Consider the following 69,692-nt stretch of genomic DNA (forward strand, 5'->3'; position numbering starts at 1 on the left):
GGTTTGGGGCTACGGTTATGGTTAACAAATGGTAAAGTTTAGGGTTAGTGTTAGGGTTAGGGTTAGGGGTAGGGTTAGGGTAGGTGTTAGGGCACGAGTTAGTGTTAGTGTATGGGTTATGATTAGGGTATGGGTTAGGGTAAGGTGTAGGGTTGGGGTTAGGTTTAGGTTTAGGGCTAGTGTTAGGGTTAGCGAATAGGTAACATTAGAGTACAGGTGAGCGTATGGAAATGAGTTAGGGTCAGGGTTCGTGTTAGGGCACAGGTTAGTGTTAGTTTAAGGATTAGGATTAGTGTACATGTTAGAGTTAGGTGTAGGGTTGGGCTTGGGTTTAGGGTTAGGTTTAGACCTAGGCTTAGGGTTAGTGAATGGTAAGATTTAGGGTTCAGGCGTGGGTATGGAAAAGTGTAAGGGTCAGGGTAAATGTTAGGGCACGGATTAGTGTTAGTGTACGGGTTAGAATTAGGGTACGGGTTAGGCTAATGGATAGGGTTGGCGTTATGTTTAGTGTTAGGGCTAGGGTTAGGGTGAGCGAACGAGTAAGGTTTAGGTTACAGGTGAGGGTAAGGAAATGTTTTAGTGTCAAAGTAAGTGTGAGGGAATGGGTTAGTGTTAGTGTATGCATTAAGATTAGTGTACATGTTAGGGTAAGGTGTAGGGTTGTAGTTAGATTTAGCTTTAGGGCTAGGGTTAGGGTTAGCAAACGGTAAGATTTAGGGTACAGGAGAGAGTAGGGTAAAGAGTTAGAGGCAGGGTACGTGTCAGGGCATGGATTAGTGTTTGTGTACGGGATAGGATTAGGGTACGGTTTATGGTAAGGTGTTGGGTTGGTGTTAGGGCTTGGTTTAGGGGTATGTTTCGGGTTTGTGAATGGTAAAGTTTAGGGTACAGGTGAGGGTACAGAAAAGTGTTAGGCTCAGGTTACGTTTCAGGGCACGGATTAGTATTAGTGTACTGGTTAGGATTACGGTATGGGTTAGGGTAATGGGTAGGGTTGGGTTTAGGGTTAGGTTTAGGGCTATGGTTAGGGTTAGCGAAATGTAAGGTTTAGGTTACAGGTGATGGTCCAGAAACGTGTTAGGATCAGGGTACATGTTAGGGCACGGATTAGTGTTAGGGTACTGGTTAGGATTGGGTATGCGTTAGGGAAAGTTTAAGGGATGGGGTAAGGTTTACGTTTAGGTCTAGGGTTAAGGATAGCAAACGGTATGGTTTAGGGTACAGGTGAGTGTACAGAAAAGTGTTACGGTCAGGGTACCTGTTAGGGCACGTGTAGTGTTAGTGTATGGGTTAGGATTAGGGTACGGGTTAGGGAAATGTGTAGGGTTGAGGTTAGGGTTAAGTTTAGGGCTAGGGTTAGGGTTAGCGAACAGGTAAGTTTTATGGTACATGAGTGTACGGAAACGTGTTAGTGTCAAAGTACGTGTGAGGGCATTGCATAATTTTGGTGTACGGGTTAAGATTAGTGTACGGGTTAGGGTATGGTGTAGGGTTGGTGTTAGAATTATGTTTAGGGCTAAGGTTACGGTTAGCGAACCAGTAAGGTTTAGGGTACAGGTGAGGGTACGGAAAACTTTTAGGGTCAGGGTATATGTTAGGACACCTGTTAGTGTTAGTGTACGTGTCAGGATTAGCGTAGAGTTTAGGGTAAGGTGTGGGGTTGTGGTTAGGGTTAGGTTTAGGGCTAGGCTTAGGGTTGGCGAACGGGTAAGTTTTAGGGTACAGTTGAGGGTACGGAAAAGCGTTTGGGTCAGGTTATGTGTTAGGAAACGTGTTAGTGTTAATGTGTGGTTAGGATTAGGGTATGGGTTAGGGTAATGTTTAGGGTTGGCGTTAGGGTTAGGGATAGGCTTAGCGAACAGTTAAGGCTTATGGTACATGTGAGTGTATGGAGACGTGTTAGTGTCAAATTACGTGTGAGGGCATGGGTTAGTGTTAGTGTAGGGGTTAAAAATAGGGTACGGGTTAGAATAAGGTGTAGGGTTGGTGTTAGGGTTAGGTTTAAGTCTACAGTTAGGGTTAGCTAACGATTAGGTTTAGCATACAGCTGAGGGTATGGAAAAGTGTTAGGGTCAGGGTACGTTTCAGGGCACTGGTTAGTGTTAGTGTACGGTTTAGGATTAGTGTATGGGTTAGGGTAAGATGTAGGGTTGGCGTTAGGGTTAGGTTTAGAGCTAGGGTTAGGGTTAGCGACCGGGTAATTTTTAGGTTACAGGGGAGGGTACGGAAATGTTTTAGGGTCAAAATACATATGCGGGAATGGGTTAGTGTTAGTTTAAGGTTTAAGATTAGTGTACGTGTTAGGGTAAGGTGTAGGGTTGGAGTTAGATTTAGCTTTAGGGCTAGGGTTAGGGTTAGCGAAATGTAAGGCTTAGGGTACAGGTGAGGGTACAGAAAAGTGTTACGGTCTGTGTACGTGTCAGGGCACGGATTAGTATTAGGGTACGTGTTAGGATAACAGTACGGATTAGGGTAAGGTGTAGGATTGGGGTTAGGGTTAGTGTTAGGGTTAGGGTTAGCGAATAGGTAATATTTAGGGTACAGGTAAGCATATGGAAACGAGTTAGGGTCAGGCTTGGTGTTAGGGCACAGGTTAGTGTTATTTTACGGATTAGGATTAGGGTATGGGTTAGGATTTTGTGTAGGGTTGTGGATAGTTTTAGGCTTAGACCTAGGGTAAGTGTTAGCGAACAGGTAAGGTATACGGTACACAGGAGGGTACGGAAACGTGTTAGTGTCAAAGTACATGTGAGGGAATTGCTTAATTTTGGTGTATGGGTTAAGATCAGTGTATGGGTTAGGGTATGGCGTCAGGTTGGTGTTAGCGTTCTGTTTAGGGAAAGGGCTAGGTTTAGCGAACGGTAAGATTTAGGGTACTGGAGAGGATACGGAAAAGTGTTAGGGTCAGGGTACGTGTTAGGGCACGGGTTAGTGTTAGTGTACGGGTTAGGATTAGGGTATGGGTTAGGGAAAGGTGTAGGGTTGGGGTTATGTTTAGGTGTAGGGGTGGGGTTAGGGTTAGCGAATAGGTAACATTTAGGGTACAGGTGAGCTTATGGAAACAAGTTAGGGTCAGGGTACATGTTAGGGCACAGGTTAGTGTTAGTGTATGGATTAGGGTACGGGTTAGGGTTAGGTGTAGGGTTGGGGTTAGGGTTAGGTTTAGACATAGGGTTAGGGTTAGAGAATGGTAAGATTTAGGGTACAGGAGTGGGTATCGAAAAGTGTTAGGGTCAGGGTACGTGTTAGGGCATGGATTAGTGTTAGTGTATGGGTAAGGATTAGGGTACGGGTTAGGGAAATGGGTAGGGTTGGTGTTATGGTTAGGGTTAGGCCTACAGTTAGAGTTAGCAAACGGGTAAGGTTTACGGTACACGGGAGGGTACGGAAATGTGTTAGTGTCAAAGTACATGTGAGGGCATGGGTTCGTTTTTTTGTACGGGTTAAGTTTAGTGTACGGGTTAGGGTATGCTGTAAGGTTGGTGTTAGCGTTATGTTTAGGGCTAGGGTTAGGGTTAGCGAACGGTAAGATTTTGGGTACAGGAGAGGATACGGAAAAGTGTTCGGGTCAAGGTACGTGTTAGGACATGGGTTAGTGATAGTGTATGGGTTGGGATTAGGGTATGGGTTAGGGTAAGTAGTAGGGTTGGCGTTAGGGTTAGGGCTAGGGCTAGGGCTAGGGTTAGGGTTAGCGAATGGGTAAGGTTTAGGGTACCGGTGAGGTTATGGAAAAGCGTTAGGGTCAGGGTACATGTCAGGGCATGGCTTAGTAGTAGTATACTGGTTAGGATTAGGGTACGGTTTGGGTAAGGTTTAGGGTTGGGCTTAGGGTTAGCTTTATGGCTAGGGTTAGGGTTAGCCAAATGTCAGGTTTAGGGTACAGGTGATGGTACAGAAAAGTGTTAGGGTTTGTGTATGTGTTAGGACACGTGTCAGTGTTAGTGTATGGCTTAGGATTAGCTTACGGGTTAGGGTAAGGTGTACGGTTGGGGTTTTGTCTAGGTTTAGGGTTAGGGTTAGCGAACGGTAAGGTTTAGGGTACAGGTGAGGTTACGGAAAAGTGTTAGGGTCAGGGTACGTGTTAGGGCAGGGGTTAGTGTGGGTTTACAGGTTAGGATTAGGGTACGGGTTAGGGTAATTGGTAGGGTTGGCGTTATGGTTAGTGTTAGGGGTAGGGTTAAGTTTAGTGAACGGGTAAGGTTTAGGTTACAGCTGACCATATGGAAATGTTTTATTGTCAAAGTACGTGTGTGGTATTGCGTTAGTGTTAGTGTATGGGTTAAGATTAGTGTATGTGTTAGGAGTAGGTTTGTAGTTAGGTTTAGGTTTGGGGCTACGGTTATGGTTAACAAATGGTAAAGTTTAGGGTTAGTGTTAGGGTTAGGGTTAGGGGTAGGGTTAGGGTAGGTGTTAGGGCACGAGTTAGTGTTAGTGTATGGGTTATGATTAGGGTATGGGTTAGGGTAAGGTGTAGGGTTGGGGTTAGGTTTAGGTTTAGGGCTAGTGTTAGGGTTAGCGAATAGGTAACATTAGAGTACAGGTGAGCGTATGGAAATGAGTTAGGGTCAGGGTTCGTGTTAGGGCACAGGTTAGTGTTAGTTTAAGGATTAGGATTAGTGTACATGTTAGAGTTAGGTGTAGGGTTGGGCTTGGGTTTAGGGTTAGGTTTAGACCTAGGCTTAGGGTTAGTGAATGGTAAGATTTAGGGTTCAGGCGTGGGTATGGAAAAGTGTAAGGGTCAGGGTAAATGTTAGGGCACGGATTAGTGTTAGTGTACGGGTTAGAATTAGGGTACGGGTTAGGCTAATGGATAGGGTTGGCGTTATGTTTAGTGTTAGGGCTAGGGTTAGGGTGAGCGAACGAGTAAGGTTTAGGTTACAGGTGAGGGTAAGGAAATGTTTTAGTGTCAAAGTAAGTGTGAGGGAATGGGTTAGTGTTAGTGTATGCATTAAGATTAGTGTACATGTTAGGGTAAGGTGTAGGGTTGTAGTTAGATTTAGCTTTAGGGCTAGGGTTAGGGTTAGCAAACGGTAAGATTTAGGGTACAGGAGAGAGTAGGGTAAAGAGTTAGAGGCAGGGTACGTGTCAGGGCATGGATTAGTGTTTGTGTACGGGATAGGATTAGGGTACGGTTTATGGTAAGGTGTTGGGTTGGTGTTAGGGCTTGGTTTAGGGGTATGTTTCGGGTTTGTGAATGGTAAAGTTTAGGGTACAGGTGAGGGTACAGAAAAGTGTTAGGCTCAGGTTACGTTTCAGGGCACGGATTAGTATTAGTGTACTGGTTAGGATTACGGTATGGGTTAGGGTAATGGGTAGGGTTGGGTTTAGGGTTAGGTTTAGGGCTATGGTTAGGGTTAGCGAAATGTAAGGTTTAGGTTACAGGTGATGGTCCAGAAACGTGTTAGGATCAGGGTACATGTTAGGGCACGGATTAGTGTTAGGGTACTGGTTAGGATTGGGTATGCGTTAGGGAAAGTTTAAGGGATGGGGTAAGGTTTACGTTTAGGTCTAGGGTTAAGGATAGCAAACGGTATGGTTTAGGGTACAGGTGAGTGTACAGAAAAGTGTTACGGTCAGGGTACCTGTTAGGGCACGTGTAGTGTTAGTGTATGGGTTAGGATTAGGGTACGGGTTAGGGAAATGTGTAGGGTTGAGGTTAGGGTTAAGTTTAGGGCTAGGGTTAGGGTTAGCGAACAGGTAAGTTTTATGGTACATGAGTGTACGGAAACGTGTTAGTGTCAAAGTACGTGTGAGGGCATTGCATAATTTTGGTGTACGGGTTAAGATTAGTGTACGGGTTAGGGTATGGTGTAGGGTTGGTGTTAGAATTATGTTTAGGGCTAAGGTTACGGTTAGCGAACCAGTAAGGTTTAGGGTACAGGTGAGGGTACGGAAAACTTTTAGGGTCAGGGTATATGTTAGGACACCTGTTAGTGTTAGTGTACGTGTCAGGATTAGCGTAGAGTTTAGGGTAAGGTGTGGGGTTGTGGTTAGGGTTAGGTTTAGGGCTAGGCTTAGGGTTAGCGACCGGGTAAGTTTTAGGGTACAGTTGAGGGTACGGAAATGTTTTAGGGTCAAAATACATATGCGGGAATGGGTTAGTGTTAGTTTAAGGTTTAAGATTAGTGTACGTGTTAGGGTAAGGTGTAGGGTTGGAGTTAGATTTAGCTTTAGGGCTAGGGTTAGGGTTAGCGAAATGTAAGGCTTAGGGTACAGGTGAGGGTACAGAAAAGTGTCACGGTCTGTGTACGTGTCAGGGCACGGCTTAGTATTAGGGTACGGGTTAGGATTACAGTACGGATCAGGGTAAGGTGTAGGATTGGGGTTAGGGTTAGTGTTAGGGTTAGGGTTAGCGAATAGGTAATATTTAGGGTACAGGTAAGCATATGGAAACGAGTTAGGGTCAGGCTTGGTGTTAGGGCACAGGTTAGTGTTATTGTACGGATTAGGATTAGGGTATGGGTTAGGATTTTGTGTAGGCTTGTGGATAGTGTTAGGCTTAGACCTAGGGTAAGTGTTAGCGAACAGGTAAGGTTTACGGTACACAGGAGGGTACGGAAACGTGTTAGTGTCAAAGTACATGTGAGGGAATTGCTTAATTTTGGTGTATGGGTTAAGATCAGTGTATGGGTTAGGGTATGGTGTCAGGTTGGTGTTAGCGTTCTGTTTAGGGAAAGGGCTAGGTTTAGCGAACGGTAAGATTTAGGGTACTGGAGAGGATACGGAAAAGTGTTAGGGTCAGGGTACGTGTTAGGGCACGGGTTAGTGTTAGTGTACGGGTTAGGATTAGGGTATGGGTTAGGGAAAGTTGTAGGGTTGGGGTTATGTTTAGGTGTAGGGGTGGGGTTAGGGTTAGCGAATAGGTAACATTTAGGGTACAGGTGAGCTTATGGAAACAAGTTAGGGTCAGGGTTCATGTTAGGGCACAGGTTAGTGTTAGTGTATGGATTAGGGTACGGGTTAGGGTTAGGTGTAGGGTTGGGGTTAGGGTTAGGTTTAGACATAGGGTTAGGGTTAGCGAATGGTAAGATTTAGGGTACAGGAGTGGGTATGGAAAAGTGTTAGGGTCAGGGTGCGTGTTAGGGCATGGATTAGTGTTAGTGTATGGGTAAGGATTAGGGTACGGGTTAGGGAAATGGGTAGGGTTGGTGTTATGGTTAGGGTTAGGCCTACGGTTAGAGTTAGCAAACGGGTAAGGTTTACAGTACACGGGAGGGTACGGAAATGTTTTAGTGTCAAAGTACATGTGAGGGCATGGGTTCGTTTTTTTGTACGGGTTAAGTTTAGTGTACGGGTTAGGGTATGCTGTAAGGTTGGTGTTAGCGTTATGTTTAGGGCTAGGGTTAGGGTTAGCGAACGGTAAGATTTTGGGTACAGGAGAGGATACGGAAAAGTGTTCGGGTCAAGGTACGTGTTAGGACATGGGTTAGTGATAGTGTACGGGTTGGGATTAGGGTATGGGTTAGGGTAAGTAGTAGGGTTGGCGTTAGGGTTAGGGCTAGGGCTAGGGCTAGGGTTAGGGTTAGCGAATGGGTAAGGTTTAGGGTACCGGTGAGGTTATGGAAAAGCGTTAGGGTCAGGGTACATGTCAGGGCATGACTTAGTAGTAGTATACTGGTTAGGATTAGGGTACGGTTTGGGTAAGGTTTAGGGTTGGGCTTAGGGTTAGCTTTATGGCTAGGGTTAGGGTTAGCCAAATGTCAGGTTTAGGGTACAGGTGATGGTACAGAAAAGTGTTAGGGTTTGTGTATGTGTTAGGACACGTGTCAGTGTTAGTGTATGGCTTAGGATTAGCTTACGGGTTAGGGTAAGGTGTACGGTTGGGGTTTCGTCTAGGTTTAGGGTTAGGGTTAGCGAACGGTAAGGTTTAGGGTACAGGTGAGGTTACGGAAAAGTGTTAGGGTCAGGGTACGTGTTAGGGCAGGGGTTAGTGTGGGTTTACAGGTTAGGATTAGGGTACGGGTTAGGGTCATTGGTAGGGTTGGCGTTATGGTTAGTGTTAGGGGTAGGGTTAAGTTTAGTGAACGGGTAAGGTTTAGGTTACAGCTGACCATATGGAAATGTTTTATTGTCAAAGTACGTGTGTGGTATTGCGTTAGTGTTAGTGTATGGGTTAAGATTAGTGTATGTGTTAGGAGTAGGTTTGTAGTTAGGATTAGGTTTGGGGCTACGGTTATGGTTAACAAATGGTAAAGTTTAGGGTTAGTGTTAGGGTTAGGGTTAGGGGTAGGGTTAGGGTAGGTGTTAGGGCACGAGTTAGTGTTAGTGTATGGGTTATGATTAGGGTATGGGTTAGGGTAAGGTGTAGGGTTGGGGTTAGGTTTAGGTTTAGGGCTAGTGTTAGGGTTAGCAAATAGGTGACATTAGAGTACAGGTGAGCGTATGGAAATGAGTTAGGGTCAGGGTTCGTGTTAGGGCACAGGTTAGTGTTAGTTTAAGGATTAGGATTAGTGTACATGTTAGAGTTAGGTGTAGGGTTGGGCTTGGGTTTAGGGTTAGGTTTAGACCTAGGGTTAGGGTTAGTGAATGGTAAGATTTAGGGTTCAGGCCTGGGTATGGAAAAGTGTAAGGGTCAGGGTACATGTTAGGGCACGGATTAGTGTTAGTGTACGGGTTAGAATTAGGGTACGGGTTAGGCTAATGGATAGGGTTGGCGTTATGTTTAGTGTTAGGGCTAGGGTTAGGGTGAGCGAACGAGTAAGGTTTAGGTTACAGGTGAGGGTAAGGAAATGTTTTAGTGTCAAAGTAAGTGTGAGGGAATGGGTTAGTGTTAGTGTATGCATTAAGATTAGTGTACATGTTAGGGTAAGGTGTAGGGTTGTAGTTAGATTTAGCTTTACGGCTAGGGTTAGGGTTAGCAAACGGTAAGATTTAGGGTACAGCAGAGAGTAGGGTAAAGAGTTAGAGGCAGGGTACGTGTCAGGGCATGGATTAGTGTTTGTGTACGGGATAGGATTAGGGTACGGTTTATGGTAAGGTGTTGGGTTGGTGTTAGGGCTTGGTTTAGGGGTATGTTTCGGGTTTGTGAACGGTAAAGTTTAGGGTACAGGTGAGGGTACAGAAAAGTGTTAGGCTCAGGTTACGTTTCAGGGCATGGATTAGTATTAGTGTACTGGTTAGGATTACGGTATGGGTTAGGGTAATGGGTAGGGTTGGGTTTAGGGTTAGGTTTAGGGCTATGGTTAGGGTTAGCGAAATGTAAGGTTTAGGTTACAGGTGATGGTCCAGAAACGTGTTAGGATCAGGGTACATGTTAAGGCACGGATTAGTGTTAGGGTACTGGTTAGGATTGGGTACGCGTTAGGGTAAGGTTTAGGGATGGGGTAAGGTTTACGTTTAGGTCTAGGGTTAAGGATAGCAAACGGTATGGTTTACGGTACAGGTGAGTGTACAGAAAAGTGTTACGGTCAGGGTACCTGTTAGGGCACGTGTAGTGTTAGTGTATGGGTTAGGATTAGGGTACGGGTTAGGGAAATGTGTAGGGTTGAGGTTAGGGTTAAGTTTAGGGCTAGGGTTAGGGTTAGCGAACAGGTAAGTTTTATGGTACATGAGTGTACGGAAACGTGTTAGTGTCAAAGTACGTGTGAGGGCATTGCATAATTTTGGTGTACGGGTTAAGATTAGTGTACGGGTTAGGGTATGGTGTAGGGTTGGTGTTAGCATTATGTTTAGGGCTAAGGTTACGGTTAGCGAACCAGTAAGGTTTAGGGTACAGGTGAGGGTACGGAACACTTTTAGGGTCAGGGTATATGTTAGGACACCTGTTAGTGTTAGTGTACGTGTCAGGATTAGCGTACAGTTTAGGGTAAGGTGTGGGGTTGTGGTTAGGGTTAGGTTTAGGGCTAGGCTTAGGGTTGGCGAACGGGTAAGTTTTAGGGTACAGTTGAGGGTACAGAAAAGCGTTTGGGTCAGGTTATGTGTTAGGAAACGTGTTAGTCTTAATGTGTGGTTAGGATTAGGGTATGGGTTAGGGTAATGGTTAGGGTTGGCGTTAGGGTTAGGGATAGGCTTAGCGAACAGTTAAGGCTTATGGTACATGTGAGTGTATGGAGACGTGTTAGTGTCAAATTACGTGTGAGGGCATGGGTTAGTGTTAGTGTAGGGGTTAAAAATAGGGTACGGGTTAGAATAAGGTGTAGGGTTGGTGTTAGGGTTAGGTTTAAGTCTACAGTTAGGGTTAGCTAATGATTAGGTTTAGCGTACAGCTGAGGGTATGGAAAAGTGTTAGGGACAGGGTACGTTTCAGGGCACTGGTTAGTGTTAGTGTACGGTTTAGGATTAGTGTATGGGTTAGGGTAAGATGTAGGGTTGGCGTTAGGGTTAGGTTTACAGCTAGGGTTAGGGTTAGCGACCGGGTAATTTTTAGGTTACAGGGGAGGGTACGGAAATGTTTTAGGGTCAAAATACATATGCGGGAATGGGTTAGTGTTAGTTTAAGGTTTAAGATTAGTGTACGTGTTAGGGTAAGGTGTAGGGTTGGAGTTAGATTTAGCTTTAGGGCTAGGGTTAGGGTTAGCGAAATGTAAGGCTTAGGGTACAGGTGAGGGTACAGAAAAGTGTTACGGTCTTTGTACGTGTCAGGGCACGGATTAGTATTAGGGTACGGGTTAGGATTACACTACGGATCAGGGTAAGGTGTGGGATTGGGTTTAGGGTTAGTGTTAGGGTTAGGGTTAGCGAATAGGTAATATTTAGGGTACAGGTAAGCATATGGAAACGAGTTAGGGTCAGGCTTGGTGTTAGGGCACAGGTTAGTGTTATTGTACGGATTAGGATTAGGGTATGGGTTAGGATTTTGTGTAGGGTTGTGGATAGTGTTAGGCTTAGACCTAGGGTAAGTGTTAGCGAACAGGTAAGGTTTACGGTACACAGGAGGGTACGGAAACGTGTTAGTGTCAAAGTACATGTGAGGGAATTGCTTAATTTTGGTGTATGGGTTAAGATCAGTGTATGGGTTAGGGTATGGTGTCAGGTTGGTGTTAGCGTTCTGTTTAGGGAAAGGGCTAGGTTTAGCGAACGGTAAGATTTAGGGTACTGGAGAGGATACGGAAAAGTGTTAGGGTCAGGGTACGTGTTAGGGCACGGGTTAGTGTTAGTGTACGGGTTAGGATTAGGGTATGGGTTAGGGAAAGTTGTAGGGTTGGGGTTATGTTTAGGTGTAGGGGTGGGGTTAGGGTTAGCGAATAGGTAACATTTAGGGTACAGGTGAGCTTATGGAAACAAGTTAGGGTCAGGGTTCATGTTAGGGCACAGGTTAGTGTTAGTGTATGGATTAGGGTACGGGTTAGGGTTAGGTGTAGGGTTGGGGTTAGGGTTAGGTTTAGACATAGGGTTAGGGTTAGCGAATGGTAAGATTTAGGGTACAGGAGTGGGTATGGAAAAGTGTTAGGGTCAGGGTACGTGTTAGGGCATGGATTAGTGTTAGTGTATGGGTAAGGATTAGGGTACGGTTTAGGGAAATGGGTAGGGTTGGTGTTATGGTTAGGGTTAGGCCTACGGTTAGAGTTAGCAAACGGGTAAGGTTTACGGTACACGGGAGGGTACGGAAATGTTTTAGTGCCAAAGTACATGTGAGGGCATGGGTTCGTTTTTTTGTACGGGTTAAGTTTAGTGTACGGGTTAGGGTATGCTGTAAGGTTGGTGTTAGCGTTATGTTTAGGGCTAGGGTTAGGGTTAGCGAACGGTAAGATTTTGGGTACAGGAGAGGATACGGAAAAGTGTTCGGGTCAAGGTACGTGTTAGGACATGGGTTAGTGATAGTGTATGGGTTGGGATTAGGGTATGGGTTAGGGTAAGTAGTAGGGTTGGCGTTAGGGTTAGGGCTAGGGCTAGGGCTAGGGTTAGGGTTAGCGAATGGGTAAGGTTTAGGGTACCGGTGAGGTTATGGAAAAGCGTTAGGGTCAGGGTACATGTCAGGGCATGACTTAGTAGTAGTATACTGGTTAGGATTAGGGTACGGTTTGGGTAAGGTTTAGGGTTGGGCTTAGGGTTAGCTTTATGGCTAGGGTTAGGGTTAGCCAAATGTCAGGTTTAGGGTACAGGTGATGGTACAGAAAAGTGTTAGGGTTTGTGTATGTGTTAGGACACGTGTCAGTGTTAGTGTATGGCTTAGGATTAGCTTACGGGTTAGGGTAAGGTGTACGGTTGGGGTTTCGTCTAGGTTTAGGGTTAGGGTTAGCGAACGGTAAGGTTTAGGGTACAGGTGAGGTTACGGAAAAGTGTTAGGGTCAGGGTACGTGTTAGGGCAGGGGTTAGTGTGGGTTTACAGGTTAGGATTAGGGTACGGGTTAGGGTCATTGGTAGGGTTGGCGTTATGGTTAGTGTTAGGGGTAGGGTTAAGTTTAGTGAACGGGTAAGGTTTAGGTTACAGCTGACCATATGGAAATGTTTTATTGTCAAAGTACGTGTGTGGTATTGCGTTAGTGTTAGTGTATGGGTTAAGATTAGTGTATGTGTTAGGAGTAGGTTTGTAGTTAGGTTTAGGTTTGGGGCTACGGTTATGGTTAACAAATGGTAAAGTTTAGGGTTAGTGTTAGGGTTAGGGTTAGGGGTAGGGTTAGGGTAGGTGTTAGGGCACGAGTTAGTGTTAGTGTATGGGTTATGATTAGGGTATGGGTTAGGGTAAGGTGTAGGGTTGGGGTTAGGTTTAGGTTTAGGGCTAGTGTTAGGGTTAGCAAATAGGTGACATTAGAGTACAGGTGAGCGTATGGAAATGAGTTAGGGTCAGGGTTCGTGTTAGGGCACAGGTTAGTGTTAGTTTAAGGATTAGGATTAGTGTACATGTTAGAGTTAGGTGTAGGGTTGGGCTTGGGTTTAGGGTTAGGTTTAGACCTAGGGTTAGGGTTAGTGAATGGTAAGATTTAGGGTTCAGGCCTGGGTATGGAAAAGTGTAAGGGTCAGGGTACGTGTTAGGGCACGGGTTAGTGTTAGTGTACGGGTTAGAATTAGGGTACGGGTTAGGCTAATGGATAGGGTTGGCGTTATGTTTAGTGTTAGGGCTAGGGTTAGGGTTAGCGAACGAGTAAGGTTTAGGTTACAGGTGAGGGTAAGGAAATGTTTTAGTGTCAAAGTAAGTGTGAGGGAATGGGTTAGTGTTAGTGTATGCATTAAGATTAGTGTACATGTTAGGGTAAGGTGTAGGGTTGTAGTTAGATTTAGCTTTACGGCTAGGGTTAGGGTTAGCAAACGGTAAGATTTAGGGTACAGCAGAGAGTAGGGTAAAGAGTTAGAGGCAGGGTACGTGTCAGGGCATGGATTAGTGTTTGTGTACGGGATAGGATTAGGGTACGGTTTATGGTAAGGTGTTGGGTTGGTGTTAGGGCTTGGTTTAGGGGTATGTTTCGGGTTTGTGAACGGTAAAGTTTAGGGTACAGGTGAGGGTACAGAAAAGTGTTAGGCTCAGGTTACGTTTCAGGGCATGGATTAGTATTAGTGTACTGGTTAGGATTACGGTATGGGTTAGGGTAATGGGTAGGGTTGGGTTTAGGGTTAGGTTTAGGGCTATGGTTAGGGTTAGCGAAATGTAAGGTTTAGGTTACAGGTGATGGTCCAGAAACGTGTTAGGATCAGGGTACATGTTAAGGCACGGATTAGTGTTAGGGTACTGGTTAGGATTTGGTACGCGTTAGGGTAAGGTTTAGGGATGGGGTAAGGTTTACGTTTAGGTCTAGGGTTAAGGATAGCAAACGGTATGGTTTACGGTACAGGTGAGTGTACAGAAAAGTGTTACGGTCAGGGTACCTGTTAGGGCACGTGTAGTGTTAGTGTATGGGTTAGGATTAGGGTACGGGTTAGGGAAATGTGTAGGGTTGAGGTTAGGGTTAAGTTTAGGGCTAGGGTTAGGGTTAGCGAACAGGTAAGTTTTATGGTACATGAGTGTACGGAAACGTGTTAGTGTCAAAGTACGTGTGAGGGCATTGCATAATTTTGGTGTACGGGTTAAGATTAGTGTACGGGTTAGGGTATGGTGTAGGGTTGGTGTTAGCATTATGTTTAGGGCTAAGGTTACGGTTAGCGAACCAGTAAGGTTTAGGGTACAGGTGAGGGTACGGAACACTTTTAGGGTCAGGGTATATGTTAGGACACCTGTTAGTGTTAGTGTACGTGTCAGGATTAGCGTACAGTTTAGGGTAAGGTGTGGGGTTGTGGTTAGGGTTAGGTTTAGGGCTAGGCTTAGGGTTGGCGAACGGGTAAGTTTTAGGGTACAGTTGAGGGTACAGAAAAGCGTTTGGGTCAGGTTATGTGTTAGGAAACGTGTTAGTCTTAATGTGTGGTTAGGATTAGGGTATGGGTTAGGGTAATGGTTAGGGTTGGCGTTAGGGTTAGGGATAGGCTTAGCGAACAGTTAAGGCTTATGGTACATGTGAGTGTATGGAGACGTGTTAGTGTCAAATTACGTGTGAGGGCATGGGTTAGTGTTAGTGTAGGGGTTAAAAATAGGGTACGGGTTAGAATAAGGTGTAGGGTTGGTTTTAGGGTTAGGTTTAAGTCTACAGTTAGGGTTAGCTAACGATTAGGTTTAGCGTACAGCTGAGGGTATGGAAAAGTGTTAGGGACAGGGTACGTTTCAGGGCACTGGTTAGTGTTAGTGTACGGTTTAGGATTAGTGTATGGGTTAGGGTAAGATGTAGGGTTGGCGTTAGGGTTAGGTTTACAGCTAGGGTTAGGGTTAGCGACCGGGTAATTTTTAGGTTACAGGGGAGGGTACGGAAATGTTTTAGGGTCAAAATACATATGCGGGAATGGGTTAGTGTTAGTTTAAGGTTTAAGATTAGTGTACGTGTTAGGGTAAGGTGTAGGGTTGGAGTTAGATTTAGCTTTAGGGCTAGGGTTAGGGTTAGCGAAATGTAAGGCTTAGGGTACAGGTGAGGGTACAGAAAAGTGTTACGGTCTGTGTACGTGTCAGGGCACGGATTAGTATTAGGGTACGGGTTAGGATTACACTACGGATCAGGGTAAGGTGTGGGATTGGGTTTAGGGTTAGTGTTAGGGTTAGGGTTAGCGAATAGGTAATATTTAGGGTAGAGGTAAGCATATGGAAACGAGTTAGGGTCAGGCTTGGTGTTAGGGCACAGGTTAGTGTTATTGTACGGATTAGGATTAGGGTATGGGTTAGGATTTTGTGTAGGGTTGTGGATAGTGTTAGGCTTAGACCTAGGGTAAGTGTTAGCGAACAGGTAAGGTTTACGGTACACAGGAGGGTACGGAAACGTGTTAGTGTCAAAGTACATGTGAGGGAATTGCTTAATTTTGGTGTATGGGTTAAGATCAGTGTATGGGTTAGGGTATGGTGTCAGGTTGGTGTTAGCGTTCTGTTTAGGGAAAGGGCTAGGTTTAGCGAACGGTAAGATTTAGGGTACTGGAGAGGATACGGAAAAGTGTTAGGGTCAGGGTACGTGTTAGGGCACGGGTTAGTGTTAGTGTACGGGTTAGGATTAGGGTATGGGTTAGGGAAAGTTGTAGGGTTGGGGTTATGTTTAGGTGTAGGGGTGGGGTTAGGGTTAGCGAATAGGTAACATTTAGGGTACAGGTGAGCTTATGGAAACAAGTTAGGGTCAGGGTTCATGTTAGGGCACAGGTTAGTGTTAGTGTATGGATTAGGGTACGGGTTAGGGTTAGGTGTAGGGTTGGGGTTAGGGTTAGGTTTAGACATAGGGTTAGGGTTAGCGAATGGTAAGATTTAGGGTACAGGAGTGGGTATGGAAAAGTGTTAGGGTCAGGGTACGTGTTAGGGCATGGATTAGTGTTAGTGTATGGGTAAGGATTAGGGTACGGGTTAGGGAAATGGGTAGGGTTGGTGTTATGGTTAGGGTTAGGCCTACGGTTAGAGTTAGCAAACGGGTAAGGTTTACGGTACACGGGAGGGTACGGAAATGTTTTAGTGCCAAAGTACATGTGAGGGCATGGGTTCGTTTTTTTGTACGGGTTAAGTTTAGTGTACGGGTTAGGGTATGCTGTAAGGTTGGTGTTAGCGTTATGTTTAGGGCTAGGGTTAGGGTTAGCGAACGGTAAGATTTTGGGTACAGGAGAGGATACGGAAAAGTGTTCGGGTCAAGGTACGTGTTAGGACATGGGTTAGTGATAGTGTATGGGTTGGGATTAGGGTATGGGTTAGGGTAAGTAGTAGGGTTGGCGTTAGGGTTAGGGCTAGGGCTAGGGCTAGGGTTAGGGTTAGCGAATGGGTAAGGTTTAGGGTACCGGTGAGGTTATGGAAAAGCATTAGGGTCAGGGTACATGTCAGGGCATGACTTAGTAGTAGTATACTGGTTAGGATTAGGGTACGGTTTGGGTAAGGTTTAGGGTTGGGCTTAGGGTTAGCTTTATGGCTAGGGTTAGGGTTAGCCAAATGTCAGGTTTAGGGTACAGGTGATGGTACAGAAAAGTGTTAGGGTTTGTGTATGTGTTAGGACACGTGTCAGTGTTAGTGTATGGCTTAGGATTAGCTTACGGGTTAGGGTAAGGTGTACGGTTGGGGTTTCGTCTAGGTTTAGGGTTAGGGTTAGCGAACGGTAAGGTTTAGGGTACAGGTGAGGTTACGGAAAAGTGTTAGGGTCAGGGTACGTGTTAGGGCAGGGGTTAGTGTGGGTTTACAGGTTAGGATTAGGGTACGGGTTAGGGTCATTGGTAGGGTTGGCGTTATGGTTAGTGTTAGGGGTAGGGTTAAGTTTAGTGAACGGGTAAGGTTTAGGTTACAGCTGACCATATGGAAATGTTTTATTGTCAAAGTACGTGTGTGGTATTGCGTTAGTGTTAGTGTATGGGTTAAGATTAGTGTATGTGTTAGGAGTAGGTTTGTAGTTAGGTTTAGGTTTGGGGCTACGGTTATGGTTAACAAATGGTAAAGTTTAGGGTTAGTGTTAGGGTTAGGGTTAGGGGTAGGGTTAGGGTAGGTGTTAGGGCACGAGTTAGTGTTAGTGTATGGGTTATGATTAGGGTATGGGTTAGGGTAAGGTGTAGGGTTGGGGTTAGGTTTAGGTTTAGGGCTAGTGTTAGGGTTAGCAAATAGGTGACATTAGAGTACAGGTGAGCGTATGGAAATGAGTTAGGGTCAGGGTTCGTGTTAGGGCACAGGTTAGTGTTAGTTTAAGGATTAGGATTAGTGTACATGTTAGAGTTAGGTGTAGGGTTGGGCTTGGGTTTAGGGTTAGGTTTAGACCTAGGGTTAGGGTTAGTGAATGGTAAGATTTAGGGTTCAGGCCTGGGTATGGAAAAGTGTAAGGGTCAGGGTACATGTTAGGGCACGGATTAGTGTTAGTGTACGGGTTAGAATTAGGGTACGGGTTAGGCTAATGGATAGGGTTGGCGTTATGTTTAGTGTTAGGGCTAGGGTTAGGGTGAGCGAACGAGTAAGGTTTAGGTTACAGGTGAGGGTAAGGAAATGTTTTAGTGTCAAAGTAAGTGTGAGGGAATGGGTTAGTGTTAGTGTATGCATTAAGATTAGTGTACATGTTAGGGTAAGGTGTAGGGTTGTAGTTAGATTTAGCTTTACGGCTAGGGTTAGGGTTAGCAAACGGTAAGATTTAGGGTACAGCAGAGAGTAGGGTAAAGAGTTAGAGGCAGGGTACGTGTCAGGGCATGGATTAGTGTTTGTGTACGGGATAGGATTAGGGTACGGTTTATGGTAAGGTGTTGGGTTGGTGTTGGGGCTTGGTTTAGGGGTATGTTTCGGGTTTGTGAACGGTAAAGTTTAGGGTACAGGTGAGGGTACAGAAAAGTGTTAGGCTCAGGTTACGTTTCAGGGCATGGATTAGTATTAGTGTACTGGTTAGGATTACGGTATGGGTTAGGGTAATGGGTAGGGTTGGGTTAAGGGTTAGGTTTAGGGCTATGGTTAGGGTTAGCGAAATGTAAGGTTTAGGTTACAGGTGATGGTCCAGAAACGTGTTAGGATCAGGGTACATGTTAAGGCACGGATTAGTGTTAGGGTACTGGTTAGGATTGGGTACGCGTTAGGGTAAGGTTTAGGGATGGGGTAAGGTTTACGTTTAGGTCTAGGGTTAAGGATAGCAAACGGTATGGTTTACGGTACAGGTGAGTGTACAGAAAAGTGTTACGGTCAGGGTACCTGTTAGGGCACGTGTAGTGTTAGTGTATGGGTTAGGATTAGGGTACGGGTTAGGGAAATGTGTAGGGTTGAGGTTAGGGTTAAGTTTAGGGCTAGGGTTAGGGTTAGCGAACAGGTAAGTTTTATGGTACATGAGTGTACGGAAACGTGTTAGTGTCAAAGTACGTGTGAGGGCATTGCATAATTTTGGTGTATGGGTTAAGATTAGTGTACGGGTTAGGGTATGGTGTAGGGTTGGTGTTAGCATTATGTTTAGGGCTAAGGTTACGGTTAGCGAACCAGTAAGGTTTAGGGTACAGGTGAGGGTACGGAACACTTTTAGGGTCAGGGTATATGTTAGGACACCTGTTAGTGTTAGTGTACGTGTCAGGATTAGCGTACAGTTTAGGGTAAGGTGTGGGGTTGTGGTTAGGGTTAGGTTTAGGGCTAGGCTTAGGGTTGGCGAACGGGTAAGTTTTAGGGTACAGTTGAGGGTACAGAAAAGCGTTTGGGTCAGGTTATGTGTTAGGAAACGTGTTAGTCTTAATGTGTGGTTAGGATTAGGGTATGGGTTAGGGTAATGGTTAGGGTTGGCGTTAGGGTTAGGGATAGGCTTAGCGAACAGTTAAGGCTTATGGTACATGTGAGTGTATGGAGACGTGTTAGTGTCAAATTACGTGTGAGGGCATGGGTTAGTGTTAGTGTAGGGGTTAAAAATAGGGTACGGGTTAGAATAAGGTGTAGGGTTGGTGTTAGGGTTAGGTTTAAGTCTACAGTTAGGGTTAGCTAACGATTAGGTTTAGCGTACAGCTGAGGGTATGGAAAAGTGTTAGGGACAGGGTACGTTTCAGGGCACTGGTTAGTGTTAGTGTACGGTTTAGGATTAGTGTATGGGTTAGGGTAAGATGTAGGGTTGGCGTTAGGGTTAGGTTTAGAGCTAGGGTTAGGGTTAGCGACCGGGTAATTTTTAGGTTACAGGGGAGGGTACGGAAATGTTTTAGGGTCAAAATACATATGCGGGAATGGGTTAGTGTTAGTTTAAGGTTTAAGATTAGTGTACGTGTTAGGGTAAGGTGTAGGGTTGGAGTTAGATTTAGCTTTAGGGCTAGGGTTAGGGTTAGCGAAATGTAAGGCTTAGGGTACAGGTGAGGGTACAGAAAAGTGTTACGGTCTGTGTACGTGTCAGGGCACGGATTAGTATTAGGGTACGGGTTAGGATTACACTACGGATCAGGGTAAGGTGTGGGATTGGGTTTAGGGTTAGTGTTAGGGTTAGGGTTAGCGAATAGGTAATATTTAGGGTACAGGTAAGCATATGGAAACGAGTTAGGGTCAGGCTTGGTGTTAGGGCACAGGTTAGTGTTATTGTACGGATTAGGATTAGGGTATGGGTTAGGATTTTGTGTAGGGTTGTGGATAGTGTTAGGCTTAGACCTAGGGTAAGTGTTAGCGAACAGGTAAGGTTTACGGTACACAGGAGGGTACGGAAACGTGTTAGTGTCAAAGTACATGTGAGGGAATTGCTTAATTTTGGTGTATGGGTTAAGATCAGTGTATGGGTTAGGGTATGGTGTCAGGTTGGTGTTAGCGTTCTGTTTAGGGAAAGGGCTAGGTTTAGCGAACGGTAAGATTTAGGGTACTGGAGAGGATACGGAAAAGTGTTAGGGTCAGGGTACGTGTTAGGGCACGGGTTAGTGTTAGTGTACGGGTTAGAATTAGGGTACGGGTTAGGCTAATGGATAGGGTTGGCGTTATGTTTAGTGTTAGGGCTAGGGTTAGGGTTAGCGAACGAGTAAGGTTTAGGTTACAGGTGAGGGTAAGGAAATGTTTTAGTGTCAAAGTAAGTGTGAGGGAATGGGTTAGTGTTAGTGTATGCATTAAGATTAGTGTACATGTTAGGGTAAGGTGTAGGGTTGTAGTTAGATTTAGCTTTACGGCTAGGGTTAGGGTTAGCAAACGGTAAGATTTAGGGTACAGCAGAGAGTAGGGTAAAGAGTTAGAGGCAGGGTACGTGTCAGGGCATGGATTAGTGTTTGTGTACGGGATAGGATTAGGGTACGGTTTATGGTAAGGTGTTGGGTTGGTGTTAGGGCTTGGTTTAGGGGTATGTTTCGGGTTTGTGAACGGTAAAGTTTAGGGTACAGGTGAGGGTACAGAAAAGTGTTAGGCTCAGGTTACGTTTCAGGGCATGGATTAGTATTAGTGTACTGGTTAGGATTACGGTATGGGTTAGGGTAATGGGTAGGGTTGGGTTAAGGGTTAGGTTTAGGGCTATGGTTAGGGTTAGCGAAATGTAAGGTTTAGGTTACAGGTGATGGTCCAGAAACGTGTTAGGATCAGGGTACATGTTAAGGCACGGATTAGTGTTAGGGTACTGGTTAGGATTTGGTACGCGTTAGGGTAAGGTTTAGGGATGGGGTAAGGTTTACGTTTAGGTCTAGTGTTAAGGATAGCAAACGGTATGGTTTACGGTACAGGTGAGTGTACAGAAAAGTGTTACGGTCAGGGTACCTGTTAGGGCACGTGTAGTGTTAGTGTATGGGTTAGGATTAGGGTACGGGTTAGGGAAATGTGTAGGGTTGAGGTTAGGGTTAAGTTTAGGGCTAGGGTTAGGGTTAGCGAACAGGTAAGTTTTATGGTACATGAGTGTACGGAAACGTGTTAGTGTCAAAGTACGTGTGAGGGCATTGCATAATTTTGGTGTACGGGTTAAGATTAGTGTACGGGTTAGGGTATGGTGTAGGGTTGGTGTTAGCATTATGTTTAGGGCTAAGGTTACGGTTAGCGAACCAGTAAGGTTTAGGGTACAGTTGATGGTATGGAAAACTTTTAGAGTCAGGGTATATGTTAGGACACCTGTTAGTGTTAGTGTACGTGTCAGGATTAGCGTACAGTTTAGGGTAAGGTGTGGGGTTGTGGTTAGGGTTAGGTTTAGGGCTAGGCTTAGGGTTGGCGAACGGGTAAGTTTTAGGGTACAGTTGAGGGTACGGAAAACCGTTTGGGTCAGGTTATGTGTTAGGAAACGTGTTAGTGTTAATGTATGGTTAGGATTAGGGTATGGGTTAGGGTAATGGTTAGGGTTGGCGTTAGGGTTAGGGATAGGCTTAGCGAACAGTTAAGGCTTATGGTACATGTGAGTGTATGGAGACGTGTTAGTGTCAAATTACGTGTGAGGGCATGGGTTAGTGTTAGTGTAGGGGTTAAAAATAGGGTGCGGGTTAGAATAAGGTGTAGGGTTGGTGTTAGGGTTAGGTTTAAGTCTACAGTTAGGGTTAGCTAACGATTAGGTTTAGCGTACAGCTGAGGGTATGGAAAAGTGTTAGGGTCAGGGTACGTTTCAGGGCACTGGTTAGTGTTAGTGTACGGTTTAGGATTAGTGTATGGGTTAGGGTAAGATGTAGGGTTGGCGTTAGGATTAGGTTTAGAGCTAGGGTTAGGGATAGCGACTGGGTAATTTTTAGGTTACAGGGGAGGGTACGGAAATGTTTTAGGGTCAAAATACATATGCGGGAATGGGTTAGTGTTAGTTTAAGGTTTAAGATTAGTGTACGTGTTAGGGTAAGGTGTAGGGTTGGAGTTAGATTTAGCTTTAGGGCTAGGGTTAGGGTTAGCGAAATGTAAGGCTTAGGGTACAGGTGAGGGTACAGAAAAGTGTTACGGTCTGTGTACGTGTCAGGGCATGGATTAGTATTAGGGTACGGGTTAGGATTACAGTACGGATCAGGGTAAGGTGTAGGATTGGGGTTAGGGTTAGTGTTAGGGTTAGGGTTAGCGAATAGGTAATATTAAGGGCACAGGTAAGCATATGGAAACGAGTTAGGGTCAGGCTTGGTGTTAGGGCACAAGTTAGTGTTATTGTACGGATTAGGATTAGGGTATGGGTTAGGATTTTGTGTAGGGTTGTGGATAGTGTTAGGCTTAGACCTAGTGTAAGTGTTAGCGAACAGGTAAGGTTTACGGTACACAGGAGGGTACGGAAACGTGTTAGTGTCAAAGTACATGTGAGGGAATTGCTTAATTTTGGTGTATGGGTTAAGATCAGTGTATGGGTTAGTGTATGGTGTCAGGTTGGTGTTAGCGTTCTGTTTAGGGAAAGGGCTAGGTTTAGCGAACGGTAAGATTTAGGGTACTGGAGAGGATACGGAAAAGTGTTAGGGTCAGGGTACGTGTTAGGGCACGGGTTAGTGTTAGTGTACGGGTTAGGATTAGGGTATGGGTTAGGGAAAGGTGTAGGGTTGGGGTTATGTTTAGGTGTAGGGGTGGGGTTAGGGTTAGCGAATAGGTAACATTTAGGGTACAGGTGAGCTTATGGAAACAAGTTAGGGTCAGGGTACATGTTAGGGCACAGGTTAGTGTTAGTGTATGGATTAGGGTACGGGTTAGGGTTAGGTGTAGGGTTGGGGTTAGGGTTAGGTTTAGACATAGGGTTAGGGTTAGAGAATGGTAAGATTTAGGGTACAGGAGTGGGTATCGAAAAGTGTTAGGGTCAGGGTACGTGTTAGGGCATGGATTAGTGTTAGTGTATGGGTAAGGATTAGGGTACGGGTTAGGGAAATGGGTAGGGTTGGTGTTATGGTTAGGGTTAGGCCTACAGTTAGAGTTACCAAACGGGTAAGGTTTACGGTACACGGGAGGGTACGGAAATGTGTTAGTGTCAAAGTACATGTGAGGGCATGGGTTCGTTTTTTTGTACGGGTTAAGTTTAGTGTACGGGTTAGGGTATGCTGTAAGGTTGGTGTTAGCGTTATGTTTAGGGCTAGGGTTAGGGTTAGCGAACGGTAAGATTTTGGGTACAGGAGAGGATACGGAAAAGTGTTCGGGTCAAGGTACGTGTTAGGACATGGGTTAGTGATAGTGTATGGGTTGGGATTAGGGTATGGGTTAGGGTAAGTAGTAGGGTTGGCGTTAGGGTTAGGGCTAGGGCTAGGGCTAGGGTTAGGGTTAGCGAATGGGTAAGGTTTAGGGTACCGGTGAGGTTATGGAAAAGCGTTAGGGTCAGGGTACATGTCAGGGCATGGCTTAGTAGTAGTATACTGGTTAGGATTAGGGTACGGTTTGGGTAAGGTTTAGGGTTGGGCTTAGGGTTAGCTTTATGGCTAGGGTTAGGGTTAGCCAAATGTCAGGTTTAGGGTACAGGTGATGGTACAGAAAAGTGTTAGGGTTTGTGTATGTGTTAGGACACGTGTCAGTGTTAGTGTATGGCTTAGGATTAGCTTACGGGTTAGGGTAAGGTGTACGGTTGGGGTTTTGTCTAGGTTTAGGGTTAGGGTTAGCGAACGGTAAGGTTTAGGGTACAGGTGAGGTTACGGAAAAGTGTTAGGGTCAGGGTACGTGTTAGGGCAGGGGTTAGTGTGGGTTTACAGGTTAGGATTAGGGTACGGGTTAGGGTAATTGGTAGGGTTGGCGTTATGGTTAGTGTTAGGGGTAGGGTTAAGTTTAGTGAACGGGTAAGGTTTAGGTTACAGCTGACCATATGGAAATGTTTTATTGTCAAAGTACGTGTGTGGTATTGCGTTAGTGTTAGTGTATGGGTTAAGATTAGTGTATGTGTTAGGAGTAGGTTTGTAGTTAGGTTTAGGTTTGGGGCTACGGTTATGGTTAACAAATGGTAAAGTTTAGGGTTAGTGTTAGGGTTAGGGTTAGGGGTAGGGTTAGGGTAGGTGTTAGGGCACGAGTTAGTGTTAGTGTATGGGTTATGATTAGGGTATGGGTTAGGGTAAGGTGTAGGGTTGGGGTTAGGTTTAGGTTTAGGGCTAGTGTTAGGGTTAGCGAATAGGTAACATTAGAGTACAGGTGAGCGTATGGAAATGAGTTAGGGTCAGGGTTCGTGTTAGGGCACAGGTTAGTGTTAGTTTAAGGATTAGGATTAGTGTACATGTTAGAGTTAGGTGTAGGGTTGGGCTTGGGTTTAGGGTTAGGTTTAGACCTAGGGTTAGGGTTAGTGAATGGTAAGATTTAGGGTTCAGGCGTGGGTATGGAAAAGTGTAAGGGTCAGGGTAAATGTTAGGGCACGGATTAGTGTTAGTGTACGGGTTAGAATTAGGGTACGGGTTAGGCTAATGGATAGGGTTGGCGTTATGTTTAGTGTTAGGGCTAGGGTTAGGGTGAGCGAACGAGTAAGGTTTAGGTTACAGGTGAGGGTAAGGAAATGTTTTAGTGTCAAAGTAAGTGTGAGGGAATGGGTTAGTGTTAGTGTATGCATTAAGATTAGTGTACATGTTAGGGTAAGGTGTAGGGTTGTAGTTAGATTTAGCTTTACGGCTAGGGTTAGGGTTAGCAAACGGTAAGATTTAGGGTACAGGAGAGAGTAGGGTAAAGAGTTAGAGGCAGGGTACGTGCCAGGGCATGGATTAGTGTTTGTGTACGGGATAGGATTAGGGTACGGTTTATGGTAAGGTGTTGGGTTGGTGTTAGGGCTTGGTTTAGGGGTATGTTTCGGGTTTGTGAACGGTAAAGTTTAGGGTACAGGTGAGGGTACAGAAAAGTGTTAGGCTCAGGTTACGTTTCAGGGCACGGATTAGTATTAGTGTACTGGTTAGGATTACGGTATGGGTTAGGGTAATGGGTAGGGTTGGGTTTAGGGTTAGGTTTAGGGCTATGGTTAGGGTTAGCGAAATGTAAGGTTTAGGTTACAGGTGATGGTCCAGAAACGTGTTAGGATCAGGGTACATGTTAGGGCACGGATTAGTGTTAGGGTACTGGTTAGGATTGGGTACGCGTTAGGGAAAGTTTAAGGGATGGGGTAAGGTTTACGTTTAGGTCTAGGGTTAAGGATAGCAAACGGTATGGTTTAGGGTACAGGTGAGTGTACAGAAAAGTGTTACGGTCAGGGTACCTGTTAGGGCACGTGTAGTGTTAGTGTATGGGTTAGGATTAGGGTACGGGTTAGGGAAATGTGTAGGGTTGAGGTTAGGGTTAAGTTTAGGGCTAGGGTTAGGGTTAGCGAACAGGTAAGTTTTATGGTACATGAGTGTACGGAAACGTGTTAGTGTCAAAGTACGTGTGAGGGCATTGCATAATTTTGGTGTACGGGTTAAGATTAGTGTACGGGTTAGGGTATGGTGTAGGGTTGGTGTTAGAATTATGTTTAGGGCTAAGGTTACGGTTAGCGAACCAGTAAGGTTTAGGGTACAGGTGAGGGTACGGAAAACTTTTAGGGTCAGGGTATATGTTAGGACACCTGTTAGTGTTAGTGTACGTGTCAGGATTAGCGTACAGTTTAGGGTAAGGTGTGGGGTTGTGGTTAGGGTTAGGTTTAGGGCTAGGCTTAGGGTTGGCGAACGGGTAAGTTTTAGGGTACAGTTGAGGGTACGGAAAAGCGTTTGGGTCAGGTTATGTGTTAGGAAACGTGTTAGTGTTAATGTGTGGTTAGGATTAGGGTATGGGTTAGGGTAATGTTTAGGGTTGGCGTTAGGGTTAGGGATAGGCTTAGCGAACAGTTAAGGCTTATGGTACATGTGAGTGTATGGAGACGTGTTAGTGTCAAATTACGTGTGAGGGCATGGGTTAGTGTTAGTGTAGGGGTTAAAAATAGGGTACGGGTTAGAATAAGGTGTAGGGTTGGTGTTAGGGTTAGGTTTAAGTCTACAGTTAGGGTTAGCTAACGATTAGGTTTAGCGTACAGCTGAGGGTATGGAAAAGTGTTAGGGTCAGGGTACGTTTCAGGGCACTGGTTAGTGTTAGTGTACGGTTTAGGATTAGTGTATGGGTTAGGGTAAGATGTAGGGTTGGCGTTAGGGTTAGGTTTAGAGCTAGGGTTAGGGTTAGCGACCGGGTAATTTTTAGGTTACAGGGGAGGGTACGGAAATGTTTTAGGGTCAAAATACATATGCGGGAATGGGTTAGTGTTAGTTTAAGGTTTAAGATTAGTGTACGTGTTAGGGTAAGGTGTAGGGTTGGAGTTAGATTTAGCTTTAGGGCTAGGGTTAGGGTTAGCGAAATGTAAGGCTTAGGGTACAGGTGAGGGTACAGAAAAGTGTCACGGTCTGTGTACGTGTCAGGGCACGGATTAGTATTAGGGTACGGGTTAGGATTACAGTACGGATCAGGGTAAGGTGTAGGATTGGGGTTAGGGTTAGTGTTAGGGTTAGGGTTAGCGAATAGGTAATATTTAGGGTACAGGTAAGCATATGGAAATGAGTTAGGGTCAGGCTTGGTGTTAGGGCACAGGTTAGTGTTATTGTACGGATTAGGATTAGGGTATGGGTTAGGATTTTGTGTAGGCTTGTGGATAGTGTTAGGCTTAGACCTAGGGTAAGTGTTAGCGAACAGGTAAGGTTTACGGTACACAGGAGGGTACGGAAACGTGTTAGTGTCAAAGTACATGTGAGGGAATTGCTTAATTTTGGTGTATGGGTTAAGATCAGTGTATGGGTTAGGGTATGGTGTCAGGTTGGTGTTAGCGTTCTGTTTAGGGAAAGGGCTAGGTTTAGCGAACGGTAAGATTTAGGGTACTGGAGAGGATACGGAAAAGTGTTAGGGTCAGGGTACGTGTTAGGGCACGGGTTAGTGTTAGTGTACGGGTTAGGATTAGGGTATGGGTTAGGGAAAGTTGTAGGGTTGGGGTTATGTTTAGGTGTAGGGGTGGGGTTAGGGTTAGCGAATAGGTAACATTTAGGGTACAGGTGAGCTTATGGAAACAAGTTAGGGTCAGGGTTCATGTTAGGGCACAGGTTAGTGTTAGTGTATGGATTAGGGTACGGGTTAGGGTTAGGTGTAGGGTTGGGGTTAGGGTTAGGTTTAGACATAGGGTTAGGGTTAGCGAATGGTAAGATTTAGGGTACAGGAGTGGGTATGGAAAAGTGTTAGGGTCAGGGTACGTGTTAGGGCATGGATTAGTGTTAGTGTATGGGTAAGGATTAGGGTACGGGTTAGGGAAATGGGTAGGGTTGGTGTTATGGTTAGGGTTAGGCCTACGGTTAGAGTTAGCAAACGGGTAAGGTTTACGGTACACGGGAGGGTACGGAAATGTTTTAGTGTCAAAGTACATGTGAGGGCATGGGTTCGTTTTTTTGTACGGGTTAAGTTTAGTGTACGGGTTAGGGTATGCTGTAAGGTTGGTGTTAGCGTTATGTTTAGGGCTAGGGTTAGGGTTAGCGAACGGTAAGATTTTGGGTACAGGAGAGGATACGGAAAAGTGTTCGGGTCAAGGTACGTGTTAGGACATGGGTTAGTGATAGTGTATGGGTTGGGATTAGGGTATGGGTTAGGGTAAGTAGTAGGGTTGGCGTTAGGGTTAGGGCTAGGGCTAGGGCTAGGGTTAGGGTTAGCGAATGGGTAAGGTTTAGGGTACCGGTGAGGTTATGGAAAAGCGTTAGGGTCAGGGTACATGTCAGGGCATGACTTAGTAGTAGTATACTGGTTAGGATTAGGGTACGGTTTGGGTAAGGTTTAGGGTTGGGCTTAGGGTTAGCTTTATGGCTAGGGTTAGGGTTAGCCAAATGTCAGGTTTAGGGTACAGGTGATGGTACAGAAAAGTGTTAGGGTTTGTGTATGTGTTAGGACACGTGTCAGTGTTAGTGTATGGCTTAGGATTAGCTTACGGGTTAGGGTAAGGTGTACGGTTGGGGTTTCGTCTAGGTTTAGGGTTAGGGTTAGCGAACGGTAAGGTTTAGGGTACAGGTGAGGTTACGGAAAAGTGTTAGGGTCAGGGTACGTGTTAGGGCAGGGGTTAGTGTGGGTTTACAGGTTAGGATTAGGGTACGGGTTAGGGTCATTGGTAGGGTTGGCGTTATGGTTAGTGTTAGGGGTAGGGTTAAGTTTAGTGAACGGGTAAGGTTTAGGTTACAGCTGACCATATGGAAATGTTTTATTGTCAAAGTACGTGTGTGGTATTGCGTTAGTGTTAGTGTATGGGTTAAGATTAGTGTATGTGTTAGGAGTAGGTTTGTAGTTAGGTTTAGGTTTGGGGCTACGGTTATGGTTAACAAATGGTAAAGTTTAGGGTTAGTGTTAGGGTTAGGGTTAGGGGTAGGGTTAGGGTAGGTGTTAGGGCACGAGTTAGTGTTAGTGTATGGGTTATGATTAGGGTATGGGTTAGGGTAAGGTGTAGGGTTGGGGTTAGGTTTAGGTTTAGGGCTAGTGTTAGGGTTAGCAAATAGGTGACATTAGAGTACAGGTGAGCGTATGGAAATGAGTTAGGGTCAGGGTTCGTGTTAGGGCACAGGTTAGTGTTAGTTTAAGGATTAGGATTAGTGTATATGTTAGAGTTAGGTGTAGGGTTGGGCTTGGGTTTAGGGTTAGGTTTAGACCTAGGGTTAGGGTTAGTGAATGGTAAGATTTAGGGTTCAGGCCTGGGTATGGAAAAGTGTAAGGGTCAGGGTACATGTTAGGGCACGGATTAGTGTTAGTGTACGGGTTAGAATTAGGGTACGGGTTAGGCTAATGGATAGGGTTGGCGTTATGTTTAGTGTTAGGGCTAGGGTTAGGGTTAGCGAACGAGTAAGGTTTAGGTTACAGGTGAGGGTAAGGAAATGTTTTAGTGTCAAAGTAAGTGTGAGGGAATGGGTTAGTGTTAGTGTATGCATTAAGATTAGTGTACATGTTAGGGTAAGGTGTAGGGTTGTAGTTAGATTTAGCTTTACGGCTAGGGTTAGGGTTAGCAAACGGTAAGATTTAGGGTACAGCAGAGAGTAGGGTAAAGAGTTAGAGGCAGGGTACGTGTCAGGGCATGGATTAGTGTTTGTGTACGGGATAGGATTAGGGTACGGTTTATGGTAAGGTGTTGGGTTGGTGTTAGGGCTTGGTTTAGGGGTATGTTTCGGGTTTGTGAACGGTAAAGTTTAGGGTACAGGTGAGGGTACAGAAAAGTGTTAGGCTCAGGTTACGTTTCAGGGCATGGATTAGTATTAGTGTACTGGTTAGGATTACGGTATGGGTTAGGGTAATGGGTAGGGTTGGGTTAAGGGTTAGGTTTAGGGCTATGGTTAGGGTTAGCGAAATGTAAGGTTTAGGTTACAGGTGATGGTCCAGAAACGTGTTAGGATCAGGGTACATGTTAAGGCACGGATTAGTGTTAGGGTACTGGTTAGGATTTGGTACGCGTTAGGGTAAGGTTTAGGGATGGGGTAAGGTTTACGTTTAGGTCTAGGGTTAAGGATAGCAAACGGTATGGTTTACGGTACAGGTGAGTGTACAGAAAAGTGTTACGGTCAGGGTACCTGTTAGGGCATGTGTAGTGTTAGTGTATGGGTTAGGATTAGGGTACGGGTTAGGGAAATGTGTAGGGTTGAGGTTAGGGTTAAGTTTAGGGCTAGGGTTAGGGTTAGCGAACAGGTAAGTTTTATGGTACATGAGTGTACGGAAACGTGTTAGTGTCAAAGTACGTGTGAGGGCATTGCATAATTTTGGTGTACGGGTTAAGATTAGTGTACGGGTTAGGGTATGGTGTAGGGTTGGTGTTAGCATTATGTTTAGTGCTAAGGTTACGGTTAGCGAACCAGTAAGGTTTAGGGTACAGGTGAGGGTACGGAACACTTTTAGGGTCAGGGTATATGTTAGGACACCTGTTAGTGTTAGTGTACGTGTCAGGATTAGCGTACAGTTTAGGGTAAGGTGTGGGGTTGTGGTTAGGGTTAGGTTTAGGGCTAGGCTTAGGGTTGGCGAACGGGTAAGTTTTAGGGTACAGTTGAGGGTACAGAAAAGCGTTTGGGTCAGGTTATGTGTTAGGAAACGTGTTAGTCTTAATGTGTGGTTAGGATTAGGGTATGGGTTAGGGTAATGGTTAGGGTTGGCGTTAGGGTTAGGGATAGGCTTAGCGAACAGTTAAGGCTTATGGTACATGTGAGTGTATGGAGACGTGTTAGTGTCAAATTACGTGTGAGGGCATGGGTTAGTGTTAGTGTAGGGGTTAAAAATAGGGTACGGGTTAGAATAAGGTGTAGGGATGGTGTTAGGGTTAGGTTTAAGTCTACAGTTAGGGTTAGCTAACGATTAGGTTTAGCGTACAGCTGAGGGTATGGAAAAGTGTTAGGGACAGGGTACGTTTCAGGGCACTGGTTAGTGTTAGTGTACGGTTTAGGATTAGTGTATGGGTTAGGGTAAGATGTAGGGTTGGCGTTAGGGTTAGGTTTAGAGCTAGGGTTAGGGTTAGCCACCGGGTAATTTTTAGGTTACAGGGGAGGGTACGGAAATGTTTTAGGGTCAAAATACATATGCGGGAATGGGTTAGTGTTAGTTTAAGGTTTAAGATTAGTGTACGTGTTAGGGTAAGGTGTAGGGTTGGAGTTAGATTTAGCTTTAGGGCTAGGGTTAGGGTTAGCGAAATGTAAGGTTTAGGGTACAGGTGAGGGTACAGAAAAGTGTTACGGTCTGTGTACGTGTCAGGGCACGGATTAGTATTAGGGTACGGGTTAGGATTACACTACGGATCAGGGTAAGGTGTGGGATTGGGGTTAGGGTTAGTGTTAGGGTTAGGGTTAGCGAATAGGTAATATTTAGGGTACAGGTAAGCATATGGAAACGAGTTAGGGTCAGGCTTGGTGTTAGGGCACAGGTTAGTGTTATTGTACGGATTAGGATTAGGGTATGGGTTAGGATTTTGTGTAGGGTTGTGGATAGTGTTAGGCTTAGACCTAGGGTAAGTGTTAGCGAACAGGTAAGGTTTACGGTACACAGGAGGGTACGGAAACGTGTTAGTGTCAAAGTACATGTGAGGGAATTGCTTAATTTTGGTGTATGGGTTAAGATCAGTGTATGGGTTAGGGTATGGTGTCAGGTTGGTGTTAGCGTTCTGTTTAGGGAAAGGGCTAGGTTTAGCGAACGGTAAGATTTAGGGTACTGGAGAGGATACGGAAAAGTGTTAGGGTCAGGGTACGTGTTAGGGCACGGGTTAGTGTTAGTGTACGGGTTAGGATTAGGGTATGGGTTAGGGAAAGGTGTAGGGTTGGGGTTATGTTTAGGTGTAGGGGTGGGGTTAGGGTTAGCGAATAGGTAACATTTAGGGTACAGGTGAGCTTATGGAAACAAGTTAGGGTCAGGGTTCATGTTAGGGCACAGGTTAGTGTTAGTGTATGGATTAGGGTACGGGTTAGGGTTAGGTGTAGGGTTGGGGTTAGCGTTAGGTTTAGACATGGGGTTAGGGTTAGCGAATGGTAAGATTTAGGGTACAGGAGTGGGTATGGAAAAGTGTTAGGGTCATGGTACGTGTTAGGGCATGGATTAGTGTTAGTGTATGGGTAAGGATTAGGGTACGGGTTAGGGAAATGGGTAGGGTTGGTGTTATGGTTAGGGTTAGGCCTACAGTTAGAGTTAGCAAACGGGTAAGGTTTACGGTACACGGGAGGGTATGGAAATGTGTTACTGTCAAAGTACATGTGAGGGCATGGGTTCGTTTTTTTGTACGGGTTAAGTTTAGTGTACGGGTTAGGGTATGCTGTAAGGTTGGTGTTAGCGTTATGTTTAGGGCTAGGGTTAGGGTTAGCGAACGGTAAGATTTTGGGTACAGGAGAGGATACGGAAAAGTGTTCGGGTCAAGGTACGTGTTAGGACATGGGTTAGTGATAGTGTATGGGTTGGGATTAGGGTACGGGTTAGGGTAAGTAGTAGGGTTGGCGTTAGGGTTAGGGCTAGGGCTAGGGCTAGGGTTAGGGTTAGCGAATGGGTAAGGTTTAGGGTACCGGTGAGGTTATGGAAAAGCGTTAGGGTCAGGGTACATGTCAGGGCATGGCTTAGTAGTAGTATACTGGTTAGGATTAGGGTACGGTTTGGGTAAGGTTTAGGGTTGGGCTTAGGGTTAGCTTTATGGCTAGGGTTAGGGTTAGCCAAATGTCAGGTTTAGGGTACAGGTGATGGTACAGAAAAGTGTTAGGGTTTGTGTATGTGTTAGGACACGTGTCAGTGTTAGTGTATGGCTTAGGATTAGCTTACGGGTTAGGGTAAGGTGTACGGTTGGGGTTTCGTCTAGGTTTAGGGTTAGGGTTAGCGAACGGTAAGGTTTAGGGTACAGGTGAGGTTACGGAAAAGTGTTAGGGTCAGGGTACGTGTTAGGGCAGGGGTTAGTGTGGGTTTACAGGTTAGGATTAGGGTACGGGTTAGGGTCATTGGTAGGGTTGGCGTTATGGTTAGTGTTAGGGGTAGGGTTAAGTTTAGTGAACGGGTAAGGTTTAGGTTACAGCTGACCATATGGAAATGTTTTATTGTCAAAGTACGTGTGTGGTATTGCGTTAGTGTTAGTGTATGGGTTAAGATTAGTGTATGTGTTAGGAGTAGGTTTGTAGTTAGGTTTAGGTTTGGGGCTACGGTTATGGTTAACAAATGGTAAAGTTTAGGGTTAGTGTTAGGGTTAGGGTTAGGGGTAGGGTTAGGGTAGGTGTTAGGGCACGAGTTAGTGTTAGTGTATGGGTTATGATTAGGGTATGGGTTAGGGTAAGGTGTAGGGTTGGGGTTAGGTTTAGGTTTAGGGCTAGTGTTAGGGTTAGCGAATAGGTGACATTAGAGTACAGGTGAGCGTATGGAAATGAGTTAGGGTCAGGGTTCGTGTTAGGGCACAGGTTAGTGTTAGTTTAAGGATTAGGATTAGTGTACATGTTAGAGTTAGGTGTAGGGTTGGGCTTGGGTTTAGGGTTAGGTTTAGACCTAGGGTTAGGGTTAGTGAATGGTAAGATTTAGGGTTCAGGCCTGGGTATGGAAAAGTGTAAGGGTCAGGGTACATGTTAGGGCACGGATTAGTGTTAGTGTACGGGTTAGAATTAGGGTACGGGTTAGGCTAATGGATAGGGTTGGCATTATGTTTAGTGTTAGGGCTAGGGTTAGGGTTAGCGAACGAGTAAGGTTTAGGTTACAGGTGAGGGTAAGGAAATGTTTTAGTGTCAAAGTAAGTGTGAGGGAATGGGTTAGTGTTAGTGTATGCATTAAGATTAGTGTACATGTTAGGGTAAGGTGTAGGGTTGTAGTTAGATTTAGCTTTAGGGCTAGGGTTAGGGTTAGCAAACGGTAAGATTTAGGGTACAGGAGAGAGTAGGGTAAAGAGTTAGAGGCAGGGTACGTGTCAGGGCATGGATTAGTGTTTGTGTACGGGATAGGATTAGGGTACGGTTTATGGTAAGGTGTTGGGTTGGTGTTAGGGCTTGGTTTAGGGGTATGTTTCGGGTTTGTGAACGGTAAAGTTTAGGGTACAGGTGAGGGTACAGAAAAGTGTTAGGCTCAGGTTACGTTTCAGGGCACGGATTAGTATTAGTGTACTGGTTAGGATTACGGTATGGGTTAGGGTAATGGGTAGGGTTGGGTTTAGGGTTAGGTTTAGGGCTATGGTTAGGGTTAGCGAAATGTAAGGTTTAGGTTACAGGTGATGGTCCAGAAACGTGTTAGGATCAGGGTACATGTTAGGGCACGGATTAGTGTTAGGGTACTGGTTAGGATTGGGTACGCGTTAGGGTAAGGTTTAGGGATGGGGTAAGGTTTACGTTTAGGTCTAGGGTTAAGGATAGCAAACGGTATGGTTTAGGGTACAGGTGAGTGTACAGAAAAGTGTTACGGTCAGGGTACCTGTTAGGGCACGTGTAGTGCTAGTGTATGGGTTAGGATTAGGGTACGGGTTAGGGAAATGTGTAGGGTTGAGGTTAGGGTTAAGTTTAGGGCTAGGGTTAGGGTTAGCGAACAGGTAAGTTTTATGGTACATGAGTGTACGGAAACGTGTTAGTGTCAAAGTACGTGTGAGGGCATTGCATAATTTTGGTGTACGGGTTAAGATTAGTGTACGGGTTACGGTATGGTGTAGGGTTGGTGTTAGCGTTATGTTTAGGGCTAAGGTTACGGTTAGCGAACCAGTAAGGTTTAGGGTACAGGTGAGGGTACGGAAAACTTTTAGGGTCAGGGTATATGTTAGGACACCTGTTAGTGTTAGTGTACGTGTCAGGATTAGCGTACAGTTTAGGGTAAGGTGTGGGGTTGTGGTTAGGGTTAGGTTTAGGGCTAGGCTTAGGGTTGGCGAACGGGTAAGTTTTAGGGTAAAGTTGAGGGTACAGAAAAGCGTTTGGGTCAGGTTATGTGTTAGGAAACGTGTCAGTGTTAATGTGTGGTTAGGATTAGGGTATGGGTTAGGGTAATGGTTAGGGTTGGCGTTAGGGTTAGGGATAGGCTTAGCGAACAGTTAAGGCTTATGGTACATGTGAGTGTATGGAGACGTGTTAGTGTCAAATTACGTGTGAGGGCATGGGTTAGTGTTAGTGTAGGGGTTAAAAATAGGGTACGGGTTAGAATAAGGTGTAGGGTTGGTGTTAGGGTTAGGTTTAAGTCTACAGTTAGGGTTAGCTAACGATTAGGTTTAGCGTACAGCTGAGGGTATGGAAAAGTGTTAGGGTCAGGGTACGTTTCAGGGCACTGGTTAGTGTTAGTGTACGGTTTAGGATTAGTGTATGGGTTAGGGTAAGATGTAGGGTTGGCGTTAGGGTTAGGTTTAGAGCTAGGGTTAGGGTTAGCGACCGGGTAATTTTTAGGTTACAGGGGAGGGTACGGAAATGTTTTAGGGTCAAAATACATATGCGGGAATGGGTTAGTGTTAGTTTAAGGTTTAAGATTAGTGTACGTGTTAGGGTAAGGTGTAGGGTTGGAGTTAGATTTAGCTTTAGGGCTAGGGTTAGGGTTAGCGAAATGTAAGGCTTAGGGTACAGGTGAGGGTACAGAAAAGTGTCACGGTCTGTGTACGTGTCAGGGCACGGATTAGTATTAGGGTACGGGTTAGGATTACAGTACGGATCAGGGTAAGGTGTAGGATTGGGGTTAGGGTTAGTGTTAGGGTTAGGGTTAGGGAATAGGTAATATTTAGGGTACAGGTAAGCATATGGAAACGAGTTAGGGTCAGGCTTGGTGTTAGGGCACAGGTTAGTGTTATTGTACGGATTAGGATTAGTGTATGGGTTAGGATTTTGTGTAGGGTTGTGGATAGTGTTAGGCTTAGACCTAGGGTAAGTGTTAGCGAACAGGTAAGGTTTACGGTACACAGGAGGGTACGGAAACGTGTTAGTGTCAAAGTACATGTGAGGGAATTGCTTAATTTTGGTGTATGGGTTAAGATCAGTGTATGGGTTAGGGTATGGTGTCAGGTTGGTGTTAGCGTTCTGTTTAGGGAAAGGGCTAGGTTTAGCGAACGGTAAGATTTAGGGTACTGGAGAGGATACGGAAAAGTGTTAGGGTCAGGGTACGTGTTAGGGCACGGGTTAGTGTTAGTGTACGGGTTAGGATTAGGGTATGGGTTAGGGAAAGGTGTAGGGTTGAGGTTATGTATAGGTGTAGGGGTGGGGTTAGGGTTAGCGAATAGGTAACATTTAGGGTACAGGTGAGCTTATGGAAACAATTTAGGGTCAGGGTTCATGTTAGGGCACAGGTTAGTGTTAGTGTATGGATTAGGGTACGGGTTAGGGTTAGGTGTAGGGTTGGGGTTAGGGTTAGGTTTAGACATAGGGTTAGGGTTAGCGAATGGTAAGATTTAGGGTACAGGAGTGGGTATGGAAAAGTGTTAGGGTCAGGGTACGTGTTAGGGCATGGATGAGTGTTAGTGTATGGGTAAGGATTAGGGTACGGGTTAGGGAAATGGGTAGGGTTGGTGTTATGGTTAGGGTTAGGCCTACAGTTAGAGTTAGCAAACGGGTAAGGTTAACGGTACACGGGAGGGTACGGAAATGTGTTAGTGTCAAAGTACATGTGAGGGCATGGGTTCGTTTTTTTGTACGGGTTAAGTTTAGTGTACGGGTTAGGGTATGCTCTAAGGTTGGTGTTAGCGTTATGTTTAGGGCTAGGGTTAGGGTTAGTGAACGGAAAGATTTTGGGTACAGGAGAGGATACGGAAAAGTGTTCGTGTAAAGGTACGTGTTAGGACATGGGTTAGTGATAGTGTATGGGTTGGGATTAGGGTACGGGTTAGGGTAAGTAGTAGGGTTGGCGTTAGGGTTAGGGCTAGGGCTAGGGCTAGGGTTAGGGTTAGCGAATGGGTAAGGTTTAGGGTACCGGTGAGGTTATGGAAAAGCGTTAGGGTCAGGGTACATGTCAGGGCATGGCTTAGTAGTAGTATACTGGTTAGGATTAGGGTACGGTTTAGGTAAGGTTTAGCGTTGGGCTTAGGGTTAGCTTTATGGCTAGGGTTAGGGTTAGCCAAATGTCAGGTTTAGGGTACAGGTGATGGTACAGAAAAGTGTTAGGGTTTGTGTATGTGTTAGGACACGTGTCAGTGTTAGTGTATGGCTTAGGATTAACTTACGGGTTAGGGTAAGGTGTACAGTTGGGGTTTCGTCTAGGTTTAGGGTTAGGGTTAGCGAACGGTAAGGTTTAGGGTACAGGTGAGGTTACAGAAAAGTGTTAGGGTCAGGTTACGTGTTAGGGCAGGGGTTAGTGTGGGTTTACAGGTTAGGATTAGGGTACGGGTTAGGTTAATTGGTAGGGTTGGCGTTATGGTTAGTGTTAGGGGTAAGGTTAAGTTTAGTGAACGGGTAAGGTGTAGGTTACAGCTGACCATATGGAAATGTTTTATTGTCAAAGTACGTGTGTGGTATTGCATTAGTGTTAGTGTACGGGTTAAGATTAGTGTATGTGTTAGGAGTAGGTTTGTAGTTAGGTTTAGGTTTGGGGCTACGGTTATGGTTAACAAATGGTAAAGTTTAGGGTTAGTGTTAGGGTTAGGGTTAGGGGTAGGGTTAGGGTAGGTGTTAGGGCATGAGTTAGTGTTAGTGTAAGGGTTATGATTAGGGTATGGGTTAGGGTATGGTGTAGGGTTGGGGTTAGGTTTAGGTTTAGGGCTAGTGTTAGGGTTAGCGAATAGGTAACATTAGAGTACAGGTGAGCGTATGGAAATGAGTTAGGGTCAGGGTTCGTGTTAGGGCACAGGTTAGTGTTAGTTTAAGGATTAGGATTAGTGTACATGTTAGAGTTAGGTGTAGGGTTGGGCTTGGGTTTAGGGTTAGGTTTAGACCTAGGGTTAGGGTTAGTTAATGGTAAGATTTAGGGTTCAGGCGTGGGTATGGAAAAGTGTAAGGGTCAGGGTACATGTTAGGGCATGGATTAGTGTTAGTGTACGGGTTAGAATTAGGGTACGGGTTAGGCTAATGGATAGGGTTGGCGTTATGTTTAGTGTTAGGGCTAGGGTTAGGGTTAGCGAACGAGTAAGGTTTAGGTTACAGGTGAGGGTAAGGAAATGTTTTAGTGTCAAAGTAAGTGTGAGGGAATGTGTTAGTGTTAGTGTATGCATTAAGATTAGTGTACATGTTAGGGTAAGGTGTAGGGTTGTAGTTAGATTTAGCTTTAGGGCTAGGGTTAGGGTTAGCAAATGGTAAGATTTAGGGTACAGGAGAGAGTAGGGTAAAGAGTTAGAGGCAGGGTACGTGTCAGGGCATGGATTAGTGTTTGTGTACGGGATAGGATTAGGGTACGGTTTATGGTAAGGTGTTGGGTTGGTGTTAGGGCTTGGTTTAGGGGTATGTTTCGGGTTTGTGAACGGTAAAGTTTAGGGTACAGGTGAGGGTACAGAAAAGTGTTAGGCTCAGGTTACGTTTCAGGGCACGGATTAGTATTAGTGTACTGGTTAGGATTACGGTATGGGTTAGGGTAATGGGTAGGGTTGGGTTTAGGGTTAGGTTTAGGGCTATGGTTAGGGTTAGCGAAATGTAAGGTTTAGGTTACAGGTGATGGTCCAGAAACGTGTTAGGATCAGGGTACATGTTAGGGCACGGATTAGTGTTAGGGTACTGGTTAGGTTTGGGTACCCGTTAGGGTAAGGTTTAGGGATGGGGTAAGGTTTACGTTTAGGTCTAGGGTTAAGGATAGCAAACGGTATGGTTTAGGGTACAGGTGAGTGTACAGAAAAGTGTTACGGTCAGGGTACCTGTTAGGGCACGTGTAGTGCTAGTGTATGGGTTAGGATTAGGGTACGGGTTAGGGAAATGTGTAGGGTTGAGGTTAGGGTTAAGTTTAGGGCTAGGGTTAGGGTTAGCGAACAGGTAAGTTTTATGGTACATGAGTGTACGGAAACGTGTTAGTGTCAAAGTACGTGTGAGGGCATTGCATAATTTTGGTGTACGGGTTAAGATTAGTGTACGGGTTAGGGTATGGTGTAGGGTTGGTGTTAGCATTATGCTTAGGGCTAAGGTTACGGTTAGCGAACCAGTAAGGTTTAGGGTACAGGTGAGGGTACGGAACACTTTTAGGGTCAGGGTATATGTTAGGACACCTGTTAGTGTTAGTGTACGTGTCAGGATTAGCGTAGAGTTTAGGGTAAGGTGTGGGGTTGTGGTTAGGGTTAGGTTTAGGGCTAGGCTTAGGGTTGGCGAACGGGTAAGTTTTAGGGTACAGTTGAGGGTACGGAAAAGCGTTTGGGTCAGGTTATGTGTTAGGAAAGGTGTTAGTGTTAATGTGTGTTTAGGATTAGGGTATGGGTTAGGGTAATGGTTAGGGTTGGCGTTAGGGTTAGGGATAGGCTTAGCGAACAGTTAAGGCTTATGGTACATGTGAGTGTATGGAGACGTGTTAGTGTCAAATTATGTGTGAGGGCATGGGTTAGTGTTAGTGTAGGGGTTAAAAATAGGGTACGGGTTAGAATAAGGTGTAGGGTTGGTGTTAGGGTTAGGTTTAAGTCTACAGTTAGGGTTAGCTAACGATTAGGTTTAGCGTACAGCTGAGGGTATGGAAAAGTGTTAGGGTCAGGGTACGTTTCAGGGCACTGGTTAGTGTTAGTGTACGGTTTAGGATTAGTGTATGGGTTAGGGTAAGATGTAGGGTTGGCGTTAGGGTTAGGTTTAGAGCTAGGGTTAGGGTTAGCGACCGGGTAATTTTTAGGTTACAGGGGAGGGTACGGAAATGTTTTAGGGTCAAAATACATATGCGGGAATGGGTTAGTGTTAGTTTAAGGTTTAAGATTAGTGTACGTGTTAGGGTAAGGTGTAGGGTTGGAGTTAGATTTAGCTTTAGGGCTAGGGTTAGGGTTAGCGAAATGTAAGGCTTAGGGTACAGGTGAGGGTACAGAAAAGTGTCACGGTCTGTGTACGTGTCAGGGCACGGATTAGTATTAGGGTACGGGTTAGGATTACAGTACGGATCAGGGTAAGGTGTAGGATTGGGGTTAGGGTTAGTGTTAGGGTTAGGGTTAGCGAATAGGTAATATTTAGGGTACAGGTAAGCATATGGAAACGAGTTAGGGTCAGGCTTGGTGTTAGGGCACAGGTTAGTGTTATTGTACGGATTAGGATTAGGGTATGGGTTAGGATTTTGTGTAGGCTTGTGGATAGTGTTAGGCTTAGACCTAGGGTAAGTGTTAGCGAACAGGTAAGGTTTACGGTACACAGGAGGGTACGGAAACGTGTTAGTGTCAAAGTACATGTGAGGGAATTGCTTAATTTTGGTGTATGGGTTAAGATCAGTGTATGGGTTAGGGTATGGTGTCAGGTTGGTGTTAGCGTTCTGTTTAGGGAAAGGGCTAGGTTTAGCGAACGGTAAGATTTAGGGTACTGGAGAGGATACGGAAAAGTGTTAGGGTCAGGGTACGTGTTAGGGCACGGGTTAGTGTTAGTGTACGGGTTAGGATTAGGGTATGGGTTAGGGAAAGTTGTAGGGTTGGGGTTATGTTTAGGTGTAGGGGTGGGGTTAGGGTTAGCGAATAGGTAACATTTAGGGTACAGGTGAGCTTATGGAAACAAGTTAGGGTCAGGGTTCATGTTAGGGCACAGGTTAGTGTTAGTGTATGGATTAGGGTACGGGTTAGGGTTAGGTGTAGGGTTGGGGTTAGGGTTAGGTTTAGACATAGGGTTAGGGTTAGCAAATGGTAAGATTTAGGGTACAGGAGTGGGTATGGAAAAGTGTTAGGGTCAGGGTACGTGTTAGGGCATGGATTAGTGTTAGTGTATGGGTAAGGATTAGGGTACGGGTTAGGGAAATGGGTAGGGTTGGTGTTATGGTTAGGGTTAGGCCTACGGTTAGAGTTAGCAAACGGGTAAGGTTTACGGTACACGGGAGGGTACGGAAATGTTTTAGTGTCAAAGTACATGTGAGGGCATGGGTTCGTTTTTTTGTACGGGTTAAGTTTAGTGTACGGGTTAGGGTATGCTGTAAGGTTGGTGTTAGCGTTATGTTTAGGGCTAGGGTTAGGGTTAGCGAACGGTAAGATTTTGGGTACAGGAGAGGATACGGAAAAGTGTTCGGGTCAAGGTACGTGTTAGGACATGGGTTAGTGATAGTGTATGGGTTGGGATTAGGGTATGGGTTAGGGTAAGTAGTAGGGTTGGCGTTAGGGTTAGGGCTAGGGCTAGGGCTAGGGTTAGGGTTAGCGAATGGGTAAGGTTTAGGGTACCGGTGAGGTTATGGAAAAGCGTTAGGGTCAGGGTACATGTCAGGGCATGACTTAGTAGTAGTATACTGGTTAGGATTAGGGTACGGTTTGGGTAAGGTTTAGGGTTGGGCTTAGGGTTAGCTTTATGGCTAGGGTTAGGGTTAGCCAAATGTCAGGTTTAGGGTACAGGTGATGGTACAGAAAAGTGTTAGGGTTTGTGTATGTGTTAGGACACGTGTCAGTGTTAGTGTATGGCTTAGGATTAGCTTACGGGTTAGGGTAAGGTGTACGGTTGGGGTTTCGTCTAGGTTTAGGGTTAGGGTTAGCGAACGGTAAGGTTTAGGGTACAGGTGAGGTTACGGAAAAGTGTTAGGGTCAGGGTACGTGTTAGGGCAGGGGTTAGTGTGGGTTTACAGGTTAGGATTAGGGTACGGGTTAGGGTCATTGGTAGGGTTGGCGTTATGGTTAGTGTTAGGGGTAGGGTTAAGTTTAGTGAACGGGTAAGGTTTAGGTTACAGCTGACCATACGGAAATGTTTTATTGTCAAAGTACGTGTGTGGTATTGCGTTAGTGTTAGTGTATGGGTTAAGATTAGTGTATGTGTTAGGAGTAGGTTTGTAGTTAGGTTTAGGTTTGGGGCTACGGTTATGGTTAACAAATGGTAAAGTTTAGGGTTAGTGTTAGGGTTAGGGTTAGGGGTAGGGTTAGGGTAGGTGTTAGGGCACGAGTTAGTGTTAGTGTATGGGTTATGATTAGGGTATGGGTTAGGGTAAGGTGTAGGGTTGGGGTTAGGTTTAGGTTTAGGGCTAGTGTTAGGGTTAGCAAATAGGTGACATTCGAGTACAGGTGAGCGTATGGAAATGAGTTAGGGTCAGGGTTCGTGTTAGGGCACAGGTTAGTGTTAGTTTAAGGATTAGGATTAGTGTACATGTTAGAGTTAGGTGTAGGGTTGGGCTTGGGTTTAGGGTTAGGTTTAGACCTAGGGTTAGGGTTAGTGAATGGTAAGATTTAGGGTTCAGGCCTGGGTATGGAAAAGTGTAAGGGTCAGGGTACATGTTAGGGCACGGATTAGTGTTAGTGTACGGGTTAGAATTAGGGTACGGGTTAGGCTAATGGATAGGGTTGGCGTTATGTTTAGTGTTAGGGCTAGGGTTAGGGTTAGCGAACGAGTAAGGTTTAGGTTACAGGTGAGGGTAAGGAAATGTTTTAGTGTCAAAGTAAGTGTGAGGGAATGGGTTAGTGTTAGTGTATGCATTAAGATTAGTGTACATGTTAGGGTAAGGTGTAGGGTTGTAGTTAGATTTAGCTTTACGGCTAGGGTTAGGGTTAGCAAACGGTAAGATTTAGGGTACAGCAGAGAGTAGGGTAAAGAGTTAGAGGCAGGGTACGTGTCAGGGCATGGATTAGTGTTTGTGTACGGGATAGGATTAGGGTACGGTTTATGGTAAGGTGTTGGGTTGGTGTTAGGGCTTGGTTTAGGGGTATGTTTCGGGTTTGTGAACGGTAAAGTTTAGGGTACAGGTGAGGGTACAGAAAAGTGTTAGGCTCAGGTTACGTTTCAGGGCATGGATTAGTATTAGTGTACTGGTTAGGATTACGGTATGGGTTAGGGTAATGGGTAGGGTTGGGTTTAGGGTTAGGTTTAGGGCTATGGTTAGGGTTAGCGAAATGTAAGGTTTAGGTTACAGGTGATGGTCCAGAAACGTGTTAGGATCAGGGTACATGTTAAGGCACGGATTAGTGTTAGGGTACTGGTTAGGATTGGGTACGCGTTAGGGTAAGGTTTAGGGATGGGGTAAGGTTTACGTTTAGGTCTAGGGTTAAGGATAGCAAACGGTATGGTTTACGGTACAGGTGAGTGTACAGAAAAGTGTTACGGTCAGGGTACCTGTTAGGGCACGTGTAGTGTTAGTGTATGGGTTAGGATTAGGGTACGGGTTAGGGAAATGTGTAGGGTTGAGGTTAGGGTTAAGTTTAGGGCTAGGGTTAGGGTTAGCGAACAGGTAAGTTTTATGGTACATGAGTGTACGGAAACGTGTTAGTGTCAAAGTACGTGTGAGGGCATTGCATAATTTTGGTGTACGGGTTAAGATTAGTGTACGGGTTAGGGTATGGTGTAGGGTTGGTGTTAGCATTATGTTTAGGGCTAAGGTTACGGTTAGCGAACCAGTAAGGTTTAGGGTACAGGTGAGGGTACGGAACACTTTTAGGGTCAGGGTATATGTTAGGACACCTGTTAGTGTTAGTGTACGTGTCAGGATTAGCGTACAGTTTAGGGTAAGGTGTGGGGTTGTGGTTAGGGTTAGGTTTAGGGCTAGGCTTAGGGTTGGCGAACGGGTAAGTTTTAGGGTACAGTTGAGGGTACAGAAAAGCGTTTGGGTCAGGTTATGTGTTAGGAAATGTGTTAGTCTTAATGTGTGGTTAGGATTAGGGTATGGGTTAGGGTAATGGTTAGGGTTGGCGTTAGGGTTAGGGATAGGCTTAGCGAACAGTTAAGGCTTATGGTACATGTGAGTGTATGGAGACGTGTTAGTGTCAAATTACGTGTGAGGGCATGGGTTAGTGTTAGTGTAGGGGTTAAAAATAGGGTACGGGTTAGAATAAGGTGTAGGGTTGGTGTTAGGGTTAGGTTTAAGTCTACAGTTAGGGTTAGCTAACGATTAGGTTTAGCGTACAGCTGAGGGTATGGAAAAGTGTTAGGGACAGGGTACGTTTCAGGGCACTGGTTAGTGTTAGTGTACGGTTTAGGATTAGTGTATGGGTTAGGGTAAGATGTAGGGTTGGCGTTAGGGTTAGGTTTACAGCTAGGGTTAGGGTTAGCGACCGGGTAATTTTTAGGTTATAGGGGAGGGTACGGAAATGTTTTAGGGTCAAAATACATATGCGGGAATGGGTTAGTGTTAGTTTAAGGTTTAAGATTAGTGTACGTGTTAGGGTAAGGTGTAGGGTTGGAGTTAGATTTAGCTTTAGGGCTAGGGTTAGGGTTAGCGAAATGTAAGGCTTAGGGTACAGGTGAGGGTACAGAAAAGTGTTACGGTCTGTGTACGTGTCAGGGCACGGATTAGTATTAGGGTACGGGTTAGGATTACACTACGGATCAGGGTAAGGTGTGGGATTGGGTTTAGGGTTAGTGTTAGGGTTAGGGTTAGCGAATAGGTAATATTTAAGGTACAGGTAAGCATATGGAAACGAGTTAGGGTCAGGCTTGGTGTTAGGGCACAGGTTAGTGTTATTGTACGGATTAGGATTAGGGTATGGGTTAGGATTTTGTGTAGGGTTGTGGATAGTGTTAGGCTTAGACCTAGGGTAAGTGTTAGCGAACAGGTAAGGTTTACGGTACACAGGAGGGTACGGAAACGTGTTAGTGTCAAAGTACATGTGAGGGAATTGCTTAATTTTGGTGTATGGGTTAAGATCAGTGTATGGGTTAGGGTATGGTGTCAGGTTGGTGTTAGCGTTCTGTTTAGGGAAAGGGCTAGGTTTAGCGAACGGTAAGATTTAGGGTACTGGAGAGGATACGGAAAAGTGTTAGGGTCAGGGTACGTGTTAGGGCACGGGTTAGTGTTAGTGTACGGGTTAGGATTAGGGTATGGGTTAGGGAAAGTTGTAGGGTTGGGGTTATGTTTAGGTGTAGGGGTGGGGTTAGGGTTAGCGAATAGGTAACATTTAGGGTACAGGTGAGCTTATGGAAACAAGTTAGGGTCAGGGTTCATGTTAGGGCACAGGTTAGTGTTAGTGTATGGATTAGGGTACGGGTTAGGGTTAGGTGTAGGGTTGGGGTTAGGGTTAGGTTTAGACATAGGGTTAGGGTTAGCGAATGGTAAGATTTAGGGTACAGGAGTGGGTATGGAAAAGTGTTAGGGTCAGGGTACGTGTTAGGGCATGGATTAGTGTTAGTGTATGGGTAAGGATTAGGGTACGGGTTAGGGAAATGGGTAGGGTTGGTGTTATGGTTAGGGTTAGGCCTACGGTTAGAGTTAGCAAACGGGTAAGGTTTACGGTACACGGGAGGGTACGGAAATGTTTTAGTGTCAAAGTACATGTGAGGGCATGGGTTCGTTTTTTTGTACGGGTTAAGTTTAGTGTACGGGTTAGGGTATGCTGTAAGGTTGGTGTTAGCGTTATGTTTAGGGCTAGGGTTAGGGTTAGCGAACGGTAAGATTTTGGGTACAGGAGAGGATACGGAAAAGTGTTCGGGTCAAGGTACGTGTTAGGACATGGGTTAGTGATAGTGTATGGGTTGGGATTAGGGTATGGGTTAGGGTAAGTAGTAGGGTTGGCGTTAGGGTTAGGGCTAGGGCTAGGGCTAGGGTTAGGGTTAGCGAATGGGTAAGGTTTAGGGTACCGGTGAGGTTATGGAAAAGCGTTAGGGTCAGGGTACATGTCAGGGCATGACTTAGTAGTAGTATACTGGTTAGGATTAGGGTACGGTTTGGGTAAGGTTTAGGGTTGGGCTTAGGGTTAGCTTTATGGCTAGGGTTAGGGTTAGCCAAATGTCAGGTTTAGGGTACAGGTGATGGTACAGAAAAGTGTTAGGGTTTGTGTATGTGTTAGGACACGTGTCAGTGTTAGTGTATGGCTTAGGATTAGCTTACGGGTTAGGGTAAGGTGTACGGTTGGGGTTTCGTCTAGGTTTAGGGTTAGGGTTAGCGAACGGTAAGGTTTAGGGTACAGGTGAGGTTACGGAAAAGTGTTAGGGTCAGGGTACGTGTTAGGGCAGGGGTTAGTGTGGGTTTACAGGTTAGGATTAGGGTACGGGTTAGGGTCATTGGTAGGGTTGGCGTTATGGTTAGTGTTAGGGGTAGGGTTAAGTTTAGTGAACGGGTAAGGTTTAGGTTACAGCTGACCATATGGAAATGTTTTATTGTCAAAGTACGTGTGTGGTATTGCGTTAGTGTTAGTGTATGGGTTAAGATTAGTGTATGTGTTAGGAGTAGGTTTGTAGTTAGGTTTAGGTTTGGGGCTACGGTTATGGTTAACAAATGGTAAAGTTTAGGGTTAGTGTTAGGGTTAGGGTTAGGGGTAGGGTTAGGGTAGGTGTTAGGGCACGAGTTAGTGTTAGTGTATGGGTTATGATTAGGGTATGGGTTAGGGTAAGGTGTAGGGTTGGGGTTAGGTTTAGGTTTAGGGCTAGTGTTAGGGTTAGCAAATAGGTGACATTCGAGTACAGGTGAGCGTATGGAAATGAGTTAGGGTCAGGGTTCGTGTTAGGGCACAGGTTAGTGTTAGTTTAAGGATTAGGATTAGTGTACATGTTAGAGTTAGGTGTAGGGTTGGGCTTGGGTTTAGGGTTAGGTTTAGACCTAGGGTTAGGGTTAGTGAATGGTAAGATTTAGGGTTCAGGCCTGGGTATGGAAAAGTGTAAGGGTCAGGGTACATGTTAGGGCACGGATTAGTGTTAGTGTACGGGTTAGAATTAGGGTACGGGTTAGGCTAATGGATAGGGTTGGCGTTATGTTTAGTGTTAGGGCTAGGGTTAGGGTTAGCGAACGAGTAAGGTTTAGGTTACAGGTGAGGGTAAGGAAATGTTTTAGTGTCAAAGTAAGTGTGAGGGAATGGGTTAGTGTTAGTGTATGCATTAAGATTAGTGTACATGTTAGGGTAAGGTGTAGGGTTGTAGTTAGATTTAGCTTTACGGCTAGGGTTAGGGTTAGCAAACGGTAAGATTTAGGGTACAGCAGAGAGTAGGGTAAAGAGTTAGAGGCAGGGTACGTGTCAGGGCATGGATTAGTGTTTGTGTACGGGATAGGATTAGGGTACGGTTTATGGTAAGGTGTTGGGTTGGTGTTAGGGCTTGGTTTAGGGGTATGTTTCGGGTTTGTGAACGGTAAAGTTTAGGGTACAGGTGAGGGTACAGAAAAGTGTTAGGCTCAGGTTACGTTTCAGGGCATGGATTAGTATTAGTGTACTGGTTAGGATTACGGTATGGGTTAGGGTAATGGGTAGGGTTGGGTTTAGGGTTAGGTTTAGGGCTATGGTTAGGGTTAGCGAAATGTAAGGTTTAGGTTACAGGTGATGGTCCAGAAACGTGTTAGGATCAGGGTACATGTTAAGGCACGGATTAGTGTTAGGGTACTGGTTAGGATTGGGTACGCGTTAGGGTAAGGTTTAGGGATGGGGTAAGGTTTACGTTTAGGTCTAGGGTTAAGGATAGCAAACGGTATGGTTTACGGTACAGGTGAGTGTACAGAAAAGTGTTACGGTCAGGGTACCTGTTAGGGCACGTGTAGTGTTAGTGTATGGGTTAGGATTAGGGTACGGGTTAGGGAAATGTGTAGGGTTGAGGTTAGGGTTAAGTTTAGGGCTAGGGTTAGGGTTAGCGAACAGGTAAGTTTTATGGTACATGAGTGTACGGAAACGTGTTAGTGTCAAAGTACGTGTGAGGGCATTGCATAATTTTGGTGTACGGGTTAAGATTAGTGTACGGGTTAGGGTATGGTGTAGGGTTGGTGTTAGCATTATGTTTAGGGCTAAGGTTACGGTTAGCGAACCAGTAAGGTTTAGGGTACAGGTGAGGGTACGGAACACTTTTAGGGTCAGGGTATATGTTAGGACACCTGTTAGTGTTAGTGTACGTGTCAGGATTAGCGTACAGTTTAGGGTAAGGTGTGGGGTTGTGGTTAGGGTTAGGTTTAGGGCTAGGCTTAGGGTTGGCGAACGGGTAAGTTTTAGGGTACAGTTGAGGGTACAGAAAAGCGTTTGGGTCAGGTTATGTGTTAGGAAACGTGTTAGTCTTAATGTGTGGTTAGGATTAGGGTATGGGTTAGGGTAATGGTTAGGGTTGGCGTTAGGGTTAGGGATAGGCTTAGCGAACAGTTAAGGCTTATGGTACATGTGAGTGTATGGAGACGTGTTAGTGTCAAATTACGTGTGAGGGCATGGGTTAGTGTTAGTGTAGGGGTTAAAAATAGGGTACGGGTTAGAATAAGGTGTAGGGTTGGTGTTAGGGTTAGGTTTAAGTCTACAGTTAGGGTTAGCTAACGATTAGGTTTAGCGTACAGCTGAGGGTATGGAAAAGTGTTAGGGACAGGGTACGTTTCAGGGCACTGGTTAGTGTTAGTGTACGGTTTAGGATTAGTGTATGGGTTAGGGTAAGATGTAGGGTTGGCGTTAGGGTTAGGTTTACAGCTAGGGTTAGGGTTAGCGACCGGGTAATTTTTAGGTTATAGGGGAGGGTACGGAAATGTTTTAGGGTCAAAATACATATGCGGGAATGGGTTAGTGTTAGTTTAAGGTTTAAGATTAGTGTACGTGTTAGGGTAAGGTGTAGGGTTGGAGTTAGATTTAGCTTTAGGGCTAGGGTTAGGGTTAGCGAAATGTAAGGCCTAGGGTACAGGTGAGGGTACAGAAAAGTGTTACGGTCTGTGTACGTGTCAGGGCACGGATTAGTATTAGGGTACGGGTTAGGATTACACTACGGATCAGGGTAAGGTGTGGGATTGGGTTTAGGGTTAGTGTTAGGGTTAGGGTTAGCGAATAGGTAATATTTAAGGTACAGGTAAGCATATGGAAACGAGTTAGGGTCAGGCTTGGTGTTAGGGCACAGGTTAGTGTTATTGTACGGATTAGGATTAGGGTATGGGTTAGGATTTTGTGTAGGGTTGTGGATAGTGTTAGGCTTAGACCTAGGGTAAGTGTTAGCGAACAGGTAAGGTTTACGGTACACAGGAGGGTACGGAAACGTGTTAGTGTCAAAGTACATGTGAGGGAATTGCTTAATTTTGGTGTATGGGTTAAGATCAGTGTATGGGTTAGGGTATGGTGTCAGGTTGGTGTTAGCGTTCTGTTTAGGGAAAGGGCTAGGTTTAGCGAACGGTAAGATTTAGGGTACTGGAGAGGATACGGAAAAGTGTTAGGGTCAGGGTACGTGTTAGGGCACGGGTTAGTGTTAGTGTACGGGTTAGGATTAGGGTATGGGTTAGGGAAAGTTGTAGGGTTGGGGTTATGTTTAGGTGTAGGGGTGGGGTTAGGGTTAGCGAATAGGTAACATTTAGGGTACAGGTGAGCTTATGGAAACAAGTTAGGGTCAGGGTTCATGTTAGGGCACAGGTTAGTGTTAGTGTATGGATTAGGGTACGGGTTAGGGTTAGGTGTAGGGTTGGGGTTAGGGTTAGGTTTAGACATAGGGTTAGGGTTAGCGAATGGTAAGATTTAGGGTACAGGAGTGGGTATGGAAAAGTGTTAGGGTCAGGGTACGTGTTAGGGCATGGATTAGTGTTAGTGTATGGGTAAGGATTAGGGTACGGGTTAGGGAAATGGGTAGGGTTGGTGTTATGGTTAGGGTTAGGCCTACGGTTAGAGTTAGCAAACGGGTAAGGTTTACGGTACACGGGAGGGTACGGAAATGTTTTAGTGTCAAAGTACATGTGAGGGCATGGGTTCGTTTTTTTGTACGGGTTAAGTTTAGTGTACGGGTTAGGGTATGCTGTAAGGTTGGTGTTAGCGTTATGTTTAGGGCTAGGGTTAGGGTTAGCGAACGGTAAGATTTTGGGTACAGGAGAGGATACGGAAAAGTGTTCGGGTCAAGGTACGTGTTAGGACATGGGTTAGTGATAGTGTATGGGTTGGGATTAGGGTATGGGTTAGGGTAAGTAGTAGGGTTGGCGTTAGGGTTAGGGCTAGGGCTAGGGCTAGGGTTAGGGTTAGCGAATGGGTAAGGTTTAGGGTACCGGTGAGGTTATGGAAAAGCGTTAGGGTCAGGGTACATGTCAGGGCATGACTTAGTAGTAGTATACTGGTTAGGATTAGGGTACGGTTTGGGTAAGGTTTAGGGTTGGGCTTAGGGTTAGCTTTATGGCTAGGGTTAGGGTTAGCCAAATGTCAGGTTTAGGGTACAGGTGATGGTACAGAAAAGTGTTAGGGTTTGTGTATGTGTTAGGACACGTGTCAGTGTTAGTGTATGGCTTAGGATTAGCTTACGGGTTAGGGTAAGGTGTACGGTTGGGGTTTCGTCTAGGTTTAGGGTTAGGGTTAGCGAACGGTAAGGTTTAGGGTACAGGTGAGGTTACGGAAAAGTGTTAGGGTCAGGGTACGTGTTAGGGCAGGGGTTAGTGTGGGTTTACAGGTTAGGATTAGGGTACGGGTTAGGGTCATTGGTAGGGTTGGCGTTATGGTTAGTGTTAGGGGTAGGGTTAAGTTTAGTGAACGGGTAAGGTTTAGGTTACAGCTGACCATACGGAAATGTTTTATTGTCAAAGTACGTGTGTGGTATTGCGTTAGTGTTAGTGTATGGGTTAAGATTAGTGTATGTGTTAGGAGTAGGTTTGTAGTTAGGTTTAGGTTTGGGGCTACGGTTATGGTTAACAAATGGTAAAGTTTAGGGTTAGTGTTAGGGTTAGGGTTAGGGGTAGGGTTAGGGTAGGTGTTAGGGCACGAGTTAGTGTTAGTGTATGGGTTATGATTAGGGTATGGGTTAGGGTAAGGTGTAGGGTTGGGGTTAGGTTTAGGTTTAGGGCTAGTGTTAGGGTTAGCGAATAGGTGACATTAGAGTACAGGTGAGCGTATGGAAATGAGTTAGGGTCAGGGTTCGTGTTAGGGCACAGTTTAGTGTTAGTTTAAGGATTAGGATTAGTGTACATGTTAGAGTTAGGTGTAGGGTTGGGCTTGGGTTTAGGGTTAGGTTTAGACCTAGGGTTAGGGTTAGTGAATGGTAAGATTTAGGGTTCAGGCCTGGGTATGGAAAAGTGTAAGGGTCAGGGTACATGTTAGGGCACGGATTAGTGTTAGTGTACGGCTTAGAATTAGGGTACGGGTTAGGCTAATGGATAGGGTTGGCATTATGTTTAGTGTTAGGGCTAGGGTTAGGGTTAGCGAACGAGTAAGCTTTAGGTTACAGGTGAGGGTAAGGAAATGTTTTAGTGTCAAAGTAAGTGTGAGGGAATGGGTTAGTGTTAGTGTATGCATTAAGATTAGGGTACATGTTAGGGTAAGGTGTAGGGTTGTAGTTAGATTTAGCTTTAGGGCTAGGGTTAGGGTTAGCAAACGGTAAGATTTAGGGTACAGGAGAGAGTAGGGTAAAGAGTTAGAGGCAGGGTACGTGTCAGGGCATGGATTAGTGTTTGTGTATGGGATAGGATTAGGGTACGGTTTATGGTAAGGTGTTGGGTTGGTGTTAGGGCTTGGTTTAGGGGTATGTTTCGGGTTTGTGAACGGTAAAGTTTAGGGTACAGGTGAGGGTACAGAAAAGTGTTAGGCTCAGGTTACGTTTCAGGGCACGGATTAGTATTAGTGTACTGGTCAGGATTACGGTATGGGTTAGGGTAATGGGTAGGGTTGGGTTTAGGGTTAGGTTTAGGGCTATGGTTAGGGTTAGCGAAATGTAAGGTTTAGGTTACAGGTGATGGTCCAGAAACGTGTTAGGATCAGGGTACATGTTAGGGCACGGATTAGTGTTAGGGTACTGGTTAGGATTGGATACACTTTAGGGAAAGGTTTAGGGATGGGGTAAGGTTTACGTTTAGGTCTAGGGTTAAGGATAGCAAACGGTATGGTTTAGGGTACAGGTGAGTGTACAGAAAAGTGTTACGGTCAGGGTCCCTGTTAGGGCACGTGTAGTGCTAGTGTATGGGTTAGGATTACGGTACGGGTTAGGGAAATGTGTAGGGTTGAGGTTAGGGTTAAGTTTAGGGCTAGGGTTAGGGTTAGCGAACAGGTAAGTTTTATGGTACATGAGTGTACAGAAACGTGTTAGTGTCAAAGTACGTGTGAGGGCATTGCATAATTTTGGTGTACGGGTTAAGATTAGTGTACGGGTTAGGGTATGGTGTAGGGTTGGTGTTAGAATTATGTTTAGGGCTAAGGTTACGGTTAGCGAACCAGTAAGGTTTAGGGTACAGGTGAGGGTACGGAACACTTTTAGGGTCAGGGTATATGTTAGGACACCTGTTAGTGTTAGTGTACGTGTCAGGATTAGCGTAGAGTTTAGGGTAAGGTGTGGGGTTGTGGTTAGGGTTAGGTTTAGGGCTAGGCTTAGGGTTGGCGAACGGGTAAGTTTTAGGGTACAGTTGAGGGTACGGAAAAGCGTTTGGGTCAGGTTATGTGTTAGGAAACGTGTTAGTGTTAATGTGTGGTTAGGATTAGGGTATGGGTTAGGGTAATGGTTAGGGTTGGTGTTAGGGTTAGGGATAGGCTTAGCGAACAGTTAAGGCTTATGGTACATGTGAGTGTATGGAGACGTGTTAGTGTCAAATTACGTGTGAGGGCATGGGTTAGTGTTAGTGTAGGGGTTAAAAATAGGGTACGGGTTAGAATAAGGTGTAGGGTTGGTGTTAGGGTTAGGTTTAAGTCTACAGTTAGGGTTAGCTAACGATTAGGTTTAGCGTACAGCTGAGGGTATGGAAAAGTGTTAGGGTCAGGGTACGTTTCAGGGCACTGGTTAGTGTTAGTGTACGGTTTAGGATTAGTGTATGGGTTAGGGTAAGATGTAGGGTTGGCGTTAGGGTTAGGTTTAGAGCTAGGGTTAGGGTTAGCGACCGGGTAATTTTTAGGTTACAGGGGAGGGTACGGAAATGTTTTAGGGTCAAAATACATATGCGGGAATGGGTTAGTGTTAGTTTAAGGTTTAAGATTAGTGTACGTGTTAGGGTAAGGTGTAGGGTTGGAGTTAGATTTAGCTTTAGGGCTAGGGTTAGGGTTAGCGAAATGTAAGGCTTAGGGTACAGGTGAGGGTACAGAAAAGTGTCACGGTCTGTGTACGTGTCAGGGCACGGATTAGTATTAGGGTACGGGTTAGGATTACAGTACGGATTAGGGTAAGGTGTAGGATTGGGGTTAGGGTTAGTGTTAGGGTTAGGGTTAGCGAATAGGTAATATTTAGGGTACAGGTAAGCATATGGAAACGAGTTAGGGTCAGGCTTGGTGTTAGGGCACAGGTTAGTGTTATTGTACGGATTAGGATTAGGGTATGGGTTAGGATTTTGTGTAGGGTTGTGGATAGTGTTAGGCTTAGACCTAGGGTAAGTGTTAGCGAACAGGTAAGGTTTACGGTACACAGGAGGGTACGGAAACGTGTTAGTGTCAAAGTACATGTGAGGGAATTGCTTAATTTTGGTGTATGGGTTAAGATCAGTGTATGGGTTAGGGTATGGTGTCAGGTTGGTGTTAGCGTTCTGTTTAGGGAAAGGGCTAGGTTTAGCGAACGGTAAGATTTAGGGTACTGGAGAGGATACGGAAAAGTGTTAGGGTCAGGGTACGTGTTAGGGCACGGGTTAGTGTTAGTGTACGGGTTAGGATTAGGGTATGGGTTAGGGAAAGGTGTAGGGTTGGGGTTATGTTTAGGTGTAGGGGTGGGGTTAGGGTTAGCGAATAGGTAACATTTAGGGTACAGGTGAGCTTATGGAAACAAGTTAGGGTCAGGGTTCATGTTAGGGCACAGGTTAGTGTTAGTGTATGGATTAGGGTACGGGTTAGGGTTAGGTGTAGGGTTGGGGTTAGGGTTAGGTTTAGACATAGGGTTAGGGTCAGCGAATGGTAAGATTTAGGGTACAGGAGTGGGTATGGAAAAGTGTTAGGGTCAGGGTACGTGTTAGGGCATGGATTAGTGTTAGTGTATGGGTAAGGATTAGGGTACGGGTTAGGGAAATGGGTAGGGTTGGTGTTATGGTTAGGGTTAGGCCTACAGTTAGAGTTAGCAAACGGGTAAGGTTTACGGTACACGGGAGGGTACGGAAATGTGTTAGTGTCAAAGTACATGTGAGGGCATGGGTTCGTTTTTTTGTACGGGTTAAGTTTAGTGTACGGGTTAGGGTATGCTGTAAGGTTGGTGTTAGCGTTATGTTTAGGGCTAGGGTTAGGGTTAGTGAACGGTAAGATTTTGGGTGCAGGAGAGGATACGGAAAAGTGTTCGGGTCAAGGTACGTGTTAGGACATGGGTTAGTGATAGTGTATGGGTTGGGATTAGGGTACGGGTTAGGGTAAGTAGTAGGGTTGGCGTTAGGGTTAGGGCTAGGGCTAGGGCTAGGGTTAGGGTTAGCGAATGGATAAGGTTTAGGGTACCGGTGAGGTTATGGAAAAGCGTTAGGGTCAGGGTACATGTCAGGGCATGGCTTAGTAGTAGTATACTGGTTAGGATTAGGGTACGGTTTGGGTAAGGTTTAGGGTTGGGCTTAGGGTTAGCTTTATGGCTAGGGTTAGGGTTAGCCAAATGTCAGGTTTAGGGTACAGGTGATGGTACAGAAAAGTGTTAGGGTTTGTGTATGTGTTAGGACACGTGTCAGTGTTAGTGTATGGCTTAGGATTAGCTTACGGGTTAGGGTAAGGTGTACGGTTGGGGTTTCGTCTAGGTTTAGGGTTAGGGTTAGCGAACGGTAAGGTTTAGGGTACAGGTGAGGTTACGGAAAAGTGTTAGGGTCAGGGTACGTGTTAGGGCAGGGGTTAGTGTGGGTTTACAGGTTAGGATTAGGATACGGGTTAGGGTCATTGGTAGGGTTGGCGTTATGGTTAGTGTTAGGGGTAGGGTTAAGTTTAGTGAACGGGTAAGGTTTAGGTTACAGCTGACCATATGGAAATGTTTTATTGTCAAAGTACGTGTGTGGTATTGCGTTAGTGTTAGTGTATGGGTTAAGATTAGTGTATGTGTTAGGAGTAGGTTTGTAGTTAGGTTTAGGTTTGGGGCTACGGTTATGGTTAACAAATGGTAAAGTTTAGGGTTAGTGTTAGGGTTAGGGTTAGGGGTAGGGTTAGGGTAGGTGTTAGGGCACGAGTTAGTGTTAGTGTATGGGTTATGATTAGGGTATGGGTTAGGGTAAGGTGTAGGGTTGGGGTTAGGTTTAGGTTTAGGGCTAGTGTTAGGGTTAGCAAATAGGTGACATTAGAGTACAGGTGAGCGTATGGAAATGAGTTAGGGTCAGGGTTCGTGTTAGGGCACAGGTTAGTGTTAGTTTAAGGATTAGGATTAGTGTACATGTTAGAGTTAGGTGTAGGGTTGGGCTTGGGTTTAGGGTTAGGTTTAGACCTAGGGTTAGGGTTAGTGAATGGTAAGATTTAGGGTTCAGGCCTGGGTATGGAAAAGTGTAAGGGTCAGGGTACATGTTAGGGCACGGATTAGTGTTAGTGTACGGGTTAGAATTAGGGTACGGGTTAGGCTAATGGATAGGGTTGGCGTTATGTTTAGTGTTAGGGCTAGGGTTAGGGTTAGCGAACGAGTAAGGTTTAGGTTACAGGTGAGGGTAAGGAAATGTTTTAGTGTCAAAGTAAGTGTGAGGGAATGGGTTAGTGTTAGTGTATGCATTAAGATTAGTGTACATGTTAGGGTAAGGTGTAGGGTTGTAGTTAGATTTAGCTTTACGGCTAGGGTTAGGGTTAGCAAACGGTAAGATTTAGGGTACAGCAGAGAGTAGGGTAAAGAGTTAGAGGCAGGGTACGTGTCAGGGCATGGATTAGTGTTTGTGTACGGGATAGGATTAGGGTACGGTTTATGGTAAGGTGTTGGGTTGGTGTTAGGGCTTGGTTTAGGGGTATGTTTCGGGTTTGTGAACGGTAAAGTTTAGGGTACAGGTGAGGGTACAGAAAAGTGTTAGGCTCAGGTTACGTTTCAGGGCATGGATTAGTATTAGTGTACTGGTTAGGATTACGGTATGGGTTAGGGTAATGGGTAGGGTTGGGTTTAGGGTTAGGTTTAGGGCTATGGTTAGGGTTAGCGAAATGTAAGGTTTAGGTTACAGGTGATGGTCCAGAAACGTGTTAGGATCAGGGTACATGTTAAGGCACGGATTAGTGTTAGGGTACTGGTTAGGATTGGGTACGCGTTAGGGTAAGGTTTAGGGATGGGGTAAGGTTTACGTTTAGGTCTAGGGTTAAGGATAGCAAACGGTATGGTTTAGGGTACAGGTGAGTGTACAGAAAAGTGTTACGGTCAGGGTACCTGTTAGGGCACGTGTAGTGTTAGTGTATGGGTTAGGATTAGGGTACGGGTTAGGGAAATGTGTAGGGTTGAGGTTAGGGTTAAGTTTAGGGCTAGGGTTAGGGTTAGCGAACAGGTAAGTTTTATGGTACATGAGTGTACGGAAACGTGTTAGTGTCAAAGTACGTGTGAGGGCATTGCATAATTTTGGTGTACGGGTTAAGATTAGTGTACGGGTTAGGGTATGGTGTAGGGTTGGTGTTAGCATTATGTTTAGGGCTAAGGTTACGGTTAGCGAACCAGTAAGGTTTAGGGTACAGGTGAGGGTACGGAACACTTTTAGGGTCAGGGTATATGTTAGGACACCTGTTAGTGTTAGTGTACGTGTCAGGATTAGCGTACAGTTTAGGGTAAGGTGTGGGGTTGTGGTTAGGGTTAGGTTTAGGGCTAGGCTTAGGGTTGGCGAACGGGTAAGTTTTAGGGTACAGTTGAGGGTACAGAAAAGCGTTTGGGTCAGGTTATGTGTTAGGAAACGTGTTAGTCTTAATGTGTGGTTAGGATTAGGGTATGGGTTAGGGTAATGGTTAGGGTTGGCGTTAGGGTTAGGGATAGGCTTAGCGAACAGTTAAGGCTTATGGTACATGTGAGTGTATGGAGACGTGTTAGTGTCCAATTACGTGTGAGGGCATGGGTTAGTGTTAGTGTAGGGGTTAAAAATAGGGTACGGGTTAGAATAAGGTGTAGGGTTGGTGTTAGGGTTAGGTTTAAGTCTACAGTTAGGGTTAGCTAACGATTAGGTTTAGCGTACAGCTGAGGGTATGGAAAAGTGTTAGGGACAGGGTACGTTTCAGGGCACTGGTTAGTGTTAGTGTACGGTTTAGGATTAGTGTATGGGTTAGGGTAAGATGTAGGGTTGGCGTTAGGGTTAGGTTTACAGCTAGGGTTAGGGTTAGCGACCGGGTAATTTTTAGGTTACAGGGGAGGGTACGGAAATGTTTTAGGGTCAAAATACATATGCGGGAATGGGTTAGTGTTAGTTTAAGGTTTAAGATTAGTGTACGTGTTAGGGTAAGGTGTAGGGTTGGAGTTAGATTTAGCTTTAGGGCTAGGGTTAGGGTTAGCGAAATGTAAGGCTTAGGGTACAGGTGAGGGTACAGAAAAGTGTTACGGTCTGTGTACGTGTCAGGGCACGGATTAGTATTAGGGTACGGGTTAGGATTACACTACGGATCAGGGTAAGGTGTGGGATTGGGTTTAGGGTTAGTGTTAGGGTTAGGGTTAGCGAATAGGTAATATTTAAGGTACAGGTAAGCATATGGAAACGAGTTAGGGTCAGGCTTGGTGTTAGGGCACAGGTTAGTGTTATTGTACGGATTAGGATTAGGGTATGGGTTAGGATTTTGTGTAGGGTTGTGGATAGTGTTAGGCTTAGACCTAGGGTAAGTGTTAGCGAACAGGTAAGGTTTACGGTACACAGGAGGGTACGGAAACGTGTTAGTGTCAAAGTACATGTGAGGGAATTGCTTAATTTTGGTGTATGGGTTAAGATCAGTGTATGGGTTAGGGTATGGTGTCAGGTTGGTGTTAGCGTTCTGTTTAGGGAAAGGGCTAGGTTTAGCGAACGGTAAGATTTAGGGTACTGGAGAGGATACGGAAAAGTGTTAGGGTCAGGGTACGTGTTAGGGCACGGGTTAGTGTTAGTGTACGGGTTAGGATTAGGGTATGGGTTAGGGAAAGTTGTAGGGTTGGGGTTATGTTTAGGTGTAGGGGTGGGGTTAGGGTTAGCGAATAGGTAACATTTAGGGTACAGGTGAGCTTATGGAAACAAGTTAGGGTCAGGGTTCATGTTAGGGCACAGGTTAGTGTTAGTGTATGGATTAGGGTACGGGTTAGGGTTAGGTGTAGGGTTGGGGTTAGGGTTAGGTTTAGACATAGGGTTAGGGTTAGCGAATGGTAAGATTTAGGGTACAGGAGTGGGTATGGAAAAGTGTTAGGGTCAGGGTACGTGTTAGGGCATGGATTAGTGTTAGTGTATGGGTAAGGATTAGGGTACGGGTTAGGGAAATGGGTAGGGTTGGTGTTATGGTTAGGGTTAGGCCTACGGTTAGAGTTAGCAAACGGGTAAGGTTTACGGTACACGGGAGGGTACGGAAATGTTTTAGTGTCAAAGTACATGTGAGGGCATGGGTTCGTTTTTTTGTACGGGTTAAGTTTAGTGTACGGGTTAGGGTATGCTGTAAGGTTGGTGTTAGCGTTATGTTTAGGGCTAGGGTTAGGGTTAGCGAACGGTAAGATTTTGGGTACAGGAGAGGATACGGAAAAGTGTTCGGGTCAAGGTACGTGTTAGGACATGGGTTAGTGATAGTGTATGGGTTGGGATTAGGGTATGGGTTAGGGTAAGTAGTAGGGTTGGCGTTAGGGTTAGGGCTAGGGCTAGGGCTAGGGTTAGGGTTAGCGAATGGGTAAGGTTTAGGGTACCGGTGAGGTTATGGAAAAGCGTTAGGGTCAGGGTACATGTCAGGGCATGACTTAGTAGTAGTATACTGGTTAGGATTAGGGTACGGTTTGGGTAAGGTTTAGGGTTGGGCTTAGGGTTAGCTTTATGGCTAGGGTTAGGGTTAGCCAAATGTCAGGTTTAGGGTACAGGTGATGGTACAGAAAAGTGTTAGGGTTTGTGTATGTGTTAGGACACGTGTCAGTGTTAGTGTATGGCTTAGGATTAGCTTACGGGTTAGGGTAAGGTGTACGGTTGGGGTTTCGTCTAGGTTTAGGGTTAGGGTTAGCGAACGGTAAGGTTTAGGGTACAGGTGAGGTTACGGAAAAGTGTTAGGGTCAGGGTACGTGTTAGGGCAGGGGTTAGTGTGGGTTTACAGGTTAGGATTAGGGTACGGGTTAGGGTCATTGGTAGGGTTGGCGTTATGGTTAGTGTTAGGGGTAGGGTTAAGTTTAGTGAACGGGTAAGGTTTAGGTTACAGCTGACCATACGGAAATGTTTTATTGTCAAAGTACGTGTGTGGTATTGCGTTAGTGTTAGTGTATGGGTTAAGATTAGTGTATGTGTTAGGAGTAGGTTTGTAGTTAGGTTTAGGTTTGGGGCTACGGTTATGGTTAACAAATGGTAAAGTTTAGGGTTAGTGTTAGGGTTAGGGTTAGGGGTAGGGTTAGGGTAGGTGTTAGGGCACGAGTTAGTGTTAGTGTATGGGTTATGATTAGGGTATGGGTTAGGGTAAGGTGTAGGGTTGGGGTTAGGTTTAGGTTTAGGGCTAGTGTTAGGGTTAGCGAATAGGTGACATTAGAGTACAGGTGAGCGTATGGAAATGAGTTAGGGTCAGGGTTCGTGTTAGGGCACAGTTTAGTGTTAGTTTAAGGATTAGGATTAGTGTACATGTTAGAGTTAGGTGTAGGGTTGGGCTTGTGTTTAGGGTTAGGTTTAGACCTAGGGTTAGGGTTAGTGAATGGTAAGATTTAGGGTTCAGGCCTGGGTATGGAAAAGTGTAAGGGTCAGGGTACATGTTAGGGCACGGATTAGTGTTAGTGTACGGGTTAGAATTAGGGTACGGGTTAGGCTAATGGATAGGGTTGGCATTATGTTTAGTGTTAGGGCTAGGGTTAGGGTTAGCGAACGAGTAAGCTTTAGGTTACAGGTGAGGGTAAGGAAATGTTTTAGTGTCAAAGTAAGTGTGAGGGAATGGGTTAGTGTTAGTGTATGCATTAAGATTAGGGTACATGTTAGGGTAAGGTGTAGGGTTGTAGTTAGATTTAGCTTTAGGGCTAGGGTTAGGGTTAGCAAACGGTAAGATTTAGGGTACAGGAGAGAGTAGGGTAAAGAGTTAGAGGCAGGGTACGTGTCAGGGCATGGATTAGTGTTTGTGTATGGGATAGGATTAGGGTACGGTTTATGGTAAGGTGTTGGGTTGGTGTTAGGGCTTGGTTTAGGGGTATGTTTCGGGTTTGTGAACGGTAAAGTTTAGGGTACAGGTGAGGGTACAGAAAAGTGTTAGGCTCAGGTTACGTTTCAGGGCACGGATTAGTATTAGTGTACTGGTCAGGATTACGGTATGGGTTAGGGTAATGGGTAGGGTTGGGTTTAGGGTTAGGTTTAGGGCTATGGTTAGGGTTAGCGAAATGTAAGGTTTAGGTTACAGGTGATGGTCCAGAAACGTGTTAGGATCAGGGTACATGTTAGGGCACGGATTAGTGTTAGGGTACTGGTTAGGATTGGATACACTTTAGGGAAAGGTTTAGGGATGGGGTAAGGTTTACGTTTAGGTCTAGGGTTAAGGATAGCAAACGGTATGGTTTAGGGTACAGGTGAGTGTACAGAAAAGTGTTACGGTCAGGGTCCCTGTTAGGGCACGTGTAGTGCTAGTGTATGGGTTAGGATTACGGTACGGGTTAGGGAAATGTGTAGGGTTGAGGTTAGGGTTAAGTTTAGGGCTAGGGTTAGGGTTAGCGAACAGGTAAGTTTTATGGTACATGAGTGTACGGAAACGTGTTAGTGTCAAAGTACGTGTGAGGGCATTGCATAATTTTGGTGTACGGGTTAAGATTAGTGTACGGGTTAGGGTATGGTGTAGGGTTGGTGTTAGAATTATGTTTAGGGCTAAGGTTACGGTTAGCGAACCAGTAAGGTTTAGGGTACAGGTGAGGGTACGGAACACTTTTAGGGTCAGGGTATATGTTAGGACACCTGTTAGTGTTAGTGTACGTGTCAGGATTAGCGTAGAGTTTAGGGTAAGGTGTGGGGTTGTGGTTAGGGTTAGGTTTAGGGCTAGGCTTAGGGTTGGCGAACGGGTAAGTTTTAGGGTACAGTTGAGGGTACGGAAAAGCGTTTGGGTCAGGTTATGTGTTAGGAAACGTGTTAGTGTTAATGTGTGTTTAGGATTAGGGTATGGGTTAGGGTAATGGTTAGGGTTGGTGTTAGGGTTAGGGATAGGCTTAGCGAACAGTTAAGGCTTATGGTACATGTGAGTGTATGGAGACGTGTTAGTGTCAAATTACGTGTGAGGGCATGGGTTAGTGTTAGTGTAGGGGTTAAAAATAGGGTACGGGTTAGAATAAGGTGTAGGGTTGGTGTTAGGGTTAGGTTTAAGTCTACAGTTAGGGTTAGCTAACGATTAGGTTTAGCGTACAGCTGAGGGTATGGAAAAGTGTTAGGGTCAGGGTACGTTTCAGGGCACTGGTTAGTGTTAGTGTACGGTTTAGGATTAGTGTATGGGTTAGGGTAAGATGTAGGGTTGGCGTTAGGGTTAGGTTTAGAGCTAGGGTTAGGGTTAGCGACCGGGTAATTTTTAGGTTACAGGGGAGGGTACGGAAATGTTTTAGGGTCAAAATACATATGCGGGAATGGGTTAGTGTTAGTTTAAGGTTTAAGATTAGTGTACGTGTTAGGGTAAGGTGTAGGGTTGGAGTTAGATTTAGCTTTAGGGCTAGGGTTAGGGTTAGCGAAATGTAAGGCTTAGGGTACAGGTGAGGGTACAGAAAAGTGTCACGGTCTGTGTACGTGTCAGGGCACGGATTAGTATTAGGGTACGGGTTAGGATTACAGTACGGATTAGGGTAAGGTGTAGGATTGGGGTTAGGGTTAGTGTTAGGGTTAGGGTTAGCGAATAGGTAATATTTAGGGTACAGGTAAGCATATGGAAACGAGTTAGGGTCAGGCTTGGTGTTAGGGCACAGGTTAGTGTTATTGTACGGATTAGGATTAGGGTATGGGTTAGGATTTTGTGTAGGGTTGTGGATAGTGTTAGGCTTAGACCTAGGGTAAGTGTTAGCGAACAGGTAAGGTTTACGGTACACAGGAGGGTACGGAAACGTGTTAGTGTCAAAGTACATGTGAGGGAATTGCTTAATTTTGGTGTATGGGTTAAGATCAGTGTATGGGTTAGGGTATGGTGTCAGGTTGGTGTTAGCGTTCTGTTTAGGGAAAGGGCTAGGTTTAGCGAACGGTAAGATTTAGGGTACTGGAGAGGATACGGAAAAGTGTTAGGGTCAGGGTACGTGTTAGGGCACGGGTTAGTGTTAGTGTACGGGTTAGGATTAGGGTATGGGTTAGGGAAAGGTGTAGGGTTGGGGTTATGTTTAGGTGTAGGGGTGGGGTTAGGGTTAGCGAATAGGTAACATTTAGGGTACAGGTGAGCTTATGGAAACAAGTTAGGGTCAGGGTTCATGTTAGGGCCCAGGTTAGTGTTAGTGTATGGATTAGGGTACGGGTTAGGGTTAGGTGTAGGGTTGGGGTTAGGGTTAGGTTTAGACATAGGGTTAGGGTCAGCGAATGGTAAGATTTAGGGTACAGGAGTGGGTATGGAAAAGTGTTAGGGTCAGGGTACGTGTTAGGGCATGGATTAGTGTTAGTGTATGGGTAAGGATTAGGGTACGGGTTAGGGAAATGGGTAGGGTTGGTGTTATGGTTAGGGTTAGGCCTACAGTTAGAGTTAGCAAACGGGTAAGGTTTACGGTACACGGGAGGGTACGGAAATGTGTTAGTGTCAAAGTACATGTGAGGGCATGGGTTCGTTTTTTTGTACGGGTTAAGTTTAGTGTACGGGTTAGGGTATGCTGTAAGGTTGGTGTTAGCGTTATGTTTAGGGCTAGGGTTAGGGTTAGTGAACGGTAAGATTTTGGGTACAGGAGAGGATACGGAAAAGTGTTCGGGTCAAGGTACGTGTTAGGACATGGGTTAGTGATAGTGTATGGGTTGGGATTAGGGTACGGGTTAGGGTAAGTAGTAGGGTTGGCGTTAGGGTTAGGGCTAGGGCTAGGGCTAGGGTTAGGGTTAGCGAATGGATAAGGTTTAGGGTACCGGTGAGGTTATGGAAAAGCGTTAGGGTCAGGGTACATGTCAGGGCATGGCTTAGTAGTAGTATACTGGTTAGGATTAGGGTACGGTTTGGGTAAGGTTTAGGGTTGGGCTTAGGGTTAGCTTTATGGCTAGGGTTAGGGTTAGCCAAATGTCAGGTTTAGGGTACAGGTGATGGTACAGAAAAGTGTTAGGGTTTGTGTATGTGTTAGGACACGTGTCAGTGTTAGTGTATGGCTTAGGATTAGCTTACGGGTTAGGGTAAGGTGTACGGTTGGGGTTTCGTCTAGGTTTAGGGTTAGGGTTAGCGAACGGTAAGGTTTAGGGTACAGGTGAGGTTACGGAAAAGTGTTAGGGTCAGGGTACGTGTTAGGGCAGGGGTTAGTGTGGGTTTACAGGTTAGGATTAGGATACGGGTTAGGGTCATTGGTAGGGTTGGCGTTATGGTTAGTGTTAGGGGTAGGGTTAAGTTTAGTGAACGGGTAAGGTTTAGGTTACAGCTGACCATATGGAAATGTTTTATTGTCAAAGTACGTGTGTGGTATTGCGTTAGTGTTAGTGTATGGGTTAAGATTAGTGTATGTGTTAGGAGTAGGTTTGTAGTTAGGTTTAGGTTTGGGGCTACGGTTATGGTTAACAAATGGTAAAGTTTAGGGTTAGTGTTAGGGTTAGGGTTAGGGGTAGGGTTAGGGTAGGTGTTAGGGCACGAGTTAGTGTTAGTGTATGGGTTATGATTAGGGTATGGGTTAGGGTAAGGTGTAGGGTTGGGGTTAGGTTTAGGTTTAGGGCTAGTGTTAGGGTTAGCGAATAGGTAACATTAGAGTACAGGTGAGCGTATGGAAATGAGTTAGGGTCAGGGTTCGTGTTAGGGCACAGGTTAGTGTTAGTTTAAGGATAAGGATTAGTGTACATGTTAGAGTTAGGTGTAGGGTTGGGCTTGGGTTTAGGGTTAGGTTTAGACCTAGGGTTAGGGTTAGTGAATGGTAAGATTTAGGGTTCAGGCGTGGGTATGGAAAAGTGTAAGGGTCAGGGTAAATGTTAGAGCACGGATTAGTGTTAGTGTACGGGTTAGAATTAGGGTACGGGTTAGGCTAATGGATAGGGTTGGCGTTATGTTTAGTGTTAGGGCTAGGGTTAGGGTGAGCGAACGAGTAAGGTTTAGGTTACAGGTGAGGGTAAGGAAATGTTTTAGTGTCAAAGTAAGTGTGAGGGAATGGGTTAGTGTTAGTGTATGCATTAAGATTAGTGTACATGTTAGGGTAAGGTGTAGGGTTGTAGTTAGATTTAGCTTTAGGGCTAGGGTTAGGGTTAGCAAACGGTAAGATTTAGGGTACAGGAGAGAGTAGGGTAAAGAGTTAGAGGCAGGGTACGTGTCAGGGCATGGATTAGTGTTTGTGTATGGGATAGGATTAGGGTACGGTTTATGGTAAGGTGTTGGGTTGGTGTTAGGGCTTGGTTTAGGGGTATGTTTCGGGTTTGTGAACGGTAAAGTTTAGGGTACAGGTGAGGGTACAGAAAAGTGTTAGGCTCAGGTTACGTTTCAGGGCACGGATTAGTATTAGTGTACTGGTCAGGATTACGGTATGGGTTAGGGTAATGGGTAGGGTTGGGTTTAGGGTTAGGTTTAGGGCTATGGTTAGGGTTAGCGAAATGTAAGGTTTAGGTTACAGGTGATGGTCCAGAAACGTGTTAGGATCAGGGTACATGTTAGGGCACGGATTAGTGTTAGGGTACTGGTTAGGATTGGGTACGCTTTAGGGAAAGGTTTAGGGATGGGGTAAGGTTTACGTTTAGGTCTAGGGTTAAGGATAGCAAACGGTATGGTTTAGGGTACAGGTGAGTGTACAGAAAAGTGTTACGGTCAGGGTCCCTGTTAGGGCACGTGTAGTGCTAGTGTATGGGTTAGGATTAGGGTACGGGTTAGGGAAATGTGTAGGGTTGAGGTTAGGGTTAAGTTTAGGGCTAGGGTTAGGGTTATCGAACAGGTAAGTTTTATGGTACATGAGTGTACGGAAACGTGTTAGTGTCAAAGTACGTGTGAGGGCATTGCATAATTTTGGTGTACGGGTTAAGATTAGTGTACGGGTTAGGGTATGGTGTAGGGTTGGTGTTAGCATTATGTTTAGGGCTAAGGTTACGGTTAGCGAACCAGTAAGGTTTAGGGTACAGGTGAGGGTACGGAACACTTTTAGGGTCAGGGTATATGTTAGGACACCTGTTAGTGTTAGTGTACGTGTCAGGATTAGCGTAGAGTTTAGGGTAAGGTGTGGGGTTGTGGTTAGGGTTAGGTTTAGGGCTAGGCTTAGGGTTGGCGAACGGGTAAGTTTTAGGGTACAGTTGAGGGTACAGAAAAGCGTTTGGGTCAGGTTATGTGTTAGGAAACGTGTTAGTCTTAATGTGTGGTTAGGATAAGGGTATGGGTTAGGGTAATGGTTAGGGTTGGCGTTAGGGTTAGGGATAGGCTTAGCGAACAGTTAAGGCTTATGGTACATGTGAGTGTATGGAGACGTGTTAGTGTCAAATTACGTGTGAGGGCATGGGTTAGTGTTAGTGTAGGGGTTAAAAATAGGGTACGGGTTAGAATAAGGTGTAGGGTTGGTGTTAGGGTTAGGTTTAATTCTACAGTTAGGGTTAGCTAACGATTAGGTTTAGCGTACAGCTGAGGGTATGGAAAAGTGTTAGGGTCAGGGTACGTTTCAGGGCACTGGTTAGTGTTAGTGTACGGTTTAGGATTAGTGTATGGGTTAGGGTAAGATGTAGGGTTGGCGTTAGGGTTAGGTTTAGAGCTAGGGTTAGGGTTAGCGACCGGGTAAGTTTTAGGTTACAGGGGAGGGTACGGAAATGTTTTAGGGTCAAAATACATATGCGGGAATGGGTTAGTGTTAGTTTAAGGTTTAAGATTAGTGTACGTGTTAGGGTAAGGTGTAGGGTTGGAGTTAGATTTAGCTTTAGGGCTAGGGTTAGGGTTAGCGAAATGTAAGGCTTAGGGTACAGGTGAGGGTACAGAAAAGTGTCACGGTCTGTGTACGTGTCAGGGCACGGATTAGTATTAGGGTACGGGTTAGGATTACAGTACGGATTAGGGTAAGGTGTAGGATTGGGGTTAGGGTTAGTGTTAGGGTTAGGGTTAGCGAATAGGTAATATTTAGGGTACAGGTAAGCATATGGAAACGAGTTAGGGTCAGGCTTGGTGTTAGGGCACAGGTTAGTGTTATTGTACGGATTAGGATTAGGGTATGGGTTAGGATTTTGTGTAGGGTTGTGGATAGTGTTAGGCTTAGACCTAGGGTAAGTGTTAGCGAACAGGTAAGGTTTACGGTACACAGGAGGGTACGGAAACGTGTTAGGGTCAAAGTACATGTGAGGGAATTGCTTAATTTTGGTGTATGGGTTAAGATCAGTGTATGGGTTAGGGTATGGTGTCAGGTTGGTGTTAGCGTTCTGTTTAGGGAAAGGGCTAGGTTTAGCGAACGGTAAGATTTAGGGTACTGGAGAGGATACGGAAAAGTGTTAGGGTCAGGGTACGTGTTAGGGCACGGGTTAGTGTTAGTGTACGGGTTAGGATTAGGGTATGGGTTAGGGAAAGGTGTAGGGTTGGGGTTATGTTTAGGTGTAGGGGTGGGGTTAGGGTTAGCGAATAGGTAACATTTAGGGTACAGGTGAGCTTATGGAAACAAGTTAGGGTCAGGGTTCATGTTAGGGCCCAGGTTAGTGTTAGTGTATGGATTAGGGTACGGGTTAGGGTTAGGTGTAGGGTTGGGGTTAGGGTTAGGTTTAGACATAGGGTTAGGGTTAGCGAATGGTAAGATTTAGGGTACAGGAGTGGGTATGGAAAAGTGTTAGGGTCAGGGTACGTGTTAGGGCATGGATTAGTGTTAGTGTATGGGTAAGGATTAGGGTACGGGTTAGGGAAATGGGTAGGGTTGGTGTTATGGTTAGGGTTAGGCCTACAGTTAGAGTTAGCAAACGGGTAAGGTTTACGGTACACGGGAGGGTACGGAAATGTGTTAGTGTCAAAGTACATGTGAGGGCATGGGTTCGTTTTTTTGTACGGGTTAAGTTTAGTGTACGGGTTAGGGTATGCTGTAAGGTTGGTGTTAGCGTTATGTTTAGGGCTAGGGTTAGGGTTAGTGAACGGTAAGATTTTGGGTACAGGAGAGGATACGGAAAAGTGTTCGGGTCAAGGTACGTGTTAGGACATGGGTTAGTGATAGTGTATGGGTTGGGATTAGGGTACGGGTTAGGGTAAGTAGTAGGGTTGGCGTTAGGGTTAGGGCTAGGGCTAGGGTTAGGGTTAGGGTTAGCGAATGGGTAAGGTTTAGGGTACCGGTGAGGTTATGGAAAAGCGTTAGGGTCAGGGTACATGTCAGGGCATGGCTTAGTAGTAGTATACTGGTTAGGATTAGGGTACGGTTTAGGTAAGGTTTAGGGTTGGGCTTAGGGTTAGCTTTATGGCTAGGGTTAGGGTTAGCCAAATGTCAGGTTTAGGGTACAGGTGATGGTACAGAAAAGTGTAAGGGTTTGTGTATGTGTTAGGACACGTGTCAGTGTTAGTGTATGGCTTAGGATTAGCTTACGGGTTAGGGTAAGGTGTACGGTTGGGGTTTCGTCTAGGTTTAGGGTTAGGGTTAGCGAACGGTAAGGTTTAGGGTACAGGTGAGGTTACGGAAAAGTGTTAGGGTCAGGGTACGTGTTAGGGCAGGGGTTAGTGTGGGTTTACAGGTTAGGATTAGGATACGGGTTAGGGTCATTGGTAGGGTTGGCGTTATGGTTAGTGTTAGGGGTAGGGTTAAGTTTAGTGAACGGGTAAGGTTTAGGTTACAGCTGACCATATGGAAATGTTTTATTGTCCAAGTACGTGTGTGGTATTGCGTTAGTGTTAGTGTATGGGTTAAGATTAGTGTATGTGTTAGGAGTAGGTTTGTAGTTAGGTTTAGGTTTGGGGCTACGGTTATGGTTAACAAATGGTAAAGTTTAGGGTTAGTGTTAGGGTTAGGGTTAGGGGTAGGGTTAGGGTAGGTGTTAGGGCACGAGTTAGTGTTAGTGTATGGGTTATGATTAGGGTATGGGTTAGGGTAAGGTGTAGGGTTGGGGTTAGGTTTAGGTTTAGGGCTAGTGTTAGGGTTAGCGAATAGGTAACATTAGAGTACAGGTGAGCGTATGGAAATGAGTTAGGGTCAGGGTTCGTGTTAGGGCACAGGTTAGTGTTAGTTTAAGGATTAGGATTAGTGTACATGATAGAGTTAGGTGTAGGGTTGGGCTTGGGTTTAGGGTTAGGTTTAGACCTAGGGTTAGGGTTAGTGAATGGTAAGATTTAGGGTTCAGGCCTGGGTATGGAAAAGTGTAAGGGTCAGGGTAAATGTTAGGGCACGGATTAGTGTTAGTGTACGGGTTAGAATTAGGGTACGGGTAAGGCTAATGGATAGGGTTGGCGTTATGTTTAGTGTTAGGGCTAGGGTTAGGGTGAGCGAACGAGTAAGGTTTAGGTTACAGGTGAGGGTAAGGAAATGTTTTAGTGTCAAAGTAAGTGTGAGGGAATGGGTTAGTGTTAGTGTATGCATTAAGATTAGTGTACATGTTAGGGTAAGGTGTAGGGTTGTAGTTAGATTTAGCTTTAGGGCTAGGGTTAGGGTTAGCAAACGGTAAGATTTAGGGTACAGGAGAGAGTAGGGTAAAGAGTTAGAGGCAGGGTACGTGTCAGGGCATGGATTAGTGTTTGTGTACGGGATAGGATTAGGGTACGGTTTATGGTAAGGTGTTGGGTTGGTGTTAGGGCTTGGTTTAGGGGTATGTTTCGGGTTTGTGAACGGTAAAGTTTAGGGTACAGGTGAGGGTACAGAAAAGTGTTAGGCTCAGGTTACGTTTCAGGGCACGGATTAGTATTAGTGTACTGGTTAGGATTACGGTATGGGTTAGGGTAATGGGTAGGGTTGGGTTTAGGGTTAGGTTTAGGGCTATGGTTAGGGTTAGCGAAATGTAAGGTTTAGGTTACAGGTGATGGTCCAGAAACGTGTTAGGATCAGGGTACATGTTAGGGCACGGATTAGTGTTAGGGTACAGGTTAGGATTGGATACACTTTAGGGAAAGGTTTAGGGATGGGGTAAGGTTTACGTTTAGGTCTAGGGTTAAGGATAGCAAACGGTATGGTTTAGGGTACAGGTGAGTGTACAGAAAAGTGTTACGGTCAGGGTACCTGTTAGGGCACGTGTAGTGCTAGTGTATGGGTTAGGATTAGGGTACGGGTTAGGGAAATGTGTAGGGTTGAGGTTAGGGTTAAGTTTAGGGCTAGGGTTAGGGTTAGCGAACAGGTAAGTTTTATGGTACATGAGTGTACGGAAACGTGTTAGTGTCAAAGTACGTGTGAGGGCATTGCATAATTTTGGTGTACGGGTTAAGATTAGTGTACGGGTTAGGGTATGGTGTAGGGTTGGTGTTAGCATTATGTTTAGGGCTAAGGTTACGGTTAGTGAACCAGTAAGGTTTAGGGTACAGGTGAGGGTTCGGAACACTTTTAGGGTCAGGGTATATGTTAGGACACCTGTTAGTGTTAGTGTACGTGTCAGGATTAGCGTAGAGTTTAGGGTAAGGTGTGGGGTTGTGGTTAGGGTTAGGTTTAGGGCTAGGCTTAGGGTTGGCGAACGGGTAAGTTTTAGGGTACAGTTGAGGGTACGGAAAAGCGTTTGGGTCAGGTTATGTGTTAGGAAACGTGTTAGTGTTAATGTGTGGTTAGGATTAGGGTATGGGTTAGGGTAATGGTTAGGGTTGGCGTTAGGGTTAGGGATAGGCTTAGCGAACAGTTAAGGCTTATGGTACATGTGAGTGTATGGAGACGTGTTAGTGTCAAATTACGTGTGAGGGCAAGGGTTAGTGTTAGTGTAGGGGTTAAAAATAGGGTACGGGTTAGAATAAGGTGTAGGGTTGGTGTTAGGGTTAGGTTTAAGTCTACAGTTAGGGTTAGCTAATGATTAGGTTTAGCGTACAGCTGAGGGTATGGAAAAGTGTTAGGGTCAGGGTACGTTTCAGGGCACTGGTTAGTGTTAGTGTACGGTTTAGGATTAGTGTATGGGTTAGGGTAAGATGTAGGGTTGGCGTTAGGGTTAGGTTTAGAGCTAGGGTTAGGGTTAGCGACCGGGTAATTTTTAGGTTACAGGGGAGGGTACGGAAATGTTTTAGGGTCAAAATACATATGCGGGAATGGGTTAGTGTTAGTTTAAGGTTTAAGATTAGTGTACGTGTTAGGGTAAGGTGTAGGGTTGGAGTTAGATTTAGCTTTAGGGCTAGGGTTAGGGTTAGCGAAATCTAAGGCTTAGGGTACAGGTGAGGGTACAGAAAAGTGTCATGGTCTGTGTACGTGTCAGGGCACGGATTAGTATTAGGGTACGGGTTAGGATTACACTACGGATTAGGGTAAGGTGTAGGATTGGGGTTAGGGTTAGTGTTAGGGTTAGGGTTAGCGAATAGGTAATATTTAGGGTACAGGTAAGCATATGGAAACGAGTTAGGGTCAGGCTTGGTGTTAGGGCACAGGTTAGTGTTATTGTACGGATTAGGATTAGGGTATGGGTTAGGATTTTGTGTAGGGTTGTGGATAGTGTTAGGCTTAGACCTAGGGAAAGTGTTAGCGAACAGGTAAGGTTTACGGTACACAGGAGGGTACGGAAACGTGTTAGTGTCAAAGTACATGTGAGGGAATTGCTTAATTTTGGTGTATGGGTTAAGATCAGTGTATGGGTTAGGGTATGGTGTCAGGTTGGTGTTAGCGTTCTG

This window comes from Mesoplodon mirus, assembly GCF_964341445.2.
Source record: "Mesoplodon mirus genome assembly, chromosome: 20".
In the NCBI taxonomy this organism is placed as follows: Eukaryota; Metazoa; Chordata; class Mammalia; order Artiodactyla; family Ziphiidae; genus Mesoplodon; species Mesoplodon mirus.